This window comes from Tiliqua scincoides, chromosome 1 (assembly GCF_035046505.1).
Source record: "Tiliqua scincoides isolate rTilSci1 chromosome 1, rTilSci1.hap2, whole genome shotgun sequence".
In the NCBI taxonomy this organism is placed as follows: Eukaryota; Metazoa; Chordata; class Lepidosauria; order Squamata; family Scincidae; genus Tiliqua; species Tiliqua scincoides.
This window is the reverse complement of record NC_089821.1, coordinates 259,264,218-259,336,306: the sequence shown is the minus strand read 5'-3', so window position 1 is coordinate 259,336,306 and position 72,089 is coordinate 259,264,218. Positions and strand designations below refer to the sequence as shown.

The 72,089-nt window shown below is 44.9% G+C and overlaps 1 protein-coding gene, 1 non-coding gene and 1 pseudogene across 2 annotated transcripts; 2 read left to right on the top strand and 1 right to left on the bottom strand.

Moving 5' to 3' along the window:
• Nucleotides 1-30,234: 30,234 nt before the first annotated feature.
• On the bottom strand, nt 30,235-30,328 carry TRNAI-UAU (transfer RNA isoleucine (anticodon UAU)). Its single transcript has 2 exons — nt 30,291-30,328; nt 30,235-30,270 (listed from the first exon to the last, which is right to left on the bottom strand). It is a non-coding gene; the product is annotated as a tRNA-Ile (tRNA).
• Nucleotides 30,329-34,689: 4,361 nt separating this feature from the next.
• On the top strand, nt 34,690-67,894 carry HAAO (3-hydroxyanthranilate 3,4-dioxygenase; the record flags this gene model as incomplete). Its single annotated transcript, XM_066623478.1, has 10 exons — nt 34,690-34,775; nt 40,683-40,761; nt 50,519-50,605; nt 52,971-53,077; nt 55,131-55,220; nt 55,643-55,686; nt 60,668-60,813; nt 61,677-61,745; nt 64,446-64,528; nt 67,816-67,894. Coding segments are annotated over 10 exons (870 nt in total), but the record flags the coding sequence as incomplete, so codon positions are not given.
• On the top strand, nt 62,470-62,589 carry LOC136638048 (5S ribosomal RNA; annotated as a pseudogene).
• Nucleotides 67,895-72,089: the final 4,195 nt, after the last annotated feature.

Below are 72,089 nucleotides of genomic sequence, written 5' to 3'. Positions count from 1 at the left end.
CAAATCAAGATACTGGCTCATACAATTGGCATCTCCACATGATCCTTCCATATCAACAGATTGCTGCTGGTGCTCTACAACAACAACAACAACAACAACAGTATTTATATACCGCTTTTCAACAAAAAGTTCACAAAACGGTTTACAGAGAAAATCAAAACGTCTCCTCTACAAACGTTTGCAGGAGATCATGTGGGTGCTGGTGAACATCAGAATCAAGACTAATGGTTACGTCTGGAAGGCACCACTTTGGTAGGCTGAATCTGGAATTGCTTAGCTTCAGCAACGATATACAACAGATATACAACCACCTTGCTGAGGCGAAGCAGATCCTGTCAGTGCCTGAATGGAGACTGCCTGGAATTTTATGTAAGCTGCCTTGAGTTCCATGATGGAAGAAAGACGGGATATAACTGTAATAAACCAGATGGCAGCAAAGTGATATGGTCACATTAAATGAAGAGCAGTTGCCACAGAGAAGAGGCCTTTATGAGAAAAATGAATGATGAAAAGTATGGAGAGAACGTGGAGACTTAGGGCCCAATCCTATCCAATTTTCCAGTGCCAGTGCAGCTGCGCCAATGGGGCATGCAGTGCATCTTGTGGTGGGGCAGCAATCACAGAGGCCTCCTTGAGATATCTTGGGGCTGCATTGCGGCTGCACCGGTGCTGGAAAATTGGATAGGATTGGGCCCTTAATGGTATCATCAGGAAAAATGAATCAACATTTCATGCATCTGGGTGGATTTTTTTTTTAAGAACGATGTGCCCAATCCTATCCATATTCCACCAATGCAGCACTATGAAAAGGCTACTTCTGCATCCAGCAGTGGGAGGGCGGCCAATCACACAGGTCTCCTCCGGGTAAGAGAACATTTGTTAAAATTGCTGGTGCAAGTCCACGTTGACCCGGGGCAGTGGATTGGGTGTGGGAAGGGGTTAGGATTTGGCAGCTGCCAAACTTAACCCCTTCACAAACCCCATATAGCCCTTCCCCCACCCCCCATTGCCACACTATTTGATCCTCCCCCACCCCATCACCACCTCATTCTGCTCTCCTCTGCCCCCATTCTGCTTTCTCCCACTCCGTCCTGCTTCCACTGCCATCTTACCTGCCTCAGCGGGTCCTCCAGGATCTGCCAACATGACTGGGAAGGCTTTGGCCTTCCCACTGGTGCTCATGCAGCATGGCACTCTGCATGCAGCCAGAGTGTCTTTCATGACAGCTTTATGGCAGTCAGCACCGGCAGCACATTTGTTCCACCAGCAGGGCAGCCCAGTAAGATTGGACTGTATGTCGGTCTGGTGCATTAGAATGTGCATTGCATAGGATTGTGATATTATTGTCAAGAAATAGACATTTGGAAAAGAACTAAAGTGTCGGTCCCACTGCATTTAATTGGAAAGGACTCTTTGTGAGCATGCTTCAGATTGTAGCCTTATGCCATCATCATGGCATGATGGAAGTCACGGATGAAAGTCATGCAATGACCTAATGAAAGTCAAAGAAAGTTGTCTTTTGTTGGGCCCATTTCATTAAATGACAAAGTTCAAAAGTCGTTAATCAGGGTGCTTCTTTTGCTTTTATTGGACGGTCAGCTAAGTTTAAGATCATTTATAGCAGGCAGGAAATGTATGCTCCAACAGTTACCAGAGAAAATCAAAGATGCTTTTCAGGCAAAAGGAAAAATCGTTTGAACTCAAATGCAGGCTGATGATGCGTTAATAGTTATTAGAAATGTTAATTCCTTACAGCCCAGAAAGCATATCTTTACGTTTATCAATCAGAAAATGTGCTCATATCTACTGTCATTCTCAAATACTAAAATTTAAAGAATGTCAAAATTCAGCATATCTTCAACAAGATACTACAGGTAGCAACAATGAGGGGGATGATGACATATGAGCAGAAACATAAAGAAACGTATTGTCTATTATTGCTCCACCTCCAGAAACCTTTTAGTCCTCAAACGCGTATTTTTTAAACTCATAATTTGTTGGAAGCTCAATTGCCTTCATACACAAGTGCTATACAATAGTCAAGATAAAAGGCGATTGCTGTTTTTATGCATGGATGTAACAATACAAACATTATAGGGATTTTTTTAAATAATCCGTAGAAAATCATGGATGGGTGGTAGCTGTAGTATAATGCTGAAATCCAGGGAATTTGAAATTTGCCTTCATTAGAATTATCAACATTTTGCATCCTTGGAAGCCTGTGTTAAAAAAAAAAAAAAAGTGCTGAACATTGCCAGTTTCAGAATGCTGTTTCATCAAAGCTAAATATAGCTCTCAATGACCACTGAGTCCTTTGACTTGTGTTTATAGCCAGGGTTTGGAATGCATTTTTGACTACAGGAATGGAAAGTACGATTTAAGAGATTTCCTGTTATTTTGCAGGTTTTTCAACCACTGGAACATTTTTTTTTTCCCCTAAATCGCAACAGGGAAGTTTAAAAAATGCCACTGGAGTGCATTTCATACCTTCTCCCAGCCACTCTCAGAACTCTCACTTGTTGTTCTTTAAAACATTCGGTGATGAACTTGGGCAGAACATATTTTAGAAATGGTTAACCTGTTTGGGGGCAAGAAGTTGTTATGGGAATAACTGAGTAACAGCCCAATCCTGAGCTACTCAGAGGAGCAGCAGCACCAAAATAGCTACCACTGCATCCTATGAGCACCAGGCAGCTGTCAGCATCCACTCGGAGGAAGGGGACATTCATCCCCTTTCCCCACAATGGAGTTACTCAAGTCTGCACCAGCAAAGTTGAGAGGCCTCAGGTTGGGTCGGAAGGCCCGCCTGCTCCCTCCCCCTGCCCTGGAATGCCTCCCCCTGCCCAACAAACTTCTCTGTCACCTGGAAACTTCTCTGTCTTCCCTTGCTCCAGGTGGCATGCACCAGGTTTCAGGCTGGCACTGGGATCAGCATGAACTGGCGCCAAGCCAGTGCCAACACTGACTTGGTGCTGAGTGTCGTGGGTGTGCCTAACGACACCGTTGTGACACTCAGCACTGGCATAGGGCCGGCACCAAGAGCTCAGGATTGGGCTCTAATGGTTCCATGGTGGTTTGCCCCCTGCAAGTTGTCACTCCCAATCACACACACATTTTGCATGCCATTTTAAAGAGGAAGAAAGGAGAAAATACTTTTCAACAAGCTCTGAAATAATAAAAAGCATACAATATCATGTTTAAAAAACATACACACTAAAGCAACAACGAATCATGCTACAACATTACATGGCAGGAGAAAAGAGGCCAGGAACAATTAGAACAATTAGGCACAACGATACACCTTCAGAATGTATAGAGTCAGAGTAAACTGAAGCCCATCTAAATAAGGCAGCCTTCATCAGTCTTCAGGAAGCCAAAATGAAGTGAGTCAGGTGGGTCTCTTGGGGGAGGAAGTTCCAAAAATAAGGCGTAATTACAAAGAATAATCCCCAACCATAATTTAGATCAGGGGTGCTCAATAGGTGGATCGCGATCTACCGGTAGATCGCGAGGCAAAATGAGTAGATCGTGGAGTGCCGACCCCCCCCTTCAGGTGCCTCTGGGAGGAAACGCCGGGAGTAAGGCCCATTGTACTCAATGGGGCTTACTCCCAGGTAAGTGTGGCTAGGATTGCAGCCTCACAACCTAATCCTAGGCATGTCTACTCAGGAGTAAGTCCTGTTATACTCAGTGGGGCTCAAGGTACACCAACATACATTGTACACATAAATGTTATATGTTATGATGGCGCAAACATTGTAAAAAAAACTCTGGTAGATCTCCGGGCCTTGCTGGGTTTCAAAGTAGCTCTCGAGCCAAAAAGGTGTGAGCACCCCTGATTTAGATAATGGTGGAATGTGGAAATTTCCTTATAGAGAAATTCTATGTATGTCTGCTCAGAAGCTAATCCTACTGAGTTCAGTGGAGCTTACTCCCAGGAAAATGAGCATAGGGTTGCAGTCTTACACCCCAATCCTATCTCCCCCCTTTTCCCGCTGATGTAGCTGTGCACTGTATCTGTCGGGGGAAGGGTGGAGCAGGAGGCTTTGGAAGGGAAAAGAGATTTAAATCCCCTTTCCCCTTTGTAAGCCTTCTGCACTGCAATGGTTCTCCTTTGACCTATGCCAGCTCTTTAGCAGGTGCAAATCTGAGGAGCGAAAGGGGGCAGGGAGGCTGCCAGAGAGGATAGGATCTGGTGTGCATCATCACCACCTGATCCACTCCCCCTGCCACAGCTTCCACACTCACCATTCCTCCCCCCTCCCTGTTTGGTTTTCCCCCTCCCCACCCCCATTCTGCCCTCTCCTGTCTCCTCCCCACCTGTCTTCCCACCTGCCACACCATCTTACCTGCTTGTGGGTCCATTGACACAGGCAGGAAAGATCTGGTCTTCCACTGGCGCTTAGGCAGTGTGCTATTTGGCACACTGCCAGAGCGCACTTTTACAGTCACCACCAGCAGAACACACATTCTGCTGGTGGCAAGGCCCAATAGGATTTCACTTGTCCTTGAAATTCCTGCAGATCATACCACACTCCTGCAGAATTTTCACATATGAAGAAATCTCCAGTTTTGCTTCACATATTTGAAATGCTTTTTTCTGAGCTCCACTGCTCTGCCCTTGGTCAACATTATTATGCTGTAAGCCCTCACCTCCCATTCTAACATGCCTTGCTTATCCCCTCAATCAATGCTCTGCTCCTTTTCTTGCCAACACACATACACAGTGCTGGAGGCAGCAAGGGCTAAAATGGTACCAATCATATGTATACCGAGCTAGTGACAGCAGGGGTGAAAATGCTGCAAAGCATCACATGCTCCAAGAATGCACAGAGCACTGGGGAGCCAAGACCATAATGGCTGATCAGAAATACAACAAAATCTTCAAGCACACTACTGCAAAAATGATGTGACCAATAATATATTACATATATAAAACATCACTGTTTTTGAAAATATTCAAGGTGAATTTTAAATAACTCCATATAAGTCCAAAGTATCAAATTAATTTTCCATAAACAATTTACGTAGGTAACAATACAAATGAAGAAGTCCCATTATCACTCCCAAGAGCCACTGGCAACTCCAAAAGACTCAGAACAACTTCTAAGAAGGTGATCAGATACACAGTGGATCAGCATCTCTAAACATCTGGTATTCCTCCCACTTTAGTGAATGACCTCTTCTTCTTCAGAAACATCTCATTTCATTGGTTGGGTTCTTTGATGACTTTGAGGTCCACAAGTCTTCAAGAAAGTAAAGTATGGAAATTCTCATTCGGCTTGAATGTCTACATTAATAAGTCAGCATCACTTAGAAGTCCACTAAAATTGAGTGTTGGGAGAGTTAGGACAGACAAAAGAAAATATTTCTTTACTCAGCGTGTGGTTGGTCTGTGGAACTCCTTGTCACAGGATGTTGTGATGGCGTCTGGCCTGGACGCCTTTAAAAGGGGATTGGACAAGTTTCTGGAGGAAAAATCCATTACGGGGTACAAGCCATGATGTGTATGTGCAACCTCCTGATTTTAGAAATGGGCTATGTCAGATTGCAAGGAACGGCACCAGGATGAGGTCTCTTGTTATCTGGTGTGCTCCCTGGGGCATGTGGTGGGCCGCTGTGAGATACAGGAAGCTGGACTAGATGGGCCTATTGCCTAATCCAGTGGGGCTGTTCTTATGTTCTTAAGTCATGTATGTATTTTCAGGGCTCCAGATCTTGTTAAATGGATAGTGCTTTAGCTGAGCATCACAGTATTCAGCCTAAGTTTTACCAAAGTTCTACCAATAGTGGACCTCCCCAGTCCTGCATCCCGGGGCAAAGGTCCACGATGCTGCCTACCCTGTGCAAATCCACTCCCCCCCCCTTACCTGGAGCGCACGGTGCCTCATGCCTCCTGAAGATTCTCCAACACTTTAAACTGTGCTTCCAGCAAACCGGAAGTACAGTTTCTGATGCTGTCAGGAGCCTCAGAGAGGCTTCCGCAGGGTCCTAAAGGTGTGTGAGGCTCCGGCCCAGGGCATTTGCCCCATCAAGTGAATGGGAGGTCTGCCACTGGTTCGCAGACTCTGGGAAGTGGCATTAGGGGCAAATATGCAGCCAATGTGACAAAGGCCACAATCCTCTCCCTCGCCAGCCAAAGTAATTGCTGTCCTAATGTGCTCCACCCAGCAGCCCAATCCTCCATAGGATTGAAATGTAAGAAAGCAGCTTCTTTAATTATCACAAACCACATAATAAAATTTCCCCTTAATGTGAGGACACAGAGCAGAAAGAGTGCACACTGTGCCTTTTGTAGCCCTCTGTCACAAGATCCACACTGACAGGATTACTAAACAATAATGAAAAACAAGAAAGCCTTCCAAATAAGAAAAAAAGTTGCCATTGCAAAGAATTATTATGTTAAAATCTGCAGGAATTGCTTTCTTGCAGAAGCCTCATGGACAGTCTCCTCATTGGTACTCTTGTGCAGTTCCCATTCATTTCAATGGAGCCTGTGCAGAGAAATTTCACAGTGGAGTTTGGTCCCAGTGGATATTATTTCAGATGATTAGCACGTTCCATTTAGTTCAGGTATGTTCATCTAAGAACAGAGATGATCAATTTGTGGCCCACATGCCAGATTCACCAGGGTACTGTGATGAGAACTCCATCAAACTTCATCAAGGGCTAGTACAATGTTGAACTCAGTGTCAAGAAAAAGAATTTGATTTCAAAAAAATTGAGGAAGGGAGCAAGCAATTCCAGGCTTTAACATTATCTCTCTCCTTGGTTGTTGAATGTAAGCCCTTGGTCATGCTCAAGCACATCTGCTTAATAAACTGTGAAGCATTCACTATTGATTATGGCATCTCTTTATCACGGAGCTGGACTAGTCACATCAGGGTCATCTTGCTGAGAAAAATATACTCCAAGGTCCCAGAGCATTGCATGAGGTCAGGTGAAGCAACTACTTCAAGTGACAGGGAGGTAGCAAATGGGTAGGTGTAGCCTGAATCTGCACCCCTGCCCACTGCCTCCCCTGGTCTGTGGTCCTGGTCCACCCAGTCACTCATCCTGTACTCTGATCCTCTTTCAGAGAACGTGAAGAAGAGCCCATCTCTCTCCTTCCAGCCCCACTGCCACATGCAAGCAGTTGCCATGGTGGGACTAGAAGAGAAGTAGGGGTCTGTACCTGCGCCTGTTTTTTGATCACTCTGCAGCACTACCATTGCCACTTCTTCAAACAGGATCAGTGAGCATTCTTCTGCATTCTGGGAGCAGAAGTTTACTGAGTCTTCCACTTCCTGTACGCTGTGCTTTGAAGAAGTGGCTGGGCACGTGAGGAGGAAGAGGTGGAGTTGTAGATCCAGGGGTGCACGCTCTCATGAGTGTACATTGTTTAAAGTGGGGGTGAAGCAACTACTTCAAGTGACAGGGAGGTAGCAAATGGGTAGGTGTAGCCTGAATCTGCACCCCTGCCCACTGCCTCCCCTGGTCTGTGGTCCTGGTCCACCCAGTCACTCATCCTGTACTCTGATCCTCTTTCAGAGAACGTGAAGAAGAGCCCATCTCTCTCCTTCCAGCCCCACTGCCACATGCAAGCAGTTGCCATGGTGGGACTAGAAGAGAAGTAGGGGTCTGTACCTGCGCCTGTTTTTTGATCACTCTGCAGCACTACCATTGCCACTTCTTCAAACAGGATCAGTGAGCATTCTTCTGCATTCTGGGAGCAGAAGTTTACTGAGTCTTCCACTTCCTGTACGCTGTGCTTTGAAGAAGTGGCTGGGCACGTGAGGAGGAAGAGGTGGAGTTGTAGATCCAGGGGTGCACGCTCTCATGAGTGTACATTGTTTAAAGTGGGGGTGAAAATGTAGGTGCCTGCTTCAGGTGCCAGCTGAACTTAAGCCAGCCCTGTACATATTGTGCAGTTGAGTGTTATCATCCTGCCCCATCCTAGCAAATACAGAGATGGTTTCACAAGTTCTTCTTTTAGCCTTTAGTTGTCCTTTCAGTTCCACTCTGCTTGGTCTGGATATGAATAAACTGAAACGGAAAATGTTTCTGCTCTTCTTAGCATCATCCTGAACACTCAGCTCAAGATGGTAGGCTTGATGACATCTTACTGCCTCTTGTAGAGATGTTTTGTCCCATGTGACTCACCTTTTGTAAATGCAAGGCCAAGTATATTTTTTAAAAAATGATGGTGCATAACTCAGAAAAGTATGCCTATGTCCCACTGAAATCAGTGGGATTTAAGTGCTTAACATTCCTTGAATTGCAGCCTTCATTTCCTAACTATCCTGCAGGCCTCAGACAGTTTATTCTGGAGGGGGCCCACTGCCTTCATGCTCACCTGAAGGCAAGGAGCCCACTGTTCCTGGCTCTTTTGCTGAAGTGTGAGTTCCTTCTGGAGGCCATGTTGAAAGTCTTCCTGTTTTGCCTGTGGCAAAAGTATCTTGTGACTGACATAGGAATGGTTTGGTTCTGCTGTGTGAGTGAAGCAATGTTCCTTCCTGCTCTGCTGTCTCTTCTCTTACAAGAAAGAGACTATCCCAATCCGGCTATAAATAGTAGCCGCTACTATTGACATCATGTATTCACATTGCACATGATTCCAACTCACTTCCACTCTTTCAGCACAGACTAGTTTCCCTTTCATACCAGGGAAGTTCTGCAGGCAAAATATACCACCTACACTATGTTGGCTGTCCAGTGCCAACTGTTGGTTGTCCATCTGCTTAGAAATAGATGAAGGGGGTGGCCCCAGGCCCTTGGTGGCAGGCTGCAAGAAGGTATTGGGGGGCTGGTGGCATGCAGGGTTAAGACTGGGGTGACATGCTCCCCCTCTGCAGTGCTCAAAGTGTTTCCTGGGCTCTTTGGGGTGGGGGAGCACACAGCACTTGTCCCTGGACGCAGCAAATGCCTTCATTTGGGTCCACCCTCTTGGGTTTGAACAGTTCCAAAATGGAGCTATTCCAGCATGTCTGGACAATGCGATGATGTGGGGGTGATGCCTCCATGTTGCCACATCACTTGGTCCCTGGGAGCCAGGAGGCTTTGGTAAGCTGCTGCTAGTGCAGAGTCCCTACACCATTGTATCTTAGACTCTGCTGGTGTGAAGGAACATAGAACCAAGCCTACCCCCCACATCTCAGCATAGGGTGGGGATAGAGGCTGTACTTCAATAAGGGCTCATAGCTCAGGGATAGCACACATGCTGTAGCTGCAGAAAGTTCCAGATTCAATCACTGGCATCTCCAGGCAGGATTAGGGAGAAGATTCCTATCTGTAACCTGGCAGAGTCACTGCCACTCAGTATAGAGACAGTACTGGTCTAGATGGATCCAGTAGAAAGCAATCTCATATGATAGCTTTACACTATGTATGAGAGGTATTTACTCTATCTTGTATATGTTTATGGTTCTTTGCTGATGTCAGAGAATATCACTTGATGCTTCTACCATGTCACCTCTTGCAACCCATGCACCATGGCATTAATTACCAGTGGGCACCCAATCAACATGGCACCAGCAGCCCAATTGCTTCTCTCTTTCTTCTTCATTGTGATATCCTTTCTGCACTTCGTATTAGATCGAACCATCTGGCCGGCCTGCCGCAACAATGCCTTGGCCCTCTGCCACAGCACAGCTTTTCGTACCCTTAACCCGCGTGCCTCTTCCTCTTCCTTCCTCATCATATCCTCAACATCTGCATCTGTAGCTTGCTTGGTGGTTTTATTTATTTGGATGTGACGCCTGCCCCAGCCAAAGCAGAACATCAGCAAAACAGAGTAAGAGTTCATCTAATTCAATGACATTCCTCTACCTTTTCATGACTCTGTCCCAAGGGCCAATGCTGGCTTGGTATTATGTTTGTAACACTTTAAATGATTTAGTGGGCATGCATGGATTATGTGAAGGGGCCAGAAAATTGCAGCAGCAAGCCCAGCCTTCCATTGTGTGCACTGTTCATTTACTTGTCTGCCATGTGCCAATATGCAATGTGTCTAGATCTAGGAATGTGTATACACACACACAGAGTCCCTGGCCTGTGCCTGCCATAAAGGTTTACAATCTAATAAAAACAATGCAAGAAGAAAAGGGAGGGAACGAAGCACATTGGGGTAAGAACTCTTATACAAACAGTGTTACATAATAACCAGGTGAACAGTCAGTGCATGAGACCATGTTGTGAGGCATGGGGAGGAACCAAATGGCTATGGGTCCCAGCCAATCCACTGGAGATGAAAGTCTAACTGACTCACCTCATAGTTCACACTGGAAAATGTTCAAACAATACTGCCATTGAAGTCGTTCATGTCTGGCTAGGACTCTACCCTGTAGCTTCAAAGCATAATGGTTAATCCAACCTTGCTAAACTAAAAGTGAATGAATGATTGCCCAAAGGCACATTTTGAGATTTCAGTAAAGGGAAGAGACAAAAAGTGTTTTGTTGTGTGTGGGGTGGTGGATGGGTGGGTGGGATTCTCAGCATGATCTAGATCTCACATTTGGATGCATTCAAGATTCAATTGCAAAACCAAACGAAAACAAGCTGCGGCATTTAAGGGCATTTTGTGTGGTTAATTTCATAGCTCATAATAGCTTTAGCAAGGTGATCAAGAGAGGTTGAACAGGCACCTTTGTTGTCAGGCAAAGAGGTGTGTGCCTTTGGATGTCCATAACTCACCTAGGCCTGCCCTCACAAGAGTTGCTCTGTGTGTAGAACAAGTATATAAGCCAGAAATATAAGGGGATCCTGAAAAATAATTCTCAGATATCGCCTGAAATACAGGAAGGAGATGTGTGATGCTCACTTTGCCCTTCCTAAATGACATCTCTGGGTTGCATAATCATTATGTGGGGAGGACAGTTATGCAATCAGTAGAAAAAGGCTTTTCCTAGACTGCTATCACTTCAGGCTCTCTCTCATACACACACACACACAGAGAGAGAGAGAGAGATTGAGAGAGAGGAGAGAGAGAGAGAGAGGTCACATAACTGAATGCTCTGCCATGTCCCAAAATACACCTCCCTGCATGTAATCAAGTGGCAATATCAGGAAGAAAGCTAAGCTTCACTTTTCTCCCTGGCATGCTATTTTGCTACATGCAGGGAGCTTCTTTTATAGCAAAAAACGTAAACATACCCCCACCTCCATACACAAGCACACCCCTGCAGCTTGAAATGATACAATCCAGGAAAGGCTTTCCCACTTAATCCTGCTGAATCCTGCTGAACCAGTTTTACATGTCTGCCCGGTCACCTACAATGTCTATAATGCTGGAGGGCAACAGCTCTCAGTACACATGGGTTGCAATACCTGACCTTCATTTCAAGCAGTCTCTGCTGGGTTTAGTAGAATACTCTGGACGATGGATTGAAACTTTTCTCACTGTGGGGGGGGGGAGTCATAAAATTCAAAGCAGGAAGTGACTTGCAATCTTTCACATATGATTTTAATTTTGGGTAGTCACATCTTTGAGAAAGAAAAAAAAGTTAACACTTTGCAGATGAGAGCGCTCTATCTAAATCGGCTATCTACTACAGTTTCCTGTGCTCAGAACAGATTTTCAGACAGTTCATGTGTGCAATGTTGCTTTCAATTTAGTTGCATGGCTTTGACCCAAAGGCATTGCTAAGGCCCAAACAGTGACTTTTTCATGAGAAAAACCATGAATTCCCAAAAAGACACAATCAGCAACTGACCCAAATACATGATTTAAGGTCCCAAACAGCGAATTTCCATGAGAAAGACTGTGAGGGCTCCCCCTCCGTCCCACCCAAGCCACATTTGACATAATCTGCTAAAAACTTTGTTTTGCCCAGAACATTTTCTAATCAGTTTGGGATTCTTATTTTTTGACAGCCTGTTGCTTTCATCAGGGCAAGAGTTAAAAAGAGGTGTGTGCAAGAGGAATCACTGGAAGATGATACAGAGTGCAATTCTGCCATCTATTGGATGGTCACATCTCCAATCCCAACTGCATTTCCAAATTTTGTAAGAAAACTAATCAAAAAGCTGCATTGGTCCAACAAAGCCACCATTTGGTAATATACCTTCATTCAAATCAGCCACAGTGACACAAAGTTTTGATAACCAAGCTGAGTTCATCAGAACTTCACCTTAGGCTACTTGTTCAGGAAAGCTAGAATAGAGGAAGTGAGGTATAGAACCACAGCTGTGAAATCTACAGTTTATAAGAGTCCTTAATGAGTTATACAGACTTGTTGATTAACTAGTGCAGTAACATATTGCACTAGTTGCTAGTGACTGATTTCAAGTCACTGATTTCAACAATAATGTCTATTCCTCCATCCAAAAAAAACAAAAACAAACTAACATTTTTGCCTAGGCCTTATGGGAAACATATGGTTACTACCAATCCGGATAACCCTCTGCATATTCCCAGTAACTTCAAGTAAAATAAACAAATCCTGTCTCGTGATCTGTATTCTGCAATTCCCCGGCCCTTGAAAACAGCAACTAATGAACAGGGCAAGCATGGGAGACACTGAACATGATAATGTCAAGACGACATATTTGTTCTACTAGACATGATGGGGAAATGTATGATTGCAGGTTGGTGACATTAGGGGGTCACATGGGTAGCCATGTAGCCCTTGTAACATCTAGGTAGGCCCTATTGCTGTTGGAGTTAATTAGAAGGGTTTTATCAAATGCAAGAGCTTCTGAAAACTCCATTTGGAAAGAAGAATTTTGAAATACTGGTAGAAGCAAGCATGTATTCTGTTGCCAAGCTTTTCAAAACTTTTGTCGCTTCCAGGTAGCATGTTTCTGAATATCACTGCCAACACGAACAGCTGCTGTGCGCAACACTGGGTAACCTGCCCCACAATTATCCCTGCAACAAGGGAGGGGTTTCTCCATTTACTGGTGCCACCAGATCTCTCATCCTTCTCTGACCCACTCCTCTTTTGAAGGGCTGTGCTTGCCCCAACTGCTGCCCCAACTGTCTCTGCTTCTGGCAGGATCGGGCAAGGCTGAACAGGACCAAGCAGCCTATGTGGCAAAAGGGCCAAATACCACCCACCATAATAGGAAGTATCACCAGCAATACCTGTGCAACCACAGGTTGGAAAGCACTGCTCTGTTGCAAATCAAGGTCCATAATAAAGGACTGAAACAGAGACGCCTGCGTTGGCTCGGTCATGTCGTGAGAATGGATGATGGCCGGATCCCAAAGGATCTCCTCTATGGAGAACTCATGCAAGGAAAGCGCCCTACAGGTAGACCACAGCTGCAATACAAGGACATCTGCAAGAGGGATCTGAAGGCCTTAGGAGTGGACCTCAACAGGTGGGAAACCCTGGCCTCTGAGCGGCCCGCTTGGAGGCAGGCTGTGCAGCATGGCCTTTCCCAGTTTGAAGAGACACTTGGCCAACAGTCTGAGGCTAAGAGGCAAAGAGGGAAGGCCCATAGCCAGGGAGACAGACCAGGGACAGACTGCACTTGCTCCCGTTGTGGAAGGGATTGTCACTCCTGAATTGGCCTTTTCAGCCACACTAGATGCTGTTCCAGAACCACCTTTCAGAGCGTGATACCATAGTCTTTCAAGACTGAAGGTTGCCAACAAATAAAGAACTACAGTCACTACCACTAGCACTTATCTAGCACCTGAGCAGTGAAAGCTCTTCACTGACAATATCTCAATGATCTTGACAACAGCCATGGGTCATCAACCTATGGGACTAAGCGCTCATATCCATGGAGAGACAAATATCTGAAAAAGGCTGTTGCATGAAAAGTGCAACCTTTTGTTTGCCTTGAATCTGATGCATATTTACTGGGTAACCCCAAATTCTGCTATTATGAAAGAGGAGAAACATTTCTCCCTATCCATTTTTGCGACATTGTAAATTTCTGTCATCTCCCTTGTCATTTTTTTAAGAAGTGAAAAGCTAAAAACAACCACTTTATCCTTTGTGTGTGTGTGCAGAGAGACTGTAATTATGTGGTTGCCCTCCTCTGTACGTTTCAATTTTGTGGTTCCATAAGAATAGTTTGGATATCATATAACAACACAGGTGACATTATTCATGTGACTGGTGTGAATTTCCAGCCCCCAATGAAATCACTCCTTATGTTGTAATTTCACATCAATTTCAAACCACAAGGTTCAGTAGACAAAGGCTGCCCAGTGAGGTTCAGGCCCAGAAGGGCCAAGGGGATAACACTTGGGTTTCAATTCCACCATGGGTTTCCCATGTCAAAAGCCACTATACCACAATGTCAGAATGGTGAATACAAAAAATGATATGATCTGTCAGAAGATTCATAACTCACAATTCTCACTGTCTCCCACTGCCCATCATGCATTGTGCGGTGACCTCCTTTGGAACTGCTGTCTGTTCTGACTCTGGAAGAGAAGCAGGGTCTTCCAAAAACAACCCCCCCATCAGCCCCTCCCCCCCATTTAGGCACCAGCAACACAGAACTCATTTTACTGGTGATGATTCCCAAACGATGCCAATTCGCTGACTCTTTCTGCCAACTGCATTTTAGGAAATCATAAATGCTGGAGATGGAGTGAGATCATTGCTGCTCAATGAGCTTTCAGGCTGGCCCTGCATATTCCAGCTCAGTCTTGGCATTGAGCTTGGCCTCTTGTAGAGGTCATGGTTGCCAAAAGCAAAAAGTCAGCTATGGAAGATTTCTAGATTTGGGTGTTAAAATGTTCTGAGGCAGAGCATTTTTTTCTTTTTGAGGGGAGTTGTTTGGGCAACAGTTTCTGGGGCCAAGCCCTTTTCCTCCTGGTTTCTTCCAAGATGCTCAAGACACAAATACATGGAGTTTTGTGTCTGAGGTGTCAGCCCTTCAAAACACCTCAGATATTTCAGTGGAGGGAATGTCTGCAAAGATGGGATGTCTAAACTGACCTTTCTTTTCTACCCCCTCATGGCTTGCCAGAATTTCTCTTGGCAATTTGGTTTTTTTTTAAGGGCATTTCTATGCTGCTTTTTTGCCCACTTTGGAGCCATAAAAACTACTTACAACAGAAGGCAAAAACAATTCAGAATGATGAAATTAAACCACAGCCAGCAGCATTCACTTCAGTACAAATTGAACAAATAATACAGACTCATACAAAAACACAGTCCGCTCAGGTCAAATGCCTGCTGAAATAAAGAGGAGTTCACAGCTGCCAGAAAAACTGCAGGATGGAGGTTTTGTGAACCTTGGGTGAATGGGCATCAAGTATCTCCCTATGTACAGTTGCCAGGTCTTCACCCAGAGACAGTGTCATTGTATGTTTAAATACTCTGAAGCACCAATGTGGGATGAAGCTATTGACTGCCCGTCCTATCCTTCCAGGAGTCCCTTTTGCTATTGTGCCTGCCTGTTGCGGTAAGAAAATTAGCACATTGATGATGAGGAACAACAAGTGGTGAAGGAAGAGTGGCCCAGCTGTAGCCATGCTCAGTGCCTAGGAGCAGTTACAGATATATGTAGAGGTGTTTGAAAACTGTTATTTATTTTACTTTGGAAGTAAGCCCATTGTGTTCAGTAAGACTTAGACAATAATCCTATCTTACTCACCAGAAACAAACATATCTAGAGGTGCTGACTCTGGGTGAAAACCTCACCTACCACTGTATATTAGCTACGGTTGTTTGATGTTAAGTTCCAGCTACAGGATTCAGAATTTGTTTATTCTCATTTCTTCCAAGATGCTAGGAAGGAAACTGGATATTGAGAATACTTCATCAGCATCTTCCATGGAGAGGAGGAACTATGTTCATCACCCTGAGCTCCTTGGAGGAAGGGTGGTATAAAAATGTGAAAAAATATATGTAACTATGTTCTGAGCATACAGTGATAAGGTATTTAATGCTGGGAATTAGTATCTGTTATCAGACTAGATCTTAGTTGGCAACCTTCAGTCTCGAAAGACTATGGTATCGCGCTCTGAAAGGTGGTTCTGGAACCACCCCAAAGGCCTAGGGCTGGTGCTACTGCATCTTCAAAGCCCATGCTTCTGTCAGTCCTGTCCCCTGTGAAACCCTTTTTCCTTTCCAAATTCAGGCCTATTGAAAAGGATCGGTAACCATGATTGGAGGCAGCAGCTACGGACCCTTTACTGAACTGCAGACCCCTTCTCAAAAACGCAGCAGCAGACTGTGTTGCCTGGGTGGTGTGAAGAATTGACTCTGCACATGCTCTGAGGCAACTTCCTTTTCATGAATACTTCTGCCTGGTAAAGGTCTGGGAAAGTATTGTGAAAAAGTTCTCCTTAGCCTGGATGTCTGCAAAGCCCTCTATAGGGAGGCTTAATCACCAGCTATTTGAGGGATTAACCATGGGTAGGGGGCAGGGAAGTATCATCCTTTGAAAGACAAGATGAATCCAGATCTCACACAAGATTGTTTGTGTGTGCATTTTCCCCTTATTGCTGATCTTGCCTGAGGGCCTTTGAAACTAGTGCAGCTATAATTCAAATCGAAGGTCTTGGTCTGAAGACACAAACTACAGCTACCTTACTGAAACTAAGCAGCTTTAAGCCTGGTCTGGACCTGCATAGGTGACCTGTTGCCTGGGAATCCCCTGTAAACTGCTAGATTTCTAGGATGGAAGGAATTAATACAATGAATCCTAGTTCAGGCATGTACTTCCTGGTGAGCTTAGAAAATCAAGGGCTTCTTTTACATGTGAAAAGCTAAATTTCCTTTTAGCTCTTCTTATGATTTATGTTAATACCTGCTCATTCTTCCTGGGGACCATAAAGTAGAAGAGAGGCACTTGTAATGCAAATGAGCCCCCCCCCCCATGCAGATTTTTACACTTGCTTTACAAAGACAGTGGAAACAAGAACCACTTTAAGCTTCCTGGGAAAGAGTCCTAAAACCTGAGTTTCCAATCTGTCCAATGCTGAGGCTGCAATCAAATGCACCCTTGCTTGCAAGCAAGTTCCTCTGAACTCAGGGATACTAATTTGCCAATACAAGTGCACAGCCATGACGGCGTGAGCTCCCAGGGTTTGCAGCACTGATGAATGAGTTGCAGGCTCTCAAGCCTGCTGTTCTCCAGAAAACAACAGAAGCTGCTGTGTTCATGTTCCTGGTGCACAAGCACGGGGCACGGCGTGCGGTTGCGCCATGTGCTCGACACATTTCTGGATGTGGTTTGTACCCTCCCCCTCAGCATCTGGCAAGACAAGGCAGCTAAATCTGAGTGCAGCACACAAGTCTTGGCCTGCAGATTGCATTCCCACTATCAGGGCCTCCAAGTGCAACGTGAATGAAAAATAAGAATCCACCCTGGATTCAGGCCAAACCTGAGAAGTGAAGCCACATGCTCCCTTTTCCTTCTTAATCCCTGTCGGGAAAATTACATCAGCTTCTCTGGAGTTCCTTTCCCGAATGCACCTGAAGGCTGAAGCCAAGGAACATGGGCAACCAAACAGCTCCAGCGGATCGCAAAATGCAGGACTGCCTTAACGTCCAATGGGTTCAAACCTGGACTGTAGACTGAAGGGTTTTACTTCCAAGGCTAAGGCCTGCACCAGCTGAAGAAGACTTCATTCACACTATTATGGTTGGCAACCTTCAGTCTCGAAAGACTATGGTATAAGCCTACAGCACCTGGTATTCCCATCCAAGTACTAACCAGGCCTGACCTTGCTTAGCTTCCAACATCAGACAAGATCAGGCATGTGCAGGGTAACAGTTGCTGTCTTTCATTCACACTGCAACAAATGAACATGCCCAGCCCCACGACATCATGTCCATCAGTACCTATCGCTTGACATGGCACCAATTGTTCACTTCGAGAAGCTGGGTTGTGGAGGACATCCCACAAACACACACAGCTCACACAGTCCCTGCAGTTATTGCTCTGGCTTTCTCCCTGACCACTGGAATGCAGGCCTATTGTTCCTCGCTGGGAGGAACAAACATTGCAAGTGCTTGGCAAGAGGCCTCTATTATTTTTAGAAAGTCTGGATGGGGTTTCTCCTGAGTGTTTTGCTGGGAGACTTCTCTGGATCAATGAGGTCACAGCGCCACCTACTGTTAGAACGTCAGAAGGCAGGCTATTCATATGAACATGTGCACTGTTCTGTATGTCTCTACTGTTCCACCCCTCCTTGAGAATCCCTCAACAAATAGACAGTGTCACATCCAGTGTCCTTGAAAGCTAGATGGGGAGATGGCAATGCTTTGCTATGGAGGAGTCACACTTTGCCTCCTAAATGGACAAAGGTCCCGCTTTCAAATAGCCATTCTCATATTTTGCATGGGGGGAGCATCTGTCCCGCCTCACCCCAGCACAATATCTTTTGAAAGAGCTACTTGTTGATATGTCTTCTGCATCTTGTTAGATTGTGAAAACTTTTGGAACCGGAAGCAATTTTTTTTTCTTTATTGAACACATGCATTTATTTTGTTATGTAAACCATATTGTGAATGGTTTTGTTGAAAAGCCACATAGTATTCATATTCTTGCTTTGGAGATCTTACAGTACAAAGCACACCATAATACATGTGTCTGATGAAGTGGACTGTATTCTATAATACAGTATATACAGGTTGAGACTAATTATTTGCATGGGTTCCGTTCCAAGCAGTCACGTGGATGGTAAAAAACGCACTATAGCAAATCAATTTAAAAAACAGTTTCTTTGCTCCAGTGATTTAAAAACAGCGTCGCTGACCTTTGTGATAAGAGTCATTAAGAAGACAATCCATCAATCAGTCATCCTCAAAGTGCTTCACTCAGTCCTTCCCTTCACCAATGCACACACTGGGGGGGAAGGGGGGGTCGCCTGGAGAGAGAAGGATTGATGGATTGTCTCTCTCATTAAGGAGGTTATTGTTAAAGGACTGTTCAGTTTTTTAAACTGATTTTAAAGGGATGCATTTTTCTCCTTCTCCAGGGATCAGCACATTCCTTCTCATTTGCAGGGGCCATTCGTGTTGAGTCAAATCCGTGTATAAATAAGCTGGACCTGTAGTACAAATGTATTCATCTTTAAAGTGCCACAACATTCTATCCCTGAGTGTTTTTGCTGCAACAGACTTAGAGCCCAATCCTGAGCTCCCCGGGCATGTGGCTGCGACGGCACTGAAAATGGCTGCTGCTGCATCCTGCGCACCCAAGGCAGCCGCTGACGGCACCTCCGGAGAAGGGGACTTTTGTCCCCTTCCCCCAGGTAAAGGGAGTAGCCTCACAATGGGGCCACTCGATTGAAGGTATGAAGGTATGAAGGTAAAAGCCTTCATGTCGGGCAGCACTGTGCTAGCACGGGTGCTCACCTGGTGTTAGGGCTTGCAAATGTGCCTTATTGCATGTTTGCGACACTGCGCACGGGCGGTAAACCAACAGAGCTCAAGATTGGGCTCTAATGTTGCTACTTCTGTAGACAAGTGCCTTACTGTGTAAATCTACCATCATTGTTCTATATTTAAAAAAAATCAAAGCAATGTACAAAAAATAAGCCCAAAGTTTAGCCATTCCAATGTAAATGAACATGCTCTCCTCTCCCTTTGAAAAAGAAAGCCAGAGAAATGCTTTCTACAAGTTGCTTATACAAACTCATATTTTTGCTTATTTCTAACAAAAGGCTTAGCTATTGGGGGGCTAGTTATTGGGGGGGGGCTAGCTATTGGGGGGGCTTTAGCTTTGCTGTCATTCCTTGCCATTCATTTGGTCTATCCCTTTAGAAAAGGCTAGATGTGCACCAGCACAATGGAGCTATCCAGGGAGGGAATATGGAGCATCCAAAGAATGTTGTTGTTGTTGTTGTTAACAAGTTAAGTTTGTGCCAGCCAAGGCTGGCTAGCACAGGGGACAGGAGAAGGTGGTGGGAGGGTGGTACAAAGGCAGGGAGGAGCATTTTTAGGCAGGGGGCGGCCTAGGAGGAAGATCAGACCCTTATCCCTGGCCCAACCAGTATTACACGGGCCACTCAGAATTGCATTCACTAAACCATGGGCGCAAATCAGAGTAGCCCCATAGGGCTGGCTGGCATTCGACATGGGGTAAGGGGAATAAAATCCCCTTACTCCAAGTTGCACCCCAGCCTGCACCTGTCTTGAGCTGGATATAGCTCAGGCAACTCAGCCTGCTTGTTCCAGTGCGAATTAGGTTTGTGCTTTAATCTTCCAATTGCATATGTACAGATGTTGCATGGGAAGTAAATAACCTATTGCTACTGTTCTCATAGCCCCCCCCCCTCCAAAAAGACATTAGATTCAAAATATATCAGGATTCTATAAATACAAAAACTCAAAAGTGAGGATTTAATATGTTTTGCTGTGCCATATCCCAGGCATTTGGGGAGAGGGGAATATCCTACCCATACGACTTTCTCAGCTACATTCAACAAAACATTGACAGTCCTAATGAACAAGCTGCCTGCCTGGGGCAAAGCCAAGTAAAATCTATGTTCGATATTTTAATGTAATTTTTACCAGCATCAAAATACTCTTGCCATGGAAATTCTTCCTTAAGGACAAACATATGGATTCACCCCAACAGTAATTCTTGCCCTAATCCAGCCAAGGAGATCTGCACATGTAAAGAGGCCTCCCTGAGCTTATCACTGGCTGGTTGAGGAACCAGGAATGTCTCAATCGGATGCACATCTGTGTGTCGAATTTGCAAAGGGCTTTCAAATGTTTCTCGTTAACAACCACCTTAGCAGTTAGGTCGATACTCCCAGGGCTGTCTGCACGCCATACTAATAAAAACTGTGTGTTAATACAGCCTAATACATGCTAATTTTAAAACCCAGATTTTGCATCTAGGAAAAGTGAACTCTGCAGTCCATATTAATTAGGCAATGAGCAAATGTGCATAGTTTGTCCTTAATATATCTTGCACTGTTAACCATTAACTGTGGTATTTGTAGAGGTACAAAGAGCTAACTCAGCATATTGAGTCCTACCAGTTCCCTTTGGAATCAGAAACATATCCATTTCTAAGCATATTTCTACAGCCACAGTGGCTAGAAAGGTAACTTTTATTTTTAAATTTGACAGCTGAAATTCTTAGGAAACTGAATTCTGGACCTAATACCATACCCCTGCACAGCCAGAGCCAGAGCCAGGGTGGTGTAGTGGTTTGGGAGGTGGACTTAGACCTGGATGATACAGGTTCAATCAACAATCAATCAATCAACAGTATTTATATACCGCTTTTCAACTAAAAGTTCACAAAGCGGTTTACAGAGAAAAATCAAATAACTAAATGGCTCCCTGTCCCAAAAGGGCTCACAATCTAAAAAGATGCAAATGAATACCAGCAGACAGCCACTAGAACAGACAGCGCTGGGGTGAGGTGGGCCAAATCTCCCCTCAGCCACAAAGCTTCCTGGGTGACCTTGGGCCAGTCACTTTCTCTCAGCCTCACCTACCTCACAGGGTTGTTGTGAAGACAAGAAGGAAGGGAGGAGCAGCTGTGTAAACCGCCCTGAGCTCTTTGGAGGAAGGGCGGTATAAAAATGTGAATAAATAATAATGAATAAATAAAATAATAGCAATCACATCCATTTATTAGAACAGCTTAGTGGCCAATATTATGATTGAAAGGGAGAAAGGTCTTGAGATCTTAAAACTAGCACCCTTTGATTGGAAGCGATGAAGCTGCGCCTGGATCTCATGGTAGAGGAGATGGCTTACTATTGCCTCAGCTCAGTGGCACTCTAAATGCTCATAGTGATGGTCAAAGGATCCCCAGGTGACCCTTTCATAGGGAAAGCAACATCAGGCTGGATTCCATGGATGGAAACGAACTCATAGCACCCTTGTAGAAGCATTTTACCACATGCAATTGGTAATCTGGGTTAAATATTAAAAAAAAAAAAAAAGCTTGCTGCAGGCAACATTTTAATGAAAGGTGACCCAAGCTGCATTGATTTCACAGAAGCTGCCTTCTCAGTAAAAGTGCTCATTAGCTTAGGGTGGAGGTTCCAGTCTGAGGTCTAAAAACAGTGGCTCAATTAGGCTCAAGTTAGTCATGATGACGTCTTGCTGCAACCAATGGAGAGCAAATGAATCATAGTAAACATAAGTGCCATTGTTTTTGTGGATACAAACCCTAGTGGTCCAACCCGTGGCTTGTGGCCTGCATGTGGCCCCCTAAAGCCAATTCTGGTGCCCTTTGGGTGGCATCCAGCCTCCCATTCCCTCCCAGTCCAGTGCTGCATGGCCTCCGTGCTTGAAAAGCGCTGCAGAGCGCCTTTGTGCTCGTATTCTGGAGCAGGGCAGGACCATGCTGGGGAAGGAAGTTCTCACAAGGCCTGTCTGCCTTGCGAGAATGCCCCCAGCATGCCCTGCTCCACTCTTGCTGATGAACTTCTCTTTGGAGAAGGAGTAGCCAGAACGGCGAGACAGGGAGACTGAAAAACCCAGCCACAACCCACCTAAGAACATAAGAGCCCCACTGGATCAGCTCTGCTTTGAGCCTGCTGAAGTCATTCAGCAGTCTCAGAATACAGAAGGAATTGGCAGTGACGTCATCACGTCACCACAAATTAAAAGGTAATTTGTGGTCCTCATTGGCCTAAGCAGGAGACATGCAAGGGTCATTCAGCCCCCTGCCTGTCCAAAATTGGACTGCCCTGATACAAAAAATCTGACCCTACACTTTTCGACTCAGGTGAAAGGCTTGTTGTACACATGGTATAGTAGTAGTAGTAGTAGTAGTAGTAGTAGTAGTAGTAACTTTATTGTTATTGTGCTACAGCCCAACAAAATTTATGCACCTTTGAGATACAAGCATAAATATATACAACAATTCCAACAATCACACTCACCCACACATTCTATGATTGTTGGCAACCTTCAGTCTTGAGAGACTATGGTATCGCGCTCTGAGAGGTGGTTTTGGAACAGCGTCTAGTGTGGCTGAAAAGGCCAATTCGGGAGAGACAATCCCTTCCACAATGGGAGCAAGTGCAGTCTGTCCCTGGTCTATCTCCCTGGCTACGGGCCTTCCTTCTTTGCCTCTTAGCCTCAGACTGCTGGCCAAGTGTCTCTTCAAACTGGGAAAGGCCATGCTGCACAGCCTGCCTCCAAGCGGGCCGCTCAGAGGCCAGGGTTTCCCACTTGTTGAGGTCCACTCCTAAGGCCTTCAGATCCCTCTTGCAGATGTCCTTGTATCGCAGCTGTGGTCTACCTGTAGGGCACTTTCCTTGCACGAGTTCTCCATAGAGGAGATCCTTTGGGATCCACCCATCGTCCATTCTCACGACATGACCGAGCCAACGCAGGCGTCTCTGTTTCAGAAGTGCATACATGCTAGGGATTCCAGCACGTTCCAGGACTGTGTTGTTAGGAACTTTGTCCTGCCAGGTGATGCCGAGAATGCGTCGGAGGCAGCGCATGTGGAAAGTGTTCAGTTTCCTCTCCTGTTGTGAGCGAAGAGTCCATGACTTGCTGCAGTACAGAAGTGTACTCAGGACACAAGCTCTGTAGACCTGGACCTTGGTATGTTCCGTCAGCTTCTTGTTGGACCAGACTCTCTTTGTGAGTCTGGAAAACGTGGTAGCTGCTTTACCGATGCGTTTGTTTAGTTCGGTATCGAGAGAAAGAGTGTCAGAGATCGTTGAGCCAAGGTACACAAAGTCATGGACAACCTCCAGTTCATGCGCAGAGATTGTAATGCAGGGAGGTGAGTCCACATCCTGAACAATGACCTGTGTTTTCTTCAGGCTGATCGTCAGTCCAAAATCTTGGCAGGCCTTGCTGCATATATTTGCAACCCTTTTTACTCAGAAGTAGACCCACTGCTTTCCATGGGTGTTATTCTTAAGTAGGAGCAGTGGTGAGACAAACAGGATGCAGGGGGAGGGGCAAGAGGGGCTTGTGGGCATCAGGAAATTGGAGAAGGAGCAGTGGTGAGACAAACGGGTAGATGAGCCTCGTCAGCCTGGAAAGGAAACTCATCTAAGAGAAGGAAAACTCTGATCTCAAACCTCCACTGCCTTGTGGCTACATCCAGTTGTGGAATAATAATAATATATATACAGTATTTATATACCGCCTTTCTTGGTCTTTATTCAAGACTTTATTCAAGGCGGTTTACACAGGCAGGCTTATTAAATCCACGCAGGGATTTTTACAAATTGAAAGAAGGTTCTCTCTTTCAAGAACCACCACGTTCAAGCTGTTACACTCCGATCTGGTTTAACATTCTGGCCTCCATCCTCCCACGCTCCGAGCAGATGGAACAGCTCAGCTGCAGCTTGCCAGCTGCTTCAAGGTCGCACGGTGCCGGTGGCCTCGAACTGGCGACCTTGTGGATGTTAATCTTCAGGCAAATGGAGGCTCTACCCTCTAGACCAGACCTCCTGCTCCTGAAAAGGCTTCAGGAGTCAACCTCGAGGCAAAATCAGGAGCCGGAGTCCCTGAGGCAGTTTGTGGCTGGACACAGTCACGCTCTGGCAACTCCTGAGACGCCGCTGGAACCAACCGTATTGGCTTCTGCCTTTCCATTGGACCATTCCAGCGACGTGGAGAGGGGGGATTTGCTGCATGGGTAACAGCCTATCCTCCATACCTTCTTTACCCAGGCTTCGCGCACTGGAGAGGACACTCCAACTTCGCCATACGGCGTCGGCACAACACGGGAAGCAGCAGTTACCGGTTATAAGTCTCTGCTTGATTGGCGTAGAGCGTGACGCCAGGGGCTGCTTCCGACGGTGGGAGAGATCATTGCATCTCATTGGGCAGCTACCGCCCGCCTTAAGCTGGGCAGTCCCCAGCCAGTAAGGTGTTGCCTCACCACGGTCCGTTAACCTCACAGGGTGCGTGGGGTTTAGGGTGAAAACCGACAAGCGGATCGACAACTCAGCACCATGCAACAGAAAACAGAAAACTCCTGCCCTAAAGCTGGGCACCTGGAACATAAGGACAATGACACCTGGCTTCTCTGATGACCTGCAAGAAATATACGACGCACGCAAAACAGCTGTCATCGACACATTCTATACAACATGCATAATAATATAAAAACAGTCTAACAGACTATAATGCCCAGGAGCATGGTAACAACTATATCGCCTTATTCAACGTAATTATGGCTGTAGGATAAAAACTGTTCAGAAGTCGTGTGGTGCATGCTCTGATAGTTCTGTATCGTCTGCCCGAAGGCAACAGTTCAAAGAACACACTAAGATATCATAGGTTAGGACACTCTCAATGGTGCAAAGATAGTAAGACACAAGCGGCTGCTGTGACAAATTTAACCTCCCAAGCTTCTTCAGAAAATATAACTGCTTTTGTGCCTTTTTTATCAACATGCTGGTGTTAATAGTCCATGAGAGGTCCTCTGTGATGTAAATACCTAGGAATTTGAAACTAGCAACCCTCTCCACCTCTTCACCATTTATGTATAATGGTGTGTGTACATCCCTCTTTTTCCGGAAGTCAATTATAAATTCTTTAGTTTTTTTTATGTTAAGTGAGAGATTATTTTCTTTGCACCACAATAACAACTCCTGTACCTCCTTCCTATAAGCAGACTCATCGTTCCCGCTAACAAGCCCCACCACTGTAGTATCGTCTGCAAATTTTATAATTTCATTGGTGTTATGTGATAGGGTACAATCATGTGTATACAGGGAATAGAGGAAGGGGCTCAGTACACAGCCTTGGAGAGCTCCTGTATTTAATATCAGAGTGGAAGAATGATAAGAGCCCATTCTAACTGACTGTGGCCTATTTGTCAAAAAGTTCTTTATCCACAGACAAATGTCTGCTGTATGCCCAACCTAGTCATTTTAACAAATAGCCTGCTAGGTAGAATGGTGATGGGATGGGAATGAGGTTCGGAGTTTGGAGGTGGTAGTAAGTGTGTGTAGAGGTGGTAGTAGGTGTGGTACTACTGGAGACTGCAGGTAGGGGATCACTTTGTTTTAATAATGCTTCCTTTTTAAAAAACAAAAAAAAGTTCCCTGCAAGAAGAAAAGTAAAACGAAAAGAAGTGGTTGAGCTAGAAGTGTTCTTCTATGCTAGTGTTTTGCTTGCAATGAGTTTTGTATGGGGAGGAATATTAAAACAATCACAGTGCCAATGTGTCCTGGACAATTTGTCCTGGCGAAATGTGCCCTGGTAACTGGCATCCCAGGACATTTGCACTCATTTTTTTGCATCCTGGACATTTATGTCCCAATACATGTATATTCAGGGCTTTTTTTCTAATGGAACGTGGGGGGATGGAGTTCCGGCACCTTTTTGCAGGGTCCTCTCCCCTTCGGAGGCATTCCAGGAGGGGGGAAGCAAAACAGAGGCATTCGCTGGGTGGGTGCTGGGTGGTGCAGGGTGGGCGGGTGCCTGGCCCCTGACTGATCGCACAACGACCCCCTCCTGCCCCCATCTCCAAGCTTTCGTCTGAGCCCAGCCAGCCTCCCTTCCCCCCCCGCGCTCTGCTTCCCTGCGCAGCTTCCAAGCCGGTGGAGGGCACGGGGGACATGCGCTGACACCAAGGAGGAGGATGGACAGCCAGCCAGCCAGGGAGACGGGCTGCAGCACCCACGGAACGCCCAGGTACTGGCTTGGCGGAGGAGGAGGGGAAGGAAGGTGGCTGGTGCAGCCCTCGTGCCAATCTGCAGCACAAGCCTAGGGGTGTCTACTCAGAAGTAAGTCTCATTGTGCTCAATGGAGCTTGCTCCTGGGAAAGAGTGCATAGCCTTGCAGCCTGAGAGCCCAAGCCTATGCATGTCTACTCAGAAGTAAGTTCCATTGTGTTCAATGGGGCTTACTCCCGGGAAAGTGTCATAGCCTTGCAGCCTGAGTAGACAGGCAGAGGAAGGGCTCTGAGGCTGCAGTCCTCTCCACACTTTCCTGGGAGGAAGCCCCACTGACTCTACTGGGACTGACTTCTGAGGAGACAGGCACAGGATTGGGCCCTGAGGCTGCCATCCTATCCACAGTAAGCCCCATTCACTAAAGTGGTCTTCTGAGTAGACATGCACAGGATTGGGCTCTTAGGCTGCAAGGCCTGGGAGTAAGTTCCATTGAATAGAACAAGACTTACTTCAGAGTAGACATACCTAGGATTGGGCTCTTAATCCTGGCAGAGATATATATCTGCACCCGTTTTCACATGCTAAGGGCAGGTGAAAAGAGATTCTACGTGTGTACAACATGCTGTCCAGCCTTGCCAGAGATCCTCCGCATCCTTCCCCCACAAGCATGCCCTCCGCCAGCCAGTGTTTGCAGCTCCTCTCCAGCAATGCACAGCAGCTGCTCAGGGCAGCAGAGAACATACAATTGCATGCCAAGTGCCTTCCCAAAGACACAGAATATTCTGATACCTGAATTAGACCATATTTATCCCTTGTTTGCAAACGTAGCTGTTTCTATGTGCACCTAAGGACCCCTCTCGTGTAAGAATTCCTTTTTTATTCTTACTCCCACAGTTGCTTAGAGTAATTTTACTACATGGAACTCATGTAAGCCATTTTTGGGAATCCATTCACTGCTTCCTCTCCTCAAAGTAGTGCCATACTACATGCTACAAGTGCACCTGTACAGTATTTTTCTCCATGTGTAGAAAAAGTAGCTAGGGGGAAGGGGATGTGGAGATTGACAGCCCAATCCTATGCATGTCTACTCAGAAGTAAGTTCATCTTTAGGGGGAAAGCACATAAAAAATATTTTATTTCTCCAATAAAAAATGGTTTAAAAATAAATAAATAAATAAATAAATAAATAAATAAAAGATTAACAAGTTGTGAGTTCCTGCACCTTTTCTTTTACAAAAAAAGCACTGTGTATATTTATATTAGATATACTGTACTTTTCATTTTGGGGTTAGGATAAGAGCCGTACCATATACAACATGGGATTTGTTATAATTTGTTTGTTGCACGGTTATAGAGGGATGCAAAAAACCAGGATGCAAAAAAACAAACATATCCAGGGATGCCAATGACTGGGGACATTTGACCAGGTCACAATAGTCTAGGACAGTGTTTCTCAAACTGTGGGTTGGGACCCACTAGGTGGGTCGCAAGCCCATTTCAGGTGGGTCCCATTCATTTCAATATTTTATTTTTAATATATTAGACTTGATGCTACCATGGTATGTGATTGCATCTGAAGAAATGTTACAGACCTGTACTTTCCACAAGCTACTACGTATATTCTTTTAACAATGATAGTCAATGGGACTTACTCCTGGGTAAGTGTGGGTAGGATTGCAGCCTAGGATAGTTAAAAAGTTTCCTGTTTGATGACGTCACTTCCGGTAATGACAACATTTCCGGTGGGTCCTGACAGATTCTCATTCTAATACTAATAATAATACTAATAATAAAGTGGGTCCCGGTGCTAAATGTGTGAGAACCACTGGTCTAGGATGCAAACACCTAGTTACCTTTTAAAACATGCTGCCTGCATTCTTAACTGTTGGGGTTAACTAAAGTTCTTCAAGATTCTACTCACTTCATTCTGCTGTACAACACATATAGCAGAATGAGGTTACAAACTTAAAATGGATTGTACTATTTCAGCTTACAAGGGGGATGTTGAATGTTCACTTGCATGTCAAAACCAAACCAAACCTCCCTAAGTAGAAAACTAGTACTAAGAGATGGTTAACTCAAAACATGTTTCTTGAGGTGCTAGTTTTCTCCTTGCAGAGAGTAGTTGAAGACAAAGAAGTATTAACAAAAATGCCCTCCTGCCTGCACACTGAGGTGGGACAGTCAACCATACCATTTCAGGAGTCTTACCACTTCTCTCTGATGTATGGTCTCAATGGCCCCTCTTCAGTGGGTTTTGACTTCAGAGTAAATGTGCATAGGGTTATCTCAGAGTCAACTATGCCAGCAGAATGGGCCTACGCACAGTCGCAAACGTGCTATAAAGCCCACTGCAGCTGCGCAGAGGCCAGTGCCACTGGCGGTGAGGCCAGTGCTGGTAGGTATCCACCAACACTGGAGTATCACCCACTGACTAAGTGAACTGCCAGGTGGCGGGGAGGCAGGGGGAGGGCAGAATGGGAGCGAGGGGGAAAGTGGAACAGGGCTGAGAAGGGGTTTTTGGGTGGGGAGAGGGCATCCCAGGGGGTAGTTCAGGCCCAAGGAGGGGTAGGGATGACAGCAGAGACTGCCACCGCATCTTAACCCCACCCCCTGCTCCTGAAAGCCCTACATGGGTTACTCAATTTTGCACCAGCTATTGAAAAGGCCTGACATGGGGTCAGGGAACCGATTATAAGAATCGATGTTCCCTTACCCTGAGAAGATCTCCAGCTGCCTCCTTGGCCTTATGAGATATAGTGGTAACCGTTTCTGTGTCCTTGTCCAATGGGGTATGTGTGTGTGAACTCGATAGGATTGGGCTGCCTGGCTGATTTTGGTTGGATTGGGGACACTTACTGAAAAGTAAGTTGTATAAGAGTTGGTGCTATTTACTTTGAGTACAACTACAGTATTTAGGAATAAGTTTCAGAATTTTAATTCAGGGGAAAAGTGGGGAAAGGAAGAACTGCTGCATAGCAATTAGCGCTTTATTTTTCTCAATTATCTCTCAAAGGCTGCAATCTACACTTTCCTGAGAGTAAGCCCCATTCAACAAAACAGGGCTTACTTCTGAGTAGACCTGGCTAGGATTGTGCCCATAATCTGTACAAGAACTATAAACTAAACCACGGCCCAGAGGAGGGGTTTCAATTCCAGGATTTGGGCTCCTGCATTGACTTCAAGAGGACTCAAAAAGTGCTTCGTGCTGGCTGGATTCGGCCTGGCAATTGGTCTGAAAAAATGATAAAGTTGAAAAGCGGTATATAAATATTATTATTAACAATAACAATAATAATAAAAAGCATATCCCGGCAGCATAATTCTAGGATGACCCACATGTGCAGTTGGGATGATCTTGCTTACCATTTTGCAGGCAACCCTGCAAATTAATTGGTGGGGGAGAAATTAATGGGTGAAGAACAGCAATAGCAGTAAAAAAATTAATGCAATTTTTTGCAAATTAATGCAAAAAAAAATATTATTAATGCAATTACTACTGTAAGTAAAATATGTGGAGACACCCCCCAAAAAACCCCACTCCTGTCTTGCTGGGTGAGGTCAAGAATAGGCAGACTTGCACTCCTGGGAAGGGGACTGCTGCCACTCCTGGCATCTTGTGCCAGGCACTGGGGGTTGCCCCCGAGCCTGCCCCACACTGCGATCTCTCTGCATGTGACGCCCACCTCTGGGTCCCTGGGAGCGAGTGGGACAGCAAACGACAGGGAGGTGCCCAAAAGCGAGCGGCCCCAAAAGGCATGTGCTCCAGGTGAGGCTCGAACTCACAACCTCGGCATCGCTCTGCTGTGTACTGTTGTATAAGTACCGCGCGCTAACCGATTGCGCCACTGGAGCCCTGACACCAACTCGTCCCGAACGCTTTATCAAGGGCTGAGAACGAGCGCGGGGGGGCGCCAACCGAGGCGCGGAGGGGACCGGGCGGGGAAGCGGACGGCGCTGCTTCTGCTCGGGAGGCCCCGCGACCTCCGCCTTCCCAGGCAGGCGGCGGCTGGGCCTGGCGACGACGCCCCACGGCTTCGCCCCGGCGCCGTTGCGGGAGGGCGGGAGCGCGGCGGCGCCTGCCCCTTCGCCGGCCCGCAGCCTCTGAGGCGCAGCTCCCGCGCTCTCGGGGCGGGCAGTGCTGGGGGACGCACGCCCGGCAGGCACCAGGGGAAGTCGCTGCGCTTACCTGGGAGTAGGCCCTATTGACCACAGTGGCATTTGCTTCTGAGTAGGCATGGATAGGCTTGGGCTCGCGGGAGCAGCCCTAGCCACGCTTTCCTGGGAGTAAGCCCCATACACTGTCATGGGACTTACTTCTGAGTAGACATGGCTCTCAGCCTGTGCTTGCCTGCTCAGAAGTAAGTCCCATGAGAGTCTATGGGGCTTACTCCCAGGAAACTAGAGAGAAGTGCAGCCTCCGATCCCAATCCTGTGCTTGCCTACTCAGAAGTAAGTCCCATGAGAGTCTGGGGCTTACTCCCAGGAAACTGCAGATAGGATTGCAGCCTTACAAAGGAACAAAACAGAAAGCATGATTGCTGGCAGAAATGGACATGCAGAAACAGAAGTGTTATATTTCTCCCTCCCCAAAGAAACGTTAATAGTGTTTGCTCAGTAAAAAATTTTCAGCTATGAAAATACTGTATCATCTTAACAAAAGGCCTTTCCTCCCCTCCCCCTTTTGTATCTTCAGAAGCTCTTCTTCTCTCTCAACTACATATGGACTGGAAAAAGAATACACAACTTTACTTTTACAGGTAAAAGGTTGGAGAAGTTTGGATGAGATGCGCAAATGTTGCCTGGCATCTTCCCTGTCTCCATATTACCGAACCTCACTCCAGGAATATGAATTAATCACCTGTGCAAAATTATGGAAAGATGTCAACTCTGCCGGGGTGGTCAGCCAAGAAGGCATTGTAAGAGGCTCCAAAATATGTGGACCTGAGAAGGTGCTGAGAATGAAGGGCTTAAGTCCTAACAGTCTCCATGGACAACTGCTTGTGTTGCACTTCTAAAGGGTGTTGTGGTGCTGGCCTGCAAAAGCAGAAGTGAAAATAGTGGTGGTCTAGCTTACTAATGTGGCCCCCCAGGAACTGCCCCATATTCGACATTTAAATCTATTGATCCAGAATTGTCCTCTGTCTTCTAACACCCTCAGTTTTAACTGTTTCTCCATAGGCATTAAAATGTTTTGTAGCAGGTTGTTTAAGCTTCTTATCCAAGGTTGTCACAATTAAAATATTTGCAACAAGCTGTTTGAGCTTCTGTGGGATGATTCACAACAACTTGTTGCAAAAACATTTTAGTCCCGATAACCACTACAGGGTACTGTGAACAATTTGTTCCAAAGCATTTCAATTTTATTTATTTATTTAAATTTAAGTTACTTGATGTATTAGTATAAATAAACCTTAATTCTGATGACCACAATTCCGAAGAAGTGAGGTATTTCCCTTTCATTACCCTGCTAGTGCACCAGGACAAAAGAGCTAGTGGCCCTTGAGAAATGTAGTTTCCCAAGGACTAATTACATTTCCCAAAGGTGGTGGAACCTTTAAACGTGTTATGCTGTGCCAAAGATTTCCCTTTTCCTTTGATTGAAAGGCTGTTACTGCCCCAGCCAGGTGCATTTTGTTTAATGGAAAACAGGAATTGGGGTTGGAAATTGGGAAGTGATTGAAATTTGTAAAATTATGCATGGTATCCAGAGGAGTGACATTTTTCCTCTGTTATAATACTAGAACCAGGGCTCATCCAATTAATCTGATTGGTTGGAGATTTAAGATTGCCCAAAAGGAAGTACTTCTCACACCTTGTATAATTAGTCTGTGGAATTTATTGTCACAAAAGGTGTGAAGGCTCAGAAGGGGGATTAAACAAATCGATGAAGGAGAGAGGTCTATCATAGCAAGCTTCCATATACAGTATTGAATTAGACCCCATTAGTCCATCTAGGGTGTCTTGTCAATGTAGATCAGGGGTGTCTGAAGTTTTTGGCAGGAGGTCCATGTCATCTCTCTGACACTATGTTGGGGGCCAGGGAAAAAAAAGAATTAATTAATATTTAAAATTTGAATAAATTTGCATAAATGAATATATTAAAGATGAACTTATATGAATGAATGAAGGTCTTGCAATAGCCCAAGACCTCTAAAAGGCCTTGCACAAAGCAAGACTGGCCTTTCCTTTGCTGCCCCTACTGCATCACAGAGGCCTTGCACCACAGCAAGCAGTGGAGGGAACCCTCATCCCACAGCTCACGCAAGAGGTCAAACAGTCGCCCTCACGCTGAGAGCAGTTGCGTCGGGCTCCAACAAATCTCCGGAGGGCCAGAGGCCCATTGGAGACTGGGGGCTTCCTGAGGGCTGCACTGAGAGTTGTCGAGGGCCTCAAGTGGCCCCAGGGCTGGGGTTTGGGCACCCCGATGTAGATTGATAACAAACATCCAAGGACTTTTTCTCCACTAATCTGGGGGTGCCAGGGACTGAATCTGGGGCTTTCTACATGCTAAGCACACACATTACTACTGAGCCACAGGTACAAGTACAGGTACTGGTACAGTTACAAGTCATGATGACTGTGTGCTATTTAACATTATATGTCTCTGAGTACTAATTGCAGGGGAGCAATAGTAGGAGGGAAGTATGACTTTCCTTCTGTGTGTGGGCTTCTCAGAGCCACTGTGTGAATCAGGATGCCTGAATTGTCCTTTGTCTTGAATGGTCCCAGCAGGACTTTTCTTATATACTGGCCAGAAGAACTGGAAAATAGCACTGCCACTGTGTTCTTGTCGGTCTCTTCAGGCAAGTTCACAAGAGGCCACTTTGGACATTTTCTTTTCCTGACTGGCCTCTGGATTAACAGATATGTATAAATATACTAGTCCCTCCTTGCTTGCCTGGTAAACATTGCTACTCCAGTATGGTAATGCAGTTCATTTGAATGGCTCCCTATACCATATGTGCAACATATTTAGGGGGTAGTTCAGATGAAACATGCCACACATGATTAACAGCGTGGGAGGGAGGACTGGGCCATCTACACGGAGCATGAGGGCCAGTTCAGCAAATAAAGAACCATCTGAACTGGCCCAAGGTTACAGTGTATTCTGACTACAGCAGGGTCTTTGCTGACTGACTAGACTCCATTGGTCCTGCAAACAAAATGGTGGCCAAAGGAGCAAGGGGCAGGGCCCAACTATGGTGGCATTTTATTGTTTAGGGGACAGCTGCTGCTCCCAACCTTACCCGATCTTCTCAGCCACCCAAGCCACTTTGGTAAGAAGCCCATCCAGACACCAGTGTTCAGGTCCCTAGTGATCAGGGTAGAGCTGGAGAAGGGAAAAATCAGTCCCAGCTAGCCTAGCTCTCCTGCAACCCACAAATCTCGGGTTGGTGCAGCAACAGCAGAGAGCATGAGGAGAGGTGAGTTCCAGTCACTCCAGCTCTACTGCAGTCACCTACTCCACTGCTTTGTTCAGAAGCCTGTTGGTTTGCTCCTCCTTGCCCAATCTAAAATAGAGGTGACAAAGAGATAGCTCTGTATATCTGGTTTTATAGGCTATCAATAATCTGAATCTGGCTACTGCCAAGGCCAACAATGATACACTATCAGTATGCTTTGGGCTGCAGTACTGGCACTTTCTCTGCAAAGATAATATACGTGTTCCAGAGGGCTTGCGGGGCTTGTCTGAAGGAAGCAAGAACAAGAGTCTTTTGAACACTGTCAGATTTTGAAGACTTACAAATATATGGTGATATATGTTTGTAATGCATAGGATTGGTGATCGTGATCTCATCTAATATGCAGAGGACCAAGGGAATGAGACCAAAAAAGGTGACCCCCTAAACCTACAGAAACTAGTGTAAATGATGCACCTGGTGGGTGCACTTCATACTGCACTTGTGCGTATGTCTGTGAGGAAGTGGCTTCTGATGGGCTTTTTCGTATACAAGTTGATCATTGGCTAAGCTACTGAGATATCCTCTCTTGAACAAAGTAACCTTTGGAAGACCAAACACATCAGAATTCATTGGCATCCTACCAAGGAGAATGTACCGTTATTGACCAATCACTCTGACTCTAAAGGAAGGGCGTTAACTTGCAACCACATATCAGTCTGATTTGTGTGGTGCAGACCCCAGAAGGCTTGCACAATATACAGAGCTGAGCAAATTCATTTCTGTCCTCTGGAACACTTTGCTTAACAAATCTTAGAGGAGATGCTTGTTGTGAATGTAAAGAAATGGGTAGAAGAAAACAGAGCTGCTTTTCTGCCTCCAGTGTGCAATAAGCTTATGTAAGTAATGCTTCCATGGCAAGGAAGGGGTTGTAGAGTGTGTACTTTGCATGTTGAAGGTCCCACATTCAGTCCTTCAGGCCTCTGAAGTTCTGTAGTTGCTACCAGTGCAGTAGATAATGCTAAACTAGATGGACCAATGATCTGATTTGGTGTAAGACATCTTCATATGTCCATACTTAGCCCAATGTTCTGTGTAAAATTAAGATGTTATGAAAATGAAAGTAAATAAAATATATGCCTCCCAAAGGTCATTGAAGCCTGGCCATGGTCATCTTTTACAAGTCTGAAACAGGTCTAAATGCTATTTGCTCAGCTGGCTCAGCTGGTTAAGTATATGGCAGATTTTGATCCCTATTCAGAAACCCTTTGCTTTCAATATGATGTTTTTCCACAGTACAGAGGAGTAACAAGTCTTCAGGGACTTGTGCTACAAATCTCAAGTGAAGATGACTCTCATGAATGAGATGGTTTCAGTTCACCAATTGTCAAGGCTTCTCACGCCTCAAAACAATCTCCAGATTTACAAGGAGCAGGCAATAAAACTGGAAAACATACTTGACTTTTCCAGGTACCAAGAGGTGGGAATGAAATATTATAATTGAGGAAGGATGTCAGCAGTTTGGATAGTCTGGGGCAGATGCAGCCTATGGGTGTGATGCTCTGAATTCAAAAATTAAATAAAAGATTTCTCTGATACTTCAGGTTTTTGTTTCCCGCCTGGGTTCCTGGCAGTTATTAAAATGGGAAGTAGATAATCTCTTGATCCCAGTTGCGGATCGGGCCCCTGTGCCGCCCCAGGGTACAGGATTACCACGTGCCACCCCCGCCCCACCCCCAGAGAGGAGACTTACCTCTGTTATGGAGCCTCACATGATGTCTATGGATGCCCTGAAAGCCTTGTAAGGCCTCCGGAGGACCATTAAACTACTTCCATTTTCTGAAAACTGGAAGTATTGTTTAATGGCCCTCTAGAGGCCTCAGAAGTCTTTCAGAGCACGCATGGATGCATCGTGGAGCCTCCCCAGCCCTCAGAAGAGGCTCTCAGAAAAGGGACGGCCAAGGTGGCATGTGGGTGCTGCCCCCACAGGTCCCACAGGCATGGTGCCCTAGGGCTTTTGTCCCCCCAGCCCTCCCCTGAACTGCCACTGCTTGATCCACAGATGTCAGAGAAATAGATGCTTTTCATATAAGTCTGACCAGCAATAGAGGGACAGCTGGAGAGGAGAATTCTGCTCAGGGTGAGCGAACTATGGTTCACTCGGATACTGATCACCCACATTAGAATTCAACAGATACTCAACATTATTATATGAACAAGCTAAGATGCTTCTGCAATCAGGTCAAATAGACAAGGCAGTTGACTCAAGAACATACTTTATTTTCAAAGCAAATGAAAAGTTTGCTTTGGGGATTCTTGCAAGATTTAATGGAAGATTTAATTTACAGTACTGCTGTTGACAACTACAGGTGATACAAGTGCACATAAATCCTAAGCATCTCTAGAAACAATTGATCAAGTCCAAACAAAGCCTGTCATGTAGGAAAACTTGGAAACACGTCATTTAAAAATATTACTTAAGCAGTCAAAACACACAGATACTGTATGCAATTGGAAACAGCAGCTGAGTAAGATGACAAACACCAGTGGTAGGCGAAGAGGGTGACTAGGGGGGCTATGGGCTCCAGGTGCCAGGGTGCAGAAGGATGCCCATGGGGCGACACACTCCCCTTCCATGGCACTCCCAGTGTTTCTCAGGCTTGTTGCAGGGTGGGGGATGCCCACAGGCCAAGTTCATCAAATGGCAAGTGCCATGAATTGGGCCCAGCTGCCTTCCCTCAGCTCTGAAATGAGCTGTTCCAGAAGCGGGGAGGGAGTGGCAGGCACAGGCGTGGGTGATGCGGTCATGCCGGGGGGGGGTGACATTTCCATGCAACCACGTCGCCTGGCCCCAAGTGCCATTAGGCCCTGGGATGCTGCTGGCAAACTGGAAGCAGCAATATTTTGAAGCATTAATAATACTTTTTGGAAGTATTCATAATATTAATAACAATGTTTTGAAGTATTAATAATAAAAGTATTATTAATAAATAAAATAATATTAATAATAATATTATTAATAATAATAATAATTAATTAATTAATTAATAATATTAATTAATAATATTAATAATAAAAGTATTATTAATTGCTTCAGACTGCACGCATCAAGATCACACACAGATCAAGATCACACGCAGATCACACGCAGATCAAGATCACACGCAGCTATCAGGGTGCTGCCTGAGACACCGACCACTCGCTGGTGTGCAGCAGAGTAAAACTGCAAACAAAGCGACTGTATCACATGAAAAGGGAAGGAAGACCTCGCATTGATACGAGCAAGACCTGGGATCAGAGAAAAGTGGAGGAATTTGCACGAGCACTTGAGGAATCTCTTCCAGGCCCGGTCGATGCAAACGCATCCAACAGATGGGAACATTTCAAGAATACCATTTACAACAACGCCTTGTCCATATTCGGCAGGAAGACCAACAAGGCAGACTGGTTTGAAGCCCACTCTGAGGAGTTGACACCAGTCATTGAGGAAAAGAGGAGAGCTCAAGCAGCATACAAGGCCTGTCCCAGTGAGCGCAACCTGCAGGTCCTCCGAGGTGCTCGCAGCAAAGTCCAGCAGACTGCCAGGAGATGTGCTAACGACTACTGGCTCCAGCTCTGTTCCGAGATACAGATAGCAGCTGACACGGGCAACATCAAGGGGATGTATGATGGTATCAAGCAGGCCCTAGGTCCAACACAGAAGAAAATTGCCCCTCTGAAGTCTGCAACAGGCGAGGTCATCCAGGATCGGGCGCAGCAGATGGAACGCTGGGTGCAGCACTACTCTGAGCTATATTCCAGAGAAAATGTAGTCACCGAAGAAGCGCTGAACAACATTGAGTGCCTGCCTGTGCTGGAGGAGCTTGACAGTGAACCAACCCTAGAAGAACTTCACGTGGCCCTGGACTCCCTTGCCTTTGGCAAGGCACCTGGAAAAGACAGCATCCCTGCTGAAGTCCTAAAGTGCTGCAAAGAGATCATCATCACTGAGCTGCATGAAATCCTTTGTCTCTGCTGGAGAAAAGGTGGAGTACCTCAAGACATGAGGGATGCAAACATCATCACGCTGTACAAGAACAAAGGCGACAGGGGTGACTGCAACAACTACCGTGGCATCTCTCTCCTTAGCGTTGTAGGAAAGTTGTTTGCCCGAGTTGCACTAAAGAGGCTCCAGGTACTTGCAGAGAGCGTTTATCCAGAATCACAGTGTGGATTCCGAGCCAACAGGTCCACCACTGATATGGTATTCTCCCTTAGACAACTGCAGGAGAAATGCAGGGAATAACGACAGCCACTCTTTATAGCCTTCATAGATCTCACGAAGGCTTTCGACCTGGTCAGCAGGGATGGCCTCTTCAAGATTCTCCCCAAGATTGGATGTCCACCCAGGCTCCTCAGCATCATCAGATCCTTCCACAAGGACATGAAGGGCACTGTTGTCTTTGATGGCTCCACATCACACCCCTTTGACATCCGAAGCGGCGTGAAGCAGGGCTGTGTTCTTGCACCAACCTTGTTTGGAATCTTCTTCACTGTCCTGCTGAAGCAGGCGTTTGGAACTACAACAGAAGGCATCTATCTCCGGACCAGATCAGATGGAAAGCTCTTCAACCTCTCCAGACTGAGAGCAAAGTCCAAAGTCCAGCTGAAATGTCTGCGTGACTTCCTCTTTGCTGACGATGCAGCTATCATTACCCACTCTGCCAAAGATCTCCAGCAGCTCATGGATCGTTTTAGCAAGGCCTGCCAAGATTTTGGACTGACAATCAGCCTGAAGAAAACACAGGTCATGGTTCAGGATGTGGACTTACCTCCCTGCATTACAATCTCTGCACATGAACTGGAGGTTGTCCATGACTTTGTGTACCTTGGCTCAACGATCTCCGACACTCTTTCTCTCGATACCGAGCTAAACAAACGCATCGGTAAAGCAGCTACCACGTTTTCCAGACTCACAAAGAGAGTCTGGTCCAACAAGAAGCTGATGGAACATATCAAGATCCAGGTCTACAGAGCTTGCGTCCTGAGTACACTTCTGTACTGCAGCGAGTCATGGACTCTTCACTCACAACAGGAGAGGAAACTGAATGCTTTCCACATGCGCTGCCTCCGACGTATTCTCGGCATCACCTGGCAGGACAAAGTTTCAAACAACACAGTCCTGGAACGTGCTGGAATCCCTAGCATGTATGCACTACTGAAACAGAGACGCCTGCGTTGGCTCGGTCATGTCGTGAGAATGGATGATGGCCGGATCCCAAAGGATCTCCTCTATGGAGAACTCGTGCAAGGAAAGCGCCCTACAGGTAGACCACAGCTGCGATACAAGGACATCTGCAAGAGGGATCTGAAGGCCTTAGGAGTGGACCTCAACAAGTGGGAAACCCTGGCCTCTGAGCGGCCCGCTTGGAGGCAGGCTGTGCAACATGGCCTTTCCCAGTTTGAAGAGACACTTGGCCAACAGTCTGAGGCTAAGAGGCAAAGAAGGAAGGCCCATAGCCAGGGAGACAGGCCAGGGACAGACTGCACTTGCTCCTAGTGTGGAAGGGATTGTCACTCCCGAATTGGCCTTTTCAGCCACACTAGACGCTGTTCCAGAACCACCTTTCAGAGCGCGATACCATAGTCTTTCGAGACTGAAGGTTGCCAACTACATAACTATTAATTGCTTCAAAATATTGCTGTTTTCTGTTTGCCTTGCTACTATGCTGTTTCTGAGTCTCTGTTTATGTGTGTAAGAGAGACTATTTACTGCCCAAGGCAAAACTCAGAGTCTAATAAATTGTTTGTCAAAGGTCAGGCAGAAGGAACTGCTTCCAGAACAGCAACTATCAGGAAAACAGATGCTGTACCACTTGTGTCTCATGGCTCTAGTCCTGACTTCCTTTAAGTATGTTTGCAGAATTTTTAAATGAATAGGCTTCAGCCTTTAAGGCAGAACTGGCTGATACAGATCTGAAATCCTTAGCCTTATCTTCTCTGGGTAAACTGCACCATTGAAGAAATAGGTTTCAAATGAAAAGCTATTTCTTTTGTCACCGAGTACTAAATCATATGGAACAGAAGAATGCGGTGTACATGACCGCCTCAGACCACCAGTTTTGGGTGGACTAGATCATTGTCCTCGATTCTTCACCACAAGTTGGGTTCAGAGGTGATGGCAAAGGCCAATATTCCTTAGGGAAAAACATGCTGCCTGCATCTACCCTGAATGCAGTGAAACAGCAAATTGGTATTTTCCTGTTTGTAAAATGGAAATACAGCAAAACGAATTTAAAAGTGAAAATTACACTAGTTGGATTCCAGTTAGGATGTGGAATCTACATTTAGGAATGTGGTTATGGATAGCAGTCTCTCACTGCCACTGTGTAGTGACAAGATTAAAAGAACATGTGAACTAAATCTAACAACAACAACAAGTTTGATGCCAGTGGAAAGCTATAGGGCAGGATGGTGTTGCTTTATTGTGTGCTAAGCACAGGACTGGTGTCAGAAGCACTCTGGGCAAATGCTAAAGGCCCACTATCTCTTAGCTCAGCTGATGGGCTGATGCTTTTATTCCTTCCCTTTTGCATGGCTGGAGCACCTGCATGACCAGGCATTGAAGAAACTTAAATAGTGCTTGCACTTGTCTGTTTTCATCACTGCCACCCTCTCTCCTCTTTTTCGTCCTCCTCCTTTCTTGTATTTAATTATTTTGTCAATGAGTAAATTGCTGCTTGCCGCTTTGTTCAAAGAATGCACAGAGAATATAAATTTTTCTAAATGAACATCTGGCACACCTGGATACTTTTTCCTTTCCACAGGCACCGCCATCAGCTCAATGTAATGTTTGTTGGTGGACCAAACCAAAGGAAGGACTATCACATTGAAGAAGGAGAAGAGGTAACTTGAGGAAATCTCAGTCTAGTGACCTGAATTTATCTTAAAGTGTTATCTCCTTGAGCCCAACTTCTAAAAGGATTACAGCCTGCTGAGTGTTGCTGATGGTGTCCTTCCATAGTCCATGATTAGTGAATTATGGCATTTATTGAAACAGCACCATCAATGTGTGTGGCACTCTTCAGAAAAATCTTCAGCTGACCCCTTCTTCAAGGACCTTGGATTCTAAATTTAATTGTGACTTGTGTTGAAACTGATCAAATAAGGGCCCAAACCTAAGCCAGGGTAGCACTGGCAGCCAGCACGCTGCCCTCACAACTGCTGTCCACTTTGCTGACCTTTCGAAATGCACAAAGAGACAATCAGTCTCTCTCCAAGCACTTAGGCTTCACTAGGAGGCAGCAATCCCTCTCTTCACCAGGAGCCCCAGTGAGGGAGAATGAATGGGTGATAATCACTGCCATTTTGTCTTCTTTCATGTGCTCAGGGGGAAGGGAGGAGTGAAGCCTGGAGAGAGAATGATTGATGGATTGTCAACTGGCTGCCCTCTCTCGCTTTAACCAGGCTATTGTTAAATGACTGTTTTCCTTTAATTTAAAAGGTACTTCTTATCAGCTTTGAGAAAGAAAAATCTGAATCTCAAACATTGTTGATAATTCTCCATTTACCACTACCTGCACAGTTTGTGATGTATAAATTGACTTTATCCATTGAATAAAGTTCTCTCCAAAGTTCATCTTCTCTAAGACAGCAATCAAGAAAGTCCAACTCAAATTGTCAAACGCCTTCTCAAAGTCCAAAAAAATCAATGCTAATTGTTTCTCTATCCTTTTATCATAATATTCCAGCAAATCCAATACTATTCTAATATTATCACTCATGTGTCTTTTCGGTAAAAAACCACATTGATCTTCATGTATAAGATTTTGTAATATCTTCTTCATTCTGTTTGCTAAAATTGCTGTAAATATTTTACAATCATTATTCAACAAGGAAATAGGTCTGTAATTTTTTATATCCATCCAATCCTGTCCTTCTTTAGGAATCAAAGTTATATTTGCTGCCTTCCATGATTCTGGCATTTTCCCAGTCTGCAAAATATCATTCATCGTGTTAAGCAATGGTAAACTTACTTCTTCTTCTAAACATTTATAGAATCTACCTGTTAAACCATCTGGACCCGGAGCTTTATCTATATTAATCTTCTTTATTGCCTCTACTACTTCACACAGAGTTATTCTATTATTTAAAATTTCCCTTTGTTCTTCAGACACTTTTGGTAAATTTTGTTTATCCAAGTAGTTCTTTACTTCTACTTGATCTATTTGTTGACTTTTGTATAAATTAGCATAATAATTTGTAATTATTTTTTTTATATCCTCCTGATCAGTATACATTTTCCGCCTCCTGCAATTTTAAAATTACTCTCTTATTTCTCTGCTTCCTCAATTTGTAGGCCAACCATTTCCCTGGTTTATTGGCATGCTCAAAATATCTTTGCTTCACAAACTTTAATTTAATTTCCATTTGATTCACCATCATCAAAGATAATTGATGCTGTAAATCTTTTATTTGTTGTACTATTTTTTTTATCTCCTGGGACTTCTATTAACTCATATTCCTTCTTTTTAATTTCCTCCTCAATTTTCTGAAACTTAATTTGTCTCTCTTTTTTCCATTCTATACTTTTCTGAATAAAGTATCCTCTCATAAAGGCTTTACTAGCGTCCCAAACTATTCTCATTTCTGTTCCCTTATTTAAATTCAAATTAAAAAATTCCCTTAATTTCTGCTTAGCACCCTTTATTATAACCTCTTTTTGTAACAACAATTCATTCAATCTCCATCTATATGTTGATTCAAAAGGGAACACGACAAGGATGTCCATTGTCGCCACTTTTATTTATACTTGCCTTAGAAGTGTTATGTAGAGATATTAGACAAGATGAAAGACTACATGGTGCAAAGATTAAAAATGAATGTTTTAAATTAAGAGCATTTGCAGATGATATGGTTTTGATCTTAGAAAAACCTTTAAAAGACATAGAGTTGTTGATGGTTAAGTTGATGGTTAAGTTGAAGAAGTTTGAATCATTAGCAGGATTTAAGATAAATAAACAGAAAACTAAAATTTTATCTAAAAATATGAACGAACAAGACCAATCGAAGTTGATGAATAAGACTGGGTTCAAAGTGGAGAAGAAGATTAAGTATTTAGGTATTATTTTGACAAACACAAATTGTATGTTATTTCAAAATAATTATGTTAAAGTTTGGGGTGAAATCAAAAAAGATTTTGCAAGATGGGAAAGGTTGAAATTATCTTTTTTGGGAAGAATATATGTAATTAAAATGAATGTACTACCAAAAATGCTTTTTCTTTTCCAGAATATACCAATATTACTTTCTGATAAACCTTTTAAAGAGTGGCAGAAAGATGTGACAGGTTTTATATGGCAAGGGAAAAAACCAAGAGTGAAATTTAAGATTTTGCAAGATGCAAAAGAAAGAGGAGGTTTAGGACTGCCTGATCTGAAGACTTATTATGCATCATGTTGTTTTCTGTGGCTTAAAGAATGGATATTGTTGCAAAACAAAAAATTGTTGAAGTTAGAAGGATATGATTTAAGATTTGGTTGGCATGGATATCTTTGGTATGATAAGTTGAAAGTGAATATGGAATTCAAGAATCATTATGTTAGACATGCACTGTGGAAGATATGGAATCGTTATAAGAAAAGGTTTTACAACAAAATTCCACTCTTAGCTTCACCACAAGAAGCACATTTTGGTTTGGGAACTGTACCAGGAGATAAATGGTAATTGTATAAGAACTTATTGAAATGTAATCAAGGTCAATGTATTTTGAAGTCTAGAGAGGAATTGATTGTAGAGGGTTTTGACTGCCAATGGTTTATGTATTTACAATTATTAGAAAGATTTAAAATTGATAAAAAATTATATGGTTTTGAAGAGGGAGAGACAATATTGGAGAAACAATTAAGATCAGATGAGCAGGTAATATCTAAAATATATAAATTGCTTTTGAAGTTTGAAACAGAAGATGAACAGGTTAAGGAATGCATGATCCAGTGGGCAAAAAATGTGGGCTATGAACTTTCAATGGACAGATGGGAGAAATTATGGATAAAACAGACAAAATTTACTTTGAATGTTAACATTAAGGAAAATATATATAAGATGATTTATCGTTGGTATGTGACACCAAGTAAATTAGCCAAAATGTATGAAACTATGTCCAATAGTTGTTGGAAAGGTAAGAAACAAGAGGGAACATTTTACCACATGTGGTGGACGTGTTCAAAAGTTAAAAAGTATTGGTCACAAATTCACGCACAGATACAGTTGATCTTAAAAACAAATATACAATTGAAGCCAGAAGTATTTTTATTAGGTATGACAGATGAGTATGTGGAAAGAAAAAATGAAGTTTTTTTTTGTATATGATAAGCGCTGCCAGAATACTTTATGCTCAAAATTGGAAGACTATGAATATACCTTCGGTGGAGGAATGGTGGATAAGACTTATGGATTATGCGGAGATGGATAAATTAACAATTTTGCTTAGGGAGAATTCAACAGAAAACTTTTTTAAGAATTGGAGTCCAGTTATTGATTTTTTGAATCAGAGAGAGGATGGGGATTTGAGGTATTTTGGATTTGAAGATTGATTTTGAAGTATTAGTGGTATAGATTAATATTTGTTAATGTTTGGACTGTATGTATTTGGATTATAAGTATGGGAATGTTTTGGCTTCGCTCGTGCTGCTTTATTAGAATTTTGTTTATGTATGTATTTGTTTTTCTATTTTATGTTTATTATAGTTAAATAAATTTATTTATTTAACTATAATAAACATAAAATATATATTATATTATAGTATAATATAATATATATTTTATGTTTATTATAGTTAAATAAATAAATAAACAGGAAAAAAAGAGAGAAAGAAAAATCTGTGGATTCCCTCCCTCCATGAAAAATCCATGGATAATTAGGTTATACATGTAATCACTTGCATGACTGTCTCTCTACACAGTAAAAAGCAGGGTTTTTTTAAAATCTTCTCCAGGGATCAGAACATTCCTTCTGATTTGCAGTGGCCATTCAGTGTTGAGTCAAATCTGTGTATAAAAAATTAGTGTATAACAAGGTTGCACCTATATTTTCAGAGGCAACTTGTTAATTACCCAGGATGGTTGGTAGATGTTCCTTTAATGAAAGTTAACTGGAAAGCCATCAAGTTACATATAGGTGTAACTATAGATAGATAACAGGTAAGACAGGGGTCAGCAACCTATGACCCATGGGCTGGGTCTGGCCCTCCACCCAGAGTTATCAGGCCCTCACAGAACTTGGCGTGGAAGGAAAGACCTCTCATCCAGTTTACTGCATGCCAGACAGTGCATGGCACGCGACAAATTGGGCGGAAGGCTTCACCTCCCAAGCGGAGCTCTGCATAGCCACTTCCAGGAACTCTGCAACCCGGATGTTTGGTGATGATGTGATAATGTAAGGTGTGCCTCGACCCACACTTTTGCCCAAAAAGTTGAGACTCCTAAGGAAGAGAAAGAGGAGTGATGGAAGATTTGTTTGAGAAAGAACAAAAGGAGCAGTTTTTGTGAACAGAGTCAAAAAGAGAAGGAGGTAGAGCTGAGAGTTATCTGAAGGCTGGAAATCCCTTGGGGTAGAGAGGGCTTCTCTCTGGAGATCAGATGTGGGATCTCATGTGATCAGGTAGTTCACTTCTTGTTTGCTACAGCTCTACATGTATACTTGTAAATGAAGCAAATATTACAAATATGTCATAAGCCTCTCCTCTAAAGGAACTCCTCACCTTGAAGAAATGTGACACATGCAACATACCTATGCACTTTGAGATTTAGGGCGCAGTCCTAAACAACTTTCCAGCTCTGACCCAGCTGCAATGCAGACCCAAGGTAAGGTAACAAACATGCCCTTACCTTGAGGAGGCTTCCTTGACTGCCTCCCCACTGCAGGACGCAGTGCATGTCACATTGGCATAGCTATGTCAGTGCTGGAGAGTTGGTTAGGATTGCAGCCTTGGAAGTAGATATACAAAGACATTGTATTACAATTTTTTTGTATTGGCAACCTTCAGTCTCGAAAGACTATGGTATCGCGCTCTGAAAGGTGGTTCTGGAACAGCGTCCAGTGTGGCTGAAAAGGCCAATCCGGGAGCGACAATCCCTTCCACACCGGGAGCAAGTGCAGTCTGTCCCTGGTCTGTCTCCCTGGCCATGGGCCTTCCTTCTTTGCCTCTTAGCCTCAGACTGTTGGCAAAGTGTCTCTTCAAACTGGGAAAGGCCATGCTGCACAGCCTGCCTCCAAGCGGGCCGCTCAGAGGCCAGGGTTTCCCACCTGTTGAGGTCCATCCCTAAGGCCTTCAGATCCCTCTTGCAGATGTCCTTGTATCGCAGCTGTGGTCTACCTGTAGGGCGCTTTCCTTGCACGAGTTCTCTATACTTCAGTATTTTATTCTTATTTTTGTTAATTGCAATTTAAATATTCACTTACCAATCATGCTCTACTTCCATCATTGCAAGGAAATGTATTAGGATTACAAAACAAAAACACCCAAATCACACATTTTTAATTGTAGCACTAGAAGTAACAAGGAAACCTGTGAACTTTGCTTGTGGAAACAGCTGCCTAGGATGAAACATGAGATGTAGCTGGCTGGTCTGTGAGGCTTGGAAAGTTAAGTGCTGGCTTTGCTCAAAAAGAAAGGGTGAACAAATTATTATTATTATTATTATTATTAAAAAGAAGGGGTGAACAAATTTCACATGCAAATGAAGTTCAATATGACTTCTTGATTTCATGATTTATGATTACGACAGTTAAATCGCCAAATACAATCTATTTTGTTGTAGTGTTTTTTATTCATAGTTATAGCTGCATGGTCTTTAAATAGTTGAGACCCAGCAAAACATTTGCAATCTACAATTTATCTAGCTATTTTTAAACACCCATAGAATACAAGCATCTTAGATTTCGAACGGCTTACCCTGCAGTTTTCCTTTTGTCCAGTAGATGTCAATACATTACCTTATTCACCTTAACACATTCATTTGGAACAGTGATCGAAAGTTAAAGAGAGAACTAATAGCTATAGAAAGAATGAATCCCTTGATTGAATTAATTTTATCATGAACAGGTTAATCCTCATTAAATCTTCATAGATAGCAGAGTTTATTCAAAAATTGGGGTCAAACTACATTCAGTTTTGCCAGCAAAGCTATTCCAAGCTAGGCTTGAATAAGAATTTATGAGGCTGCAGTCCTATCCACACTTAACTGGAAGTAAGCCACATTTACTATAATAGAACTTAATTCTGAGTAGACAGGCATAAGATGAGATGGGGCCCTGAAGCTCATAAAACTGTTTATGAAACAAAAAGATAAACTTTTAAATACTCCAAATTCTTCTCTCAGATCAAAATCCAAGCCAGAGTAAAGTTCCTGGCTCCCCTCCCACCTACTATTCCCCTTCCTTTTACTCACCTGTCATGCAGTGAACAACAGCAAAAGCTAAAGCTTCTTAGTTGACCTTGGGCCAATCACTATCTGTCAGCCTATCCTACCTCATAGGGTTGTTGTGAGGATGAAAGGAAAGGGTTGAATCAGGAATTGAGCTCCTTGAAGGAAGGGTTGTAAAAAAATGTGAAAAAATAAATGGTGTACAGGGAGAGGAGGGAGATCTGTCCCTTTCAGTTTGTCTTTTCCCACTCTTGGAAATAACCCCAGCCCAGTGGCTATTGTGTGCTGGGGCACAAAGGCCAGGGTGCTATGGGAAATGTAGTTCTCCCAAGGGCTTCTACAACCAGGATTGATAGTTGGCATGGTAGGGTAGCACTTATGTCTTCCTTTGGAAATCATTTTTCTTCTCAGAATCTCTCCCTCTGAGCTGCTAGCCCCACATGGAGAAAGATACGTACTCATATCTTTTTTCCTGATGGGGCAAAACTGAGCTGTAAATCTGGACTTCACTAGTTTGAATCACGCCTCTGCCATGAACTCCTGGAGTAGACTTAGGCAAAGCCACTCAGCCCCAGATGCAAAATGGGCCTAGTTTGCCCACTGACCTGTCTGCTCTCCCCCAACCCAGAATGCACCAGAATGCCAAACCCCTGCGCCAGTGATGTGCAGTGATACACACATCAGTGCGCTGGCCTTGCCTCCTCCCAAGTTGGTGCAAATGTGCTTTATGGCATGTTTGTGATGGCCGGAGCCAGCACAAGGGATTTGTGCCGGCTCATGGGGGGTTAGGATTGTGCTGCCCGGCTTTTAATTTGAGGTCTATTAAATTGAGGGTTCACTGTATCAAACTGGGCAGATGTTCCTTTTGTGTACTGATCATAGCAGCCTTGATCATCCTTTTTTGGGGGGCAGAGGGGAAATGAAAGGCCTCAAAATCCCCAACAGACAGATACAATACCATGCTACCGACACATGGGAAATTACAAGCCAATTTAAAAAATACCCACTTATTGGACTTTCTTCAAAGTTACAAAAGGACACACTCTCAAAATACAGGAATTTTTGAGAAAAGTGTTCAGGATATAAACCTCAAGGGACCAGCTGCAGAGCTGGCAAACTTTGGTTGCATGCTGTGAACATGCTCAGGAAACCAGGTAAGATTTTAGAACACGAACACAGGCACAAATGCGGCATTAGACTTCATTTGGTTACACCAGGGGTCTCCAAACTTTTTGGCCAGAGAGCCACATCAAATATCTGGCATGGTGTTGAGGGCCAGAAAAAAAATTTAAATATAAAATTTATTTAAATAAATTAGAGATGGAACTTAGATGAGTGAATAAATGAATGAATGGGATCATTTGTTCAACCTCTCTGGCCCTTGAACACCCTCCAGACACAACCAAAGCATAGTTCCAGTCATGTTTGGCCAAGTGGGCCAGAGGTTTTCAGGGGACAAGAGGCTGGCCGCGGGCCAGATAGAGGCTCGCAGCGGGCCGCATCTGGCCCCCAGGCCGGGGTTTGGAGACCCCTGGATTATACAATCAGCAGTGTTACAGCTTGAAATGCATCCACCTAAGAATGAAAGACAGTGCATGTAATATGTATAATAGATGTTGGAACCTGCAACAAAGGTTATTGTGTATTCCTAGCCCTTAACAGTCACACCTCTGTTGGGGGGCGGGGGTTGCTCAGTTTCAAACAGAAGCCTTGCAGTGCTGTTGGGATCTCCTGGAGGAATGGCTGAAAGAAGGAGGAAGGAAACAGGGCACTTTTCTTTCCCACCATCCTGTAACCTCCCCCCCCCCCCCAAATGCTATAAAGCACTAAAGGGTTCAGGTTTGAACTGGCTGTCCCCCAGAAACCTCGCCATATTTCATGAGGATAGGAAGTTTTTAACCTCACGATGCATATCTGTCCATCCCTTAAAGCCCCCCCACCCCAAATACTAAAAGAGGCTCAAGTAACCCTATTCTTCCATCCATTACCCCTCTCCATACACGTACTGATATCCTCAGCACTCCATAGGTCCTGGAAGCATATAGACCCTTCTCAGGATGCTTTGTGTCTTTTAAAAAATATTATTTGGTACAATTATGCTACTGCAAACTCAGGATGTTGTCTGAATATATTGTATTTTATTTTGGGTGGTCACATTTCACTTCACACTGATAGATATGGGACCACCCAAGTTCAGTATTAGAGGCAGTGATCTTATTAAAAATAGGTGCTGCTTACATTCTTGCAATGAGAACAAGAGAAAACATTTTCTTTCACTCATACTAAATATCAACCATCAAAGATGCTTGAACATCACCCAAGCTGTGCTTCCTCTCCAGAAAGAGATTTGCTCTGTAAATTAACTTAGAGCTTGATATTTTGACACAAGATACAGAATATTCCAGCTCATTTTTCCGTTTAGAAAAGCACTGAACATTTCCAGTTTCCACTGTCTTCTTTTGAAATAGCACAGATGCATTAGATTTAAATGGATTCTACCTATATTCCATGTCCTTAATGGCCTCTGGAAACTGGTTTTGTGAGGGAACGTCTGGGGAACCAGCCATTGTAAAATGGCTGGGCACCTGCTTTTCTTATGTAGGAGGTCTCAGATTCAATTCCATGTATTAATCTAAAAAGGATCTCAGGTGGTGGAGAAAGAAACATTTCTGCCTGATTTCCTCACTGATTCACAGAGGGATGGATGGATGGATGGAGCTGCCTTACTTCCTTACTATGCTCCTTCCTTGCACAGTTCTTTTTCAAAAACAGGAAGTGCAGGACTTCTTGTTTTATTTAAAGGGACTGCACGAGGTAAGTGCGTAGGGAAGCAGATTGCCACTGCTCATGCCTGAAAAAGAATCACAGAAATGGTGATGACCAGTTTCCCTATTCACTCACCTCACTCCTTCCATGTAACGTCCCTTTAAATAAAAGAGGAAGTCCTATGCTTCCCATTTGGCAAAAGACCCCCAAAGGAACAAGCAAGGAGAGGCGGTAAAGAATTATTTAGGAGAGTGTGTATGTGCTTGGAGATACAATTATATATTATAAATCATGCCCTAAAGGTGTCTGTGGTTGGGTAACAAACCTACCCGCAGTGATCCTACTTGTTATCAGAGATGACTGTATGGGGAATATTGGATGTGTGAGCCCAGACCAGTGTTATATAAGGCATATGGATATGCATGTTTTAATGTAAGGTGTTTTTTTTTTTTTTTCTTCTGCAATATAGTTATTTTACCAACTGCAGGGAGATATGTGCCTGAAGATAATAGAAAATGGAGAAAAACACAAGGATGTCCACATTAAAGAAGGAGAGGTAAACTTCACCTTGTAAATGTAGGAAGAGTTGGGACATAATATGTATGCATGGAAGGGAGCTGCACCTACACCCTGAATTTTGTTCTTACTACCTGTAATGTTGATGCCCGAGGGGCAAAGGGGTGTCTGAGGACGTTGGGCGACATGGACACTGCAGTCACAGCCGGCCTCCAAGCTTACATGCCTGACCTTCACCTCTCTTCATTGTTGTCCTCTCTGGCAAAGCTTCCACGTGCCCTCCCTCCTTTCTGCCTGTGCCTCTCGGCCTATAAAGGTTCCAGTTGTAGGCAGAAGGAGGGAAATCACTGGGTTATCAAATATTTTACTTAAACCTTCAAAGTGGTTTAAGCGCAAATTATTCTGGTCAGCAAATAAGCACACTCAAGCAGTCTACTTAAAACTGTTATTAAAGATATTCCTTGCTAGGAAGTAGTGGAAACCTCCAGCCCAAGCTGGGGCACTCCAAAGAGCTTCCCAAAGCATTAGTGAGATCACATACATTTTAAGGCAGCAGAAAACAATAACGCTAACTAACTACTTACTAGTTAGTTGGATTGGTCCTCTAAGACCCACCATGCTGTCATTCAAACAGGCAGAGCATTCTGCTGCACTCCTGGCCAAGAACAGGCAACAATGGTTTCACTTTTCTCAACTATATACCTAAAGCCCTCTGGTCCCTTCCAGTCACTGAACCTTAATTGTTCCAAGTCATATTCTGCCCCTGGGTTACCATGGTATATAGCCCTCTCTTCTCAGGTGTCTGGCAAGACTCCAAAATGACAACACCTGATCTCTTTCCATGCACCCCTGCTCTCATCAGATAGTGGCCACTTGGCTGGTGACTCCTTTTGACTCTCTCTACTTTCCCAGACCAATGACTCTCCAAGCTGGCACCAAGCAACCCTAAACGGTCTGCTTTATTTCACAGACAGCCCAATCTTATTCAGAGCTGGTGCAGCAGAGCCACATGGCCTATGCTGCATCCAGTGCTGAAAGTGGGCAGCCTGGAGTTCTCCAAAAGGAACCATTTGTTCGCTTACCCCATGTTGAGCCCCAGCCTGCCCAACAGGTGCTACTCAGATCTGTGCCAGCTACACTGCTGGTTCATAGCCCTGTATTGGACTTTCATGCCTGGGATGTGGGTTAGTATACCACAAAGGCCTGTTCTGCCATTCCTCCCCCCCTCCTGGGCCTAAACCACTTCCTCCCTGCCCCCAAACATCCTCTCCCTCTCACTGGTCTGCTTTCCCACCACCCATTCCCTACCCCCTTGCAACCTGTAGTAGAACTCACCTTCCCCAGCACCCATTCAACTGGATTCAGTGCTGGTGGGACAACGCAGGCCTTCCAGCCTGTGTTTCTTACTCAAAAGTCATCACAAATGTGCTTCACAGCATATTTGTACCAGCTAGTACTGGTGCAGCCCTCTCTGCACAGGTGCTAGCCCACATTAGGATTGGGCTGTGAGAGGGCTAATTTCTGACTATTCATCTAATTAAAAAAATTTTCATACCTCCCTGCAATCCTGATCTCAGAGAAAGTAGGATTCCCACATCATACTTCCTGATACTCACTGGATACAGCAGTAGCCACTTTGGTACCCTTGCTGCAGCAGGCACCAGGAAATATGGGATTGGGCTGCCCATGTCTTATGATGGAACAGCAGCCACTAAATAGCAGCACATAGTTTACCAGTTGTAAATCTCAGTGCCTTGATTACAGGTCTAGACTGCTTTAACAATTAGCTGCTAGAGAAGTGGGCTTTTTGTTTGTTTGTTTCCATTTTCCCACAACATAGCAGCTGTTTTGCCTCCTAGCTTCAAGGGTTCTCATTTGCATCTCCACCCAACAATTGGCCCCAGCAAAATAAATTAGGTGAACACTGTGTCCTCCCACTGACTTCTACCAAGCCTTTGTGATAATGGAGAATTGCAGATGGATAATTATGTTAGAAATCCTCTTACGTTCACAGCAAGCTTTGCTTTAATTTGTGTTAGCAGAACCCAAATTATACTGTACAGACTTTCAGTGTGCTCCACGGAGAGCAAGGTTGACTTTTCATTTAATGGTGTCAAATTTTTTAAATTGGCAGAGGAAGTTGCATATGTACAAGTAGTAAGCTGGCCTACAGGGTTGGTGAAGGCTTCATTAACAGAGCGCCAACCTGGGAAAGGAAAATGAGAGCATTTATTTTGTTGTTTGCATTAAAGTGAGCATAGTTGCCAAAGAACACCTGGAAGCCAGCCGCAATTGAGGGAAAGCAGGAAGGGAAAGTCAAGGACAATTTGAAGGAGAGAGAAGGAAAAAATGAAACCTAGTGCCAATGTTTGGTTTATTGTTTCGACTTCCTTTTCTCTGGGCAGATGTTCCTCTTACCAGCCAGGATACCACACTCTCCTCAAAGATATGAAAATACTGTGGGATTGGTGATTGAGAGGAAAAGATTAAAGACAGAAACGGATGGGCTCAGGTGAAATACAATGAGAAAATGGAAATGCTTTTGCTCCTGGCTTGAAATGGCTTGAATGCCAAGAAGCCCAAAACCCTTAAATCTCCAGCATATTGCTAGATCTAGATGCATGGCTATATAAGCAATCATGATTAATTGGAATTAGCCTGCCTTCTCAGATTGCATGTGGGCCACAATCATATCACTCTGGTGCACACATGGGGCCTCGGCTGTACGTGTAAAATTGTATGTATACAATGACTCCTCATTGTATGCAATATTGGAAAAGCACCATGCGTTCCTCCTTCTGCTCATGGGGCTTTTCCTAACATTGATCTGAACCCCCGATTGCACAGACTCTCATGTAATCAAGATATTTTTATATTAATGGTGCTGGCTTGTGTCAACGGCCTTGTTATTTAATTTCTGACTTATTTTGGTTCTTGGTAAATTATTTGAGTAGTGGTGACAAATTCCTGCATTCATTATGTGCAGCCAGTTTTCCTCTGAAGACAGTGAAAAGCTGTCAAGGAGCACACAATTCAAGAGTAGTCATGGACAACTAATCATGCATAAACACCTTGGGCAACGGTTCCCAAATCTTTTCAACTGGCATCTCCCTTGACCGACTGGACCATTGGCCATGGATCCCCATTAGGGCTACAATCCTTTACATTGTATAGAGTGGCAGATTTTTCATGAGAATTCCACGGCTCCCCTGGCTAGTTTCTGCGGCTCCCTTGAGAGCCATGGTTCATAATTGGGGAACCACTGGCCTGGGGGCTTTGGATGTAGATACATTCCTTTTGGTCTCTAAAGTATATCCAGCTAGTGTGTAGGGCTTAGATAAGCATTGAAATGCTGATGGGGATGTGCATGCAGGCTGCTTATGTGTACAATGTTCCTTTTCTGGATCAAGGCGACTGATTTTCAAAGAGATGCAATTATATCCCTAAGAAATGTTAAATAAATAACATACATTGATGTTTGGTTACTCAGGTGCAAACACACACAATTCTCATATAGATAAGCTGTTATCCCAGCCAATTTTACCTGGGAGTAAGCTCCATTGTCTGTAAAGGGACTTGGTTCTGAATAGACATGCCTAGGATTGGGCTCATAGATTCTTTCATTCAAATTGCACGCAATTTATCATGCTCTAGTCCTGTCAGTTTAAGTGAATCGGCTATTGAGAATGTTTTATATTTTGTTAATTCAGTTTTTATGATTAGCAACTAAATTATATGAGGGTCTGGCAGTGTATTTGTCTTATAAGCTTGGTATCTGCCAAACCCCACTGAGAGCTTGCTTGAGGCTTTGCTATTTGAAATGTTTTTAGCTCCATCGGTAAAGATTGCTTAGAATCAAAACATGTGGGAATGAAGCAGCTCCAATCTCACCTACTGTTCTTCATTGAACCAGCATGTTCTGGCATTGTTGCTGATTCCCCTCCCCTCCCCCCCCCCCCATAATTCTGAGGAAGACTTCTCATCTGCCACTTCCTCACTGGATATTACCCCATCCACTACTTTACTATGGCAAACTGAGCTTGAAGACATGGGTCTGCTGCCATCATGATCACATATTATTGTGCTCTTCAAATAATCTAAATCCGGTCTTATCTTATATACGGAAATTTCGCTGGTTGTGAGTTTTACTATCAAATTCAGAGCATTATACACTTTTTCTAGTGTACTTTGAATGACTAAGAGCCCAATCCTATGCCTGTCTACTCAGAAGTAAGTCCCATTATAGTCAATGGGGCTTACTCCCAGGAAAGTGTGGATAGGATTGTAGCCTAACAGTCCAATCCTATCCACACTTTCCTGGGAGTAAGCCCCATTGACTTTAATGGGACTTACTTCTGAGTAGACAGGCATAGGATTGGCTCTAAGGCTACAATCCTACACACTTTCCTGACAGTAAGCCCCATTAAACACAATGGCACCTACTACTGAGTAAACATGTATCGGATTCTGTTGTAAGAGCCTTACATTTGTCTGCTAGAAGGATTAAATACTGTATATATATTATTATATTATATTAATAAGAGTTGCTTTCTTCCCTTTGTTAGATATTATGTTGGAGAATCAACTGATGTCCTTTTCGAAAGATGGTTTTACTGTGATGACCTTGGTACGCAACTTATCCCAATAATTCAGGAGTAAGTCTTATTTCATTTTGTTTCACAGAATGTAGATGAGTGCTATTACCGTATAATTTCTATATTGGTTTTTGGTTTTTTTTAAATACAAGAAATGTTATACAGTCTTTTTCTCTGATCCTGGGAACAGCAAGTGCCTTGCAATGGTGTCTGCTTGTGGAGCCACTCAGTTTTTCCAAAGGGTGACCTCTCTTGACCTCCACCTTGGTGGTGAAGAATCCTTTATCCAATCTTATTATGCAAATAAGAGGACTTGACCTTATATTAAATCATAAAAACAGCATAAGCCTAGTAACTGTCCTGCAAAGTCATCCATGATTGCTCCTATTGAAGAGTCTGTGCTGTTATCTTTCATGAAATCAGGAAGCAACAAGAGTGGGGGAAGATAAGCGTTTGAAAATGCTCTGTGTTTGTTGTTGCAGATTCTTCAACTCACCGCAGTATCAAACTGGGAAACCCAATCCAGGTAACAGGAACTGATTCCAGAATCAGGGCAATGATTTAGCAAGTAATAATGCTTTATTTTCACCTGGTTAAATTTATTTCAGCTGAACTGATGTTATGTTCTCTCTTTTTACTCTGCTCTAAATGAAATTTTCAGTGCATGCAAAATGTATGGTTTTTTCCTCCTTTTTCCAATAACTGAGAGTGTGCCAGACTTGAATGGAGAGAGAGGGATGACTCATTATTTTCCAAGCTATTCAGCAGGGACATGGGGATCCCCAGCCTACCCAAGACACACAGCATTGCAACAGGCAGCCCAATTCTAACCTGCACTGGAACCGGCCAGCTGACTGGTCTATGCTGTATCCAGTGCAGGTTTGAAGGTAGAGGGAATGCAGCTAGGAATAAGGGAATAATTGTCTTCTTACTCTGAGTAATGCCCCAGCCACCTTAATGGGACTACTTGGATCTGCACCTGCTAAATTACGGTGCAGATCATTGGGGTTGTGCCCGGGCAGTGCAATCCTGCGCTGTATCCAGTGCAAGTTTGGGGCTAACTGTGGTTCAGCCAGAGGCAAGGGGAAACTTTTCCCCTTACCCCATGGAGAACCACAGCAGCCCAAATGGGTCTACTTGGATCTATGCCACCTGATGAGGTGGCGCAGATCCCAGCAGAACAGCAGCCAGGAGCTGCTGCACACTTCCTGGGAACAGAGGCTAGGATCCAGCATAACTGCTGGGTCCAGGTCCCACCTCCCGCTCCCTGCTTGTCCACCTATGGGCCTGCCTGCTACCAGCCTTCCTCCCACCCCAAAATGCCTCCTCCCTGCTTCCTCCCTGCCCTCTGCCCCATTCCCCCAGACCCCTGCACCAGCCAAGCTCAGCAGGTGCAGGGCAACCATCTCCTCCAACCATGGAGGCTGGATTTGGCTTCCACAGGCTGGTGCACCCCCATGTGCTGGTATGGCTTACTTCCGCGGAGGCGCAAGCGTGCTTTGCGGCATGTTTGCAACTGTCCTGGGTTGGTGCAAGGGACTTGCGCCGGCCCTGGGTGCAGTTAGGATTGCATCCTGAGTCTCATAAGGCCAGGGAAACCAGGGAGTCTCACAAGGCCAGGGAAATTTACACAATAATTTCACAATTTCTGTCTGACTCAAGTTGGGTGTATACATAGCCCTGGGCCTTTTTAAATTCTCCATCCATATTTCTCCCTTTCATACTTATCCTTGTTCTGGAGCAGGGGTGTCCAAAGTTTTTGGCAGAAGGGCCACATCATCTCTCTGACACTGTGTCGGGGGCCGGGGGAAAAAAGAATTAATTTATATTTAAAGTTAGAATAAATTTACATAAGTTTACATAAATGAATATATTAAAGATGAACTTATATGAATGAAGGAAGGTCTTGCAATAGCTTGAGGCCTCTAAAAGGCCTTGCACAAAGCAAGGCTGGCCTTTCCTTTGCTGCTGCTACTGCATCACAGACGTGAAACAGCAAGCAGTGGGGGGAGACCTCATCCCACAGCTCAAGTGAGAGGTCAAATAGTTGCCCTCACACTGAGAGCAGTTGTGTCGGGCCAGTGCGGGCTCCAGCAAGTCTCCAGAGGGCCTGAGGCTCATTGGAGACTGGGGGCTCCCTGAGGGCCGCATTGGGAGTCCTCCAGGGCTGCAAGTGGCCCCAGGGCCAGGGTTTGGGAACCCCTGTTCTGGAGGAACATAATGCCAAATAGCATCGATCAAGACATAAGCTCAGTTTGACAACATGTGCCACCACAACTTCAGTGAAGGTAAGCAGCATTTGGTCTGGGCCGTGCCTGGATGAGGAACCCTTCCCATGCTGCTTTGAGCTCCAGGCTGCAAGAAATGTGAAGGTATAAATAAATGCATGTTAGCAACATCAAATTATTTTTCAGGAAAGCAAAACATCTACCCTTCGGAAATTGGTTGTTTCAATTCATTAATAAAAATTTCAGAAAATGAGCTCACAATTTAAATAAGGATGCAAAGAAGACTCCAGCAACCTCTGGGAGAGAGTATATGCTGGATTGAATAGGGACAGTTGCTCTTCCCTGCTAATATAGTAGCCATCACTTTAAAAGGTGCCTCATTACCCAATTAGCCAGGATTGTTCTGTTACCTTTTGGTCTAGATTGTATAGGCTTGCAGTTTTCAAACTCTCCGGGAGTTTGAAACCCGCAGTAAGTCTTTGCGGGGGTGGAGGCAGCAGGGGCAGGGGGAAGGCAGCAAAGCAATCCCCAGGATTGTGTCGCTCAGGGGGCTGCAGGGACTGGGATGCACTCACCAGTCCTGCAGCAGCCGTTCCTGTGTGCGGGTGCCCTGCTCGAGCGCCTGCAGGGCGCCCCAGGTCAGGGAAAGGGAGAGTGGAGCGATCTGCTCTGCCTCTGCAAAAGCGGAAGCAGAGCGAAATCGCCCCACTCTCCCTTTCCCTGACCTGGGGAGCCCTGCAGGTGCTCGCGCAGGGTTCCCCACACACAGGGACGGCTGCTGCAGGGACTGGAGGGTGCACCCCAGTCCCTGCAGCCCCGTCAGATGGGAAAGCAGAGCAATTGCGCTCCGCTTCCAATCTTGTGGAGCAGGGTGCGATCGCTCCGCTTTCACTTTTCCTGACCTGGGGAGCCCTGCCGAAGGTTGCGCAGGGATTCCCGCACCCCCGGGAGGCTGCAGGAGGCCTGGGCAAGTGCACCCAAGCCCCTACAGCCCCCCTGAGCTGCCTTCCCCCTGTCTCCTGGCTGCCCCCTGACCTTTAAGAGGGCAGAGGCCTGGACCGACAGGCTGGGGTGTTGCAACGCTCCAGTTTGAATACCACTGGTATAGGCTATTGTATTATATAGTGTATTGTATCATGTATTGTATATTGAAGTATTGTATAGGCTGGTGGCCTTGGGGGTTGGTGAATGGGTTGTTATGCCACCATTAGGCCAGTATTAAACTAGGTCTTATGGTGCTTTCCAGTTCTGTAATTCTGTGTACTGGTTGGCAGCCTACATTCAGAAGCGGTAAAGGAACTCAACTTGTGGTCAACTTACCACAACTTTCTATGAGCTTTTCAGAACCTTTAAAGTGCACTCATGGCTTTCTTACAAAACTCTGCACAAATAGAAGTCATCTTGCTCCGACAGCTTCTTCTATAAACATGTGCAAAAGGTGGCCCATGGTTCAGTTTCCATGGTGAAATATTTGGAGAGCTCTTGGAGATAATTGTTTGCACACTGCTCCACTGAGCAGCCTCTCAGGTGAGAGTATTACAAAACAAAAAAAATGAGTTATTTTGCCCACAAGTGTGTTTCTCCTCCTTAAAACTCATGAGAAGCGCTTTAGTTGTGTCATTTTTTTTCTCCATTGTGATTACCGTAAATAAGGCTATTCGTTTTGTTTATTCCTAAGTATGAACGGACTAGAATAACTGAAGCTTGGGTGACCCTTAAATTTTCAAGGAAGATGTAATGAAATAAAACAGATGGCAAATGCTATTTCTGCAAATGTTTGACAACAGTTGCTACACACACAGTATTTTATAAAGTTTATTCTTGGTGGAGAGCTTAACAGATACTAGACCTGATTGTAAACAAGTGGCTGCTGGGAAAAAAAAAAACACCAGCCACAGATCTATAACCCCCTATGTTTTTAGTGGAACTTTACTAAAGACCATTTCCAATCCCACCATTAATGTCAGTGCCAGGACAAAGGCCCTGGGATAAAGCCCTCCATGCAACCCCTCAAGCTTATGGTGGGTTTGGCAGTTCCTCCCCACCAGCCAATGCAAGCATCACCAGGAGACCCCAGAATGACACAGGGACCTCTGAGGAATCCTCCCACTTGCAGATGGGTGTCAGGGTAGCACAAGCCTTTTGGATAACTTATGGTCCAATCCTATCCAAGTTTCCAATGCCGGTGCAGCCGTGCCAGTGGGGCATGCACTGTATCCTGTGGTGGGGATGCAGTCACAGAGACCTCCTCAGGGTTTGGGAACATTTGTTCCTTTACCTCAGGGCTGCTTTGCAGCTGCACTGGTGCTGGAAAGTTGGATAGGTTTGGGCCCTTATGCCACTATTGCACTGGCACCACCACCCTGCCACTGGTACCATGGATTCAGGAAGTCAAACTAGTTAGGAGGATCTGCTGATGGCTGTAGTCATGTGCCCAATGCCTAAAGTTACTCCCTGTACGGAGTGAATCTTGACAACAAAAGTGCATCCTATCCAAAATTTTCGAGCTTGCTCGGTCCCCTTCCTCGGTTGAGACTTTTGCCAGAAAAATAGCTGGTGTTGTTCTGAGGAGACTTATAGGTAGGCTCCCAGGCAGCCTACCTGGAAGTAAGTAAAAACGGGTTTTTACTTACCTCTCATTGGCTATCTGATCGCCCCTCCACCATAGCATGCAGCATATGCTCTGTTGGCACCGTTGCAAGCTATGGAGTAGTGGGTTGGGCTGTTAGTCCCATTGATTTCAGTAGGGGAGTGAAGCCTGTGCTCAACTCACTCCCACTGAAATCAGTGGGGTTTTACTTATTTACTGATACGTTACTTATTTCATTTGCATCCTACTCTGCCTCCAAAGAGCCCAGAGTAGCATATGTGGATTCCTCCCATGTTAGCCTTAGAACAACCTTGTTAGCTTCAGCTGCTGTGGTGAGTTGCCAAAGCCAACACTGAATTTCATGGCTAAGAAAAGATTCCAAAGCAGTTCATTCCAACAAAAAATCCAGCTCTTCTCTTAGTTTGTGTCCTCTTCATTAGGGTGGATTACAGGGATTTTGGTCTGATACCACAAGGCAGTTCTTAATGGTTCTGTGGATCAATAGACAATATCAGATTTTCATCTCAACTAATATATCTGACACTTATCAAATACAAAGCTATGATACAATATCAGATGTTATCCTTTTCATAAAATCCCTAATCAGCCAGTACCTGAGTTCACATCTGAAACTATCAGGAAGGTCTGGGGCTTTTTGTATATGTATTTTGTTTTTACTCTGTTTGCAGATGAACTTTTGAAAGAGGTTCCATTCCCAATGAATGACACAAAGGTCATGAATCCTTTTTCTTTTCAAAACTGGCTGGATGAACATCGTGAAGAGGTAGAGCGGAGGAAATCCTTGAGGCTTTTTGGAGACAACTTTGAGACCGAGGTAAGAGTTTCATCACTTTATTGGAATAGAAGGGAGATTCTCGTTCAAGTGAACAGGTGAGAGGGAGGCCTTATGCTGACTGTAGGCATGATGGATGCTAGTCTAGATAGAGTTTTGGTTTTTAACACACAGGCTGTTGTTGCTGGTTGGGCTATCATCTTACACTAGCAACTGCAGCAGCTTAATTGGGTTTCAGTCAAAGGTCTTCCATATGTCGCTACATGCAGTCCTGTTAACCGGAGATTCCAAAGAGAGACAACCTGGCACTTTCTGAAATCAAAGCAACACTAAGCAACTGAGCTGTGGGCCCTCCCAGTCATGCGGGAGTGCTAATACATGGAGTTGTGCATAGTTTCCAGGAAGTCGAGAGATCTAATTATCGCAAAGGTCAGTGTTTTAAAGGTTACCTGTTGGAATCCGGCTTCTAGAGAGAAGCAGATTCTGAACAGAGACGGAAGAGGAGGGAAAGAGAGAGATAAGTGAAGTTCACAGCTCTTTGAAGGCAGGGGAAATATTCCCATTAAGTTCAAGGATTCAAAATGCAGGACTCTAGCTCAAGGTAGGTGTATTACCTGTTCAAAGAGCAATATGCAGCATGGATAGAAGTACAAAGCTGAGAAAGGGAGGATAAAAAAGAAGAAGACGAGAGAGAACTTGGAGGTGCAGAAGGAATGTGTTGCTGTGATCTTATGTTGGTATTTGAAGCCATTAGCAATGATAGTGCATATCCTCACACATTTCCTGTTAAATGACTTCACATTCAAGCTGTTAAATCATTTCACATTCAAGCAGTTTCTCCTAGTAAAATACCTTGAAAATCATGGGAATAAAAATGCATCACACTTCCTTCGTTTGTTTCCCAGGTGACAATTTATGGAGCAGGAATAACCAAAGAGGAAGGGAAGAATGCGGATATATGGATCTGGCAGATGGTATGTGATGCTTGTTCTCACAGACTCTGTTCCAGTGTTGCACTTAGAGCAGTCTGAAATGAAACTTTCAGGCCACAGTTGTGGCTGGCACTACCAGCCAGCAAAGTTGATCAGCTACCTGTGATGTTTGGAAAGGTGCCCGGACCCATCACAATGCCCAATCCACTTCCCTGCCGCTCTGCCACTCATGAGGCTAGTGATGACTCTAGATTAAGGATTGTGGTGATGGTGTGAACAATACTTCTCGCTGAGGAGGGACTATCACGAGCCTCCCTAGTTCCTTGAAGACACCATGTTTGTGATGCATTATCTTTGATTTAATCACAGAATTCATTTTTACAAGACTGCTTTATCATCTGAAAATCAATTAGGGAAGTTAGCTTGTGGACATAGTTGCACTACTGGTGCTGAAGCACACAACAGCCATGCTAGAGTCTTGGGCTTTTCAGTGGTGGATTGCAAGTTCTGCCACTGTAAGGCCTTGTAGGATTCTGCCATTCTTCAACTGCAAGGAAAAACAAGAGAGAGAAAATAAAACATGATTCCAAAGCTTACAACATCTTTGCTTTATTAATTTACAGAAAGAAAATAAGTTTACCAGTTGTCCAGAATCTTTATATAGTTCCTATTTGAATGTCTGCCTGAATAATAACATACAGATGATATCTCTTTTTTATATGTATCCCAATTCGCTGACAGTATAATCCTATGCACCTTTACTCAGATCGACAGCAACTGTTACCCTGCACATGCCCAATCTTGTCTGATCTTGGAAGCTAAGCAGGGTCAGGCCTGGTTAGTACTTGGATGGGAGACCGCCTGGGAATACCTGGTGCTGTAGGCTTATACCATAGTCTTTCGAGACTGAAAGACTCAGAAATTTTACTCAGCCACCTTTACTCAGAAATATGATTAGTGTGTTCAAAAAGGCTTACTCCCAGGAAAGTGTGCATAGAACTGCATTTTAAAAATAGATTTCATAATCCCATTTTCTGTTAAACCATCATTATGACTTTAACCTAAGGAAGTAGCTCAGTGAGACTATAGAGAAAGATTATTTTAATATTGTGGAAGTTTAATTACTGTGATTCAGCAAACCATTCTTTCTTTGAGAGCTTATAAGCACATATAAGTGCATCTTATTTAATAGATTTGTGACTATCAGCTCTTTGTTCCCCAACTTTGGAGGTGTGATTAACAGGAGGACATGACATTCTCTTCCTATCTTCAGCCCCAGGAATCCCCAGATTTTCAATGTTATCTGTTATTGATCTGTTGTTCTTCCCCATTGCCACAGCAAGGGGTCGCTATTTTCAAAGTTTTGGAACTGCTTGGGTGGTCTCCAAGCAACTTCCCTTGTTTGTTCCGCCAGGATCTTCACTGCTATGCCTGCTTCAACGGTTGGCAACCTTCCGTCTCAAAAGACTATGGTATAAACCTACAGCACCCGGTATTCCCAGGCGGTCTCCCAAGCCCCAACCAAGCCTCTTCGTAATTCAGCTGGCACAACTGTGACCAGAAAGTCAAATGCAGGTCACCAGGTGGCCTTCCAGCTACTTGACTGTTAGAAGTGTTGAGGAAATCAATAGTCCCACACACAGCCTTTTTTTTTTTTTTTTTGGTAGGGTCTTTACTGTGACAACATATAGCTAGCAACAAATATATTGTGACCTCTCAGTAGAAGAGACTGCAAACTATGTTACATCAGCCAAGCAGGAAGTTCAAGAGAAAAGCTGGTAGATCAGGAAAACAGAGAATAGTCAACAGCCTCCCACCAAGAAAATAGACTACAGCTTCCCTTGTTGGAGGAGAGTATTAGTGACTAATGTACAAATGTCCACACGTCTTCATCTCCCCAACATGGACTATTCCTTTTTCCAGTTCCTATAAGGCTGCAAATCTAGGGTGAGCCCCTGGTGAATAGCTGTAAAGAAGTCATTTGGTTTCCTGGGTTGCAAGTTGTCAAGGCATCTTATATTCAGCATCTTGTATCATTTTTAGTAAATACTTTTGTTAAGCCATTAGATTTCTGGTGAGTAGGTTAGATTAACATATTAGATCAGTAATCTTCAACTTTTTCGTGCCATGACCCCAACAAACAAACATAAAGTATGAGGCTGGGGAACTGCTGTTGATCCTGTCCCCCTCCTGGTTGATCCACCCATCCGCACCCCTGTGGATCAATCAACCATTGATCCACTCATCCTCTGCCCCATCACCGCCCAACCCCACAGGCTGCAGTGAGGAAGGCTGTTTTTGAACTTAGCACAACCATTTTTGCTTATCAAGATAATAATCTCCTTGACGTTTATATCAGTGCTGGACAGGCTGCTGCAGAGTAACATAGAATGGCATGTAGCAGACAGCAAAGTCTTAACAGTGGAGCAAGGCTCAGCAACAATCCTATGTATACAAGCAGAGCGTAAGTACTTTGATGTGTGGAACATTGGTCCATATGCACCCTCTGCCCTCCTACCGCACCAAGCCAACAGTATGACTGGACATGATTGGTGGCCAATTTGGTTCCCTAACTTGCTGCAACCCCACAAATGTGACTTTGTGGCCCTATTAGGGTCACAATCCCAAAGTTGAAGAACACTGGATTAGATCATTCAGATTTACTTTCTGCTTTGTAGTTGTCCCTCCCTTCTAATGACAATCTATAATTAAAAGCCAATCTTTTTTGTTCTTACCTTTCAGGAAGGCATATCTGCTCTTGTCACAGAGGGTAAAAGCCTGACTCTAGGGACTGGAGACAGTCTTCTCATTCCTGTCCAAACTAAGTAAGTAGTGAATAGGATGGTCTGTCCGTGCTTGCTCACATTCTAATAATGCTTTTCACTTCTCCCAGATATGGCTGTACCATGCTCCCTTCTTTCTGTTTGTATCACACAGTGATGGGAATTCAAGTTAATTGACTCGAGTCCAAGTCACTAAAACATGTATTTGCATGACTTGTGCATGACTCGAATCACACATCTCTATGACTTGGGACTTAACTCTAGTTTCAGGCTACTGACTTGGAAATGAGTCTCCCTGTCTGCAGATGCGAGTCTGTCTGTGTCTGGTTGTGCTTGCTTACTTTTTCTGTGGCTTCTGCATCACACAAAAGACGTTGTGAATCCGGCTTCTGAATCTGGAAGCCTTCATTGACTGGCACGAGCAGTAGGGTAGGATAGGTCCAGCCAGGATGGAGGGACAGGAGGAGGTGTATGGGGAGGAGGAAGAGTTTTTGTTTTGGGTAGCTGAATCAAACATGAAGCAGGGAGAGGAGGAATGTGGGTCCTATCAGCTCACAGGGGAGTGAGGTGGGAGTGACCTCTCTTAGCCATCTCCAAAGGAATGGACGATCCAGTGTACAAAGGATGGGTCACCTGATTTTTTTCTCTGGACGAGGGAGGGGGGAGGGGGTTAGTTGGCCATAGGAAAAAGTAGCTTTCAGAAGCCCAGTGAGGATGAGAAGGAGGCAGGGGGAGACAGTTCGTAGAGTGATTGAAAACAGGACGCCTGGCTAATTTCTCTCACATTGCTCTCCTACTGTGTGGCATGTGCATCAAAAAGACTCATGAATTGAATCTCAATGAATCAGTAAAGGGCTCAGGATGAGTTCCGAGTTACACAGAGTCACTAAAGGGCTCAGGATGAGTCCCGAGTCTGAATGAGTCAGTAAAGGCTTCAGGGTGAGTCCCAAGTCACGATGAGTCAATAAAGGTCTCAGGATGAATCCTGAGAGCTCCCTGTTATGACCCGTGTACAAGTTGAGTCAAAGGGTGTGGAGACTCAGGTCTGAAGTCGGGGAGATGTGCCTCTGGCACATCCTTGGTATCACATGAACATGTGAATTACTGTTTTGGCAAGTGTGCTACAAGTCAAGTCTGAACTATGAGACTGTGTGTCTTAATGCATGCAACGTAATATAGTGCTGACTACTTGTCCCGGTTCCTTGAGATTGTTGTTATATTAGTTGTCCAATCCTATCCTCTGCTGACCTGTGCACAGATGCAGCCTTTGATGCATCCTTCAGGTCAGGTGGGGACCAGGCCGGCAAGGAAGAGGAAAGTAAAGAAACGTTTTACTTCCCTCCTCCACCACTTCCTTGTCTCCAGTGGTCCTATGTCAGCTATTCTGCTGGAGTAAATCTGTTAGGCTAATGGGGGTATATCAGACCCAGGATAGGGGTTCCAAATCTCATGGATGGCACTTTGACCAAGTTCCGCCCCTGCCCTTGGCCTGGCTGGATCCCCATTGCAATCTGCCACCACCTCACCTGCTCCAACGGCTTGTTTGCTGCCCCCCCCCCACTGCTGACACTGGGTTTACAGGCTTCCACACCATTGGCAGCAAGCTGTCTGCTGTCAGAGCAGCTACACCTATGGCAGCCCACACAATGCACTGGCGGAATGCGATATCCACCAATGTATTTTGTGAATAAGATTGGGCTGTAAATCTACTGAGGTAGGAAGTAGGTAGCAGCACAACTCTAGAAAGGCAGGCAAGTTAGTCAGTCTACCTCTGTCCCAGAACCAGGCCCACTCACTCTCCACTGGTGGTGCCATTTGTTACACTTGTGTAGCAAATTGCTTGCTTATTTATAATTAATCTGTTGCATTTATTTTGAGGTTGGTAGAGCCAAACTCTGGGATAGGAAATTGACACCTGAGCTTTCGCTCACATTAACGGTGTTGAATCCTGCCATATGTTTAATCCACTCAGCCCCCTAACAAGATGTTCATTCTCAGATGTAGCAGTCTAATCAAATTATAACAATCCAATGCTCCCATGTGTTTTTGGCAAAGTTCTGTATATGACTGCTCAATTAAGCAATGATATTTTCTTTAAACTCCCCTATTGGTTACTTGTTTCCATTGTAACAATTATTCATAATTAAATTCTGAGAGAGAGAGAGGTATTTACTTACACTATGAGTGCATTCAAGATTTCTGAAGATTTCATTACTAACAAGCAATGTATATCCAAAAGGGTTTTCCTTTGTCTTCCTAAAGGAGAGAGTTTATTATTTTCTAGTGATGAAAGCTTAAAACAGTGGTTCTCTACTGTTTTGGTCTCTGGAGTCCTTTACACTCCTAAATGGAGTCTCAGGGAACCTTCTGGTACAAGCACAGAATCTTGGGGAGTCCCAGAGCGCAGGCTCATGCATAGATTGGCACAGTGCTGAGCAGATGGCGGCCATGTGTGGTGTGCTCATGGAGCCTCTGAAGCAGTGGCAGTGCTGGGGGTTTTCCCACCAGGGGCCAACTCCTTGCTTGCTGCCCCTGACCCCAACCAGGAAGTAATTGCAGTGGCGTCACCACAATTGCTTTCATGCCGCCTCCTCCTTTCCCCCTTTTGAAGAAAAAGGGGGGAGGGAGGAAGGGGCCCAGGCTCCATTGGACCTGTTTCATGCTGCTGGAAGCAGTGTCTAGGAGGCAAGTGCTGCCCGCCTCCTGGAAGATGGAGCCTTTCACATCACTTAGGACCTTGAAGCATCATGCACTTTCTCCAATATTGGAGGGGATGTGCACTGCTTCTGGTTGGTCCGGCTCCCCATGCCTAGAATGGCTGCAAGAGCGCAGGCACTCTAGGTATGGTTTCTTGCAGATCTGAGGTCTTCCGCCTGCCCTGTAAAGAAAGGAGAGGAGAGGAGGGCGGCCACAGGTTGGTGCGGAACTGTGCCAACAGAAGCTGTGCTCCTGCAGCCACTGTCCACACAGTCCCCAATCGCTCAGAAAACCTGTGTTGGGGGGAGAGTAGGTTTTGGTGCCGCCTTCCCAAGCGCCAAATTGCCTCATGCCTGGAGCATTTGCACTCCTTGCTCCCCTGGGTACGCCATTGCCCTGAAGGGGTCTCAGGGAGCCCCAGCGCTCCTAAGAGCACACTTTGAGAAACACTGGCTTAGCGTGATGCTGAAGGGATGATCTTCACAAACAAGATATCCCCACCTTAGTGGATACCACCAAGATATAGTGGATACCACCATGATAGATCCACTAATGCACTGTGTGACAGACTTTCTAACAGTTACACTTATTCTAACCAAGGATGATGACATCATTTTGTATTTTGCTTTAAGGTTCGAATGGAAGCGAGCCGAAAGATCCATTGCTCTTTACATTGTACAGGATCCAATGCGGAAAATACCTTATGCCTGAGTTCTACACACACACACAATTAACAAACATCTAACAAAGGAGTTACAGCTGCATTGTAATTTCACAAAATACAAATGAATTAAACGGGGTGGGGGGGAGCCAGGTACGGCTAAACCACTGTTAACTGTGCCCCCTTGAAGGATATGTCTTCTAGTCTTGATACTACACTGTAAGTAAGTAAATATAAGTGATAAATAACTGAATATTCTTTCCAGTTTTTCCCCACATCCACTTCCCTCCCCTTTCTCTGTTAGGTCAAATATGTCTCTTAGATGGTCAGCTTGCAGGACTTACCTTTATCACTCTATGTAAAGCACAGTGTACACAGATTGAGCTAAATACATTTTTAAAAGTAGATCATCACCCTAAAGGCTGTTCCAAGAAATCTTCCCTAACAATTGAGGCAGAGCAAGAGCAATTGAAAACCCTCTGGCCAACAGTGCTGCCTTCCTTCTCAGGTATACTTCCAAAGAAATATGGTTCTCTGTCTGTCAGGTCAGAGGGAGACCTTAAGAATTTTCAGCAATTAGATCCTGGCTGCTCTCCACATGATCAGTAGAATGTGTAACCAGGCATTTATTTTTTAATTTTGCACAAGTGTAAGAATGTCCTTGCATACTGTAATTTGAAAATTTTCCTCATGCTTTGGATGCAGCTCCTCACCCACACCGAATGTATGGAACAGAGGCACAGAAAATTGTCTTCCAAGTGTTTGCGCATTCAATAAAGAGAGGCACTTTGTGTTCATGAGTCTTTGGCTCTTGCAAATCATGTCATGGATTCAGGGCTAGTAATTGAGAAATGGTTTCAAACTCATTTCAGTGAACTTTAACCAAAGTAAATGACCTTAAATCCATCACGAACAGGTCTCAAACAGGAAGTGAACTGGAAATTGCCCTTTGAAGCCCCAAGTAGCTGCAGAAGGCCTGATATGGATGGGAACATGGGGTGTTACCCCGGGGACTTGCCCCGCGGTGGGCAGGACCCAGGAAGGAGCAGCAGGCAGCAGGGCAGACGCTGAGCCCCCACGGGCAGGCGGAGGCTTGGGGCGACCAGCAGGGTGAGGAGTTGGCAGCCTCTGGGAGCCCTGGAGCCGTGGGCAGCGGGGGCACGGTTGCCCACAGGACAGGGAGCTGGCCAGGGAAGCAGCCACCCAGCTGCACCATGCCTGAGCAATGCAGCTGGAGTGGGCGGCTGGATATGGGGTTTGCCTGATCTCATGAGATCTTGGGCCCGGGTAATGCCCAGAAGGGGCAGGGCTGGGGAAGAACAGCATGGGGTTCATAAGGAGCCGGCCACTCAAGAGGGAGGTCGTGCCTCCCTGAGCTCTGGCCAAAGGGAGGGGAGCAAGGGCGGAACACGGGCAATGCTGCCCAATCCCCAGCGCTCCACAGGGAAGGCAGCCCCGCAGGGTCCACCCAGAGGCAACCCACCCACATCAGGGGCAGAGAAGGGGCCGCCTCTTACCATTCCCTGGCAGAGAAGAAACAGGGGGACAGGGGAAATAACCCCTCCGCTCTCGCCTGATTGGGATCCCTGGAGGACACCACAACTGATCCCCATGCAGCCGGGCAGCAGCTGGACTCTACACACCACCGCTGCAGTGGGAGAACAACTCGGGCACAGCGGTCAAGAGCCTCAGGGCCAACGCCAGGGCCTCATCACCACCACCATGGGAGGGGCCAAACCCAACCAGCATAGCTCATGCTAGACTTGTGAGGTAACAAGGACACCAGGCACGACTTCACCTTTGATACTGGACTTTATTGAGACATTTACTGAGAAGGTGACTGTGAGGTAACAGGCCCTTCAAATGAATGTAAAAGCCTTAACCAAATTAAATAGAGCTTGCAGTCCACTCTTTATGTCTTCTCGTGTCCCCCGCCGCTCCGCTTTCTCTTCCAACAAAGTTTCGGCTGAAGCTCCGCCCCTGGGATCTGCCCAGGGGATGGACTTCACAAGGGGCTTAACACTTTTCACGTCTGCCATGCTGACACAAAATATTTCCTTCTGAAGTAGCTATTTGCACAAATAGTTGCTTCAGGGGAGATTATAAGCATGAAAATGGCAAACGAGGGAAAGGGAAACCCCCCAGTGTACACCATGCTCCTACACCAAATTGGGGCATCTGCACCTGTTCAGGGGCTTCAAAGAACCACTTCCTGTGGTGCAGAGTAATGTGTAGTTTGTGTAGGGTAATGGTTGTTACTTTCCAGCTGAACGATGCCATTAATCACTGCACCCACTGCAATTTTATCCATATGCTCATAGATGTACAGTGACACAACATGCATTTTTGAAGTTCATTTGATGAAAATAGTTTTGCAGGTCCCATGTTACGGGGCTACAAGCCATGATGTGTATGCGCAACCTCCTGATTTTAGAAATGGTCTATGTCAGAATGCCAGATGCAAGGGAGGGCACCAGGATGAGGTCTCTTATATAATGTTATAATGCGCATAACATTAAAAAGGTGGCAGAGCAGCTTTTAAACTGATCCCTGGGGGAAGGCCGACAGGAGCCGAGGGGTATCCGGTTCGGGACTCCTCATCCCTATGGGATGAGGATGGGGAGGTTAGAGAACAACAAGACAAAGGCAGAGTAGGAGAAGAAATTGGGAAAGGTAGCGTGATGGGATTTGATAGACCAGGGGTGTCCAAACATTTTGGCAGGAGGGCCACGTCATCTCTCTGACACTGTGTCAGGGGCCGGAGAAAAAAAGAATTAATTTACATTTAAAATTTGAATAAATTTACATAAATGAATTTATTAGAGATGGAACTTATATGAATGAATGAAGGTCTTGCAGTAGCTCAAGACATATAAAAGTCCTTGCACAAAGCAAGGCCAGCCTTTCCTTTGCTGCCACTGCTGCATCACAGACATGAAACAGCAAGCAGTGGAGGGAGCCCTCATCCCACAACTCAGATGAGAGGTTGAACAGTCGTCTGCATGCTGAGAGCAGTTGCGTCGGGCCAGCACAGACTCCAACAAGTCTGTGGAGGGCCAGAGGCTCATTAGAGACTGGGTGCTCCCCGAGGGCCTGATTAGGAGCCCCAAAGGGCCGCAAGTGGCCCCCGGACCGGGGTTTGGGCACCCCTGTGATAGACGGTTTGGCACAAAGAGAGGATGCGGGGACAAAGGAGCGAATAAGCAGCCCATCCTGGGGCATTCCGTACAAATGCTTTTATGCGAATGCCCGAAGTCTACGAGCAAAGGTGGGAGAACTGGAATGTCTGGTGACAAGGGAAAATATTGACATAGTGGGCATAACGGAAACCTGGTGGAATGCAGAGAATCAGTGGGATACCGCAATCCCGGGCTATAAACTCTACAGGAGGGACAGGCAGGGGCGTGTTGGAGGTGGGGTGGCCGTTTATGTTAAGGAAGGGATAGAATCCAGCAAAGTTGAAGGTGGGTCTGACTCCACCGTAGAATCTCTGTGGGTTAAATTACCAGGCTTGTGCAGCGATGTAATACTGTGGACGTGCTATCGTCCTCCAGACCAGAAATCGGATGGGGACCTTGAAATGAGGAAACAGATCAGGGAGGTGACAAGGAGGGACAGGGACAAGGGAGGGACAGATCATGGGAGACTTCAATTATCCTCATATTGACTGGGTCAATTTGTGTTCTGGTCACGATAAGGAAACCGGATTTCTTGACGTGCTAAATGACTGTGGCTTAGAGCAGCTAGTCACAGAGCCCACCAGAGGACAGGTGACTCTGGATTTAATATTGTGTGGCACCCAGGACCTGGTCAGAGATGTAAACGTTACTGAGCCATTGGGGAACAGTGATCATGCTGCAAACCGTTTTGACATGCACGTTGGGGGAAGAATACCAGGCAAATCTCTAACAAAAACCCTTGACTTCCGACGGGCAGACTTCCCCCAAATGAGGAGGCTGGTTAGAAGGAGGTTGAAAGGGAGGGTAAAAAGAGTCCAATCTCTCCAGAGTGCATGGAGGCTGCTTAAAACAACAGTAATAGAGGTCCAGCAGAGATGTATACCGCAAAGAAAGAAGGGTTCCACATTCAGGAGGATGCCTGCATGGCTAACCAGCCAAGTTAGAGAGGCTATGAAGGGCAAGGAAGCTTCCTTCCGTAAATGGAAGTCCTGCCCTAATGAGGAGAATAAAAAGGAACATAAACTGTGGCAAAAGAAATGTAAGAAGGTGATACGGGAGGCCAAGC